A 70,331-nucleotide genomic window follows, 5' to 3' on the forward strand; every position below is an offset into this window, starting at 1 on the left:
GAGTGTAATAGTGACAAATATTAATCATCTTAACCAAATAATAGTTTATTTACACACTAAGCAAAGTGAAAAAACAAGATAGAAAATTAAAAAGAAAACACTGATTTAAGAAAGAAGTAGAAGAAAACAATTTTGGAATTGAAAATTATAAAAAAAGGAAAAAACCAAGTGGGTTGGCCAGCCACAGCCAGCCCGTGGAGAGGGTGGCACGGCCCTATCCTGCAGCTGGAGAGGGTTGCGCCGCCCCCTCCAACGGAAGGCGAGGGTCTGGCCACTGCTTCGGCGAGGGTCCCCCGACCCCCGGCGGAGCTGTAAACAGTGGTGGATTGTAACAGAGCCATTGCCCAGCCACCCTCCCTCTCTCTTTTTTTTTAATGAAAAAATAAATCATCAAGAATAATATAATACTAATAATAAATATCATTGTTTAATAAAATGGTTATTTAAGTAAAAAAAACGTTGATATTTTTTTTGCTTAAAAGTTGTCTTTCCGTCCTTTCTCTCTTCTTCCTTCCTACCAGGATTTCCAAATGTATTAGAACTCCCATTGCAACGATATGGTGCATCGATATATATATTTTTTTACTCAAATAACCTCATTTTACTTATTTTATAAATACGATATCCATGGACAAATCCGTAAATTTATAATTCCATGTCATCTCTCCAATGATTCAATTCTAAAGTCTTTATAGTTTCTATGTTACAACGATCTTCCAAAAACCTTCAAATCTTAAAATGATTTCTCTCTTTTCATATATATGTCCGTGTTCAATTTCTACTCTTCATTGTGAATTTCTATTAGTTTCTTTGAATCAAATGCTTCTCAATAGGGCTGCTTTACTCAACTTTTGAAGTGTCGCCTTTTTACATGCGCGCAGCGGGGGTGCGTCTTTACTATCGCATGGATAAAAGAAAGCAGAACAGAAGACCTCAACAAACATAATCGCTATGCACTAACTGTGGCATATCTCGTTACAGTGGAACTTAAAGGTGTCTGGATTCATGACATGAAGAGGGAAATCTCTTGTTGCCATAGGTTGTCCAATCCTCTAAACATTCTTCCCGTCTCTTTCTGCAGTTAAAGGAAGAGAGAGGCAAAGAACAAGAAGGAATTGGCAATTCAAGGAGGTTGACTGGATAATGATCGACACACCCTGCCCCCTCTTCTAGGGAAGATGATGTAGCCAGTTTGCCTCAAACACTTCTCTTCTCCAAGTAATGATTCGGTACGCCATGCAAGCTTCAAGAAGAGCAATAGATACATTATTAGAAAACCAACCATGGGTACCTTACTTGAATAAAATGTACTTTGGACTTGCAATGTTTATCAAAATGTGAAAAAAAAATCGATCGTAAAGTTACGACATAGATGATACTTTTACTCTTTTTAATTTTCCGTCTCACCTTACATATGCTTCCCTCTAAGCGAAAAGAAGAACCTACCTGAATGAATTGCATTTCTAGACAGTAATTTAATTGGAAAAAAGTTGGTAAGTTGCTCAAATAAAGATAGGTAAATTAAGAGCTAGTAAGAAAAGGCAGCCAAAATTACAAAGATAAGGATAGTTGGTAATTTGTAAATTGAAAAAAAGTCGGTAATTTCATAAAAGTACCAGTAGAATACTAATAAGTTATCGGGGAAATCAGGTGACTAGCAAAATTTTTCTACTGCATTTTTTTTTTCGGAAACGGAATAGTCCAGTGCTCACTTTTGAGCTCGTCAAACTTTGGTGACCTCATCTCCATCATTTCTGAAGATTTAAATGCTTTTGGGTCATTGAGGAAACTGCAAACGATAAGCTGATGATGATGGCATTCATTGATCAACAGCTGTGCAGTTTGTGGACATAATGGTTGAACAGATAATCGTTCTGATGGGAGTTCATTGCCATGATGGGTCAGTTCTTGAATTTATTACTGTTTGCAAATTGATAGAAACTATGTACTCGACGCGTACTATGGGTCAGTTCATGATGGGTCAGTTCTTGAAAATAACAAACGTACTCGACGCGTTTTCAACGATAACATCAACTCGGTAATGGCAATTCGATTACGAGAAAATTACCAAAAAAGAGGTCTTAAACCTATTGTACGGATGTCAATTCAATCATAAATTTTCAACTTGATCAATTTAGTTTTAAACTTTGACGATTTCTAGTGTAGTCCTTCCATCCAATTTTGACCATAAATCGCTAATGTGGACAACTTTTTTTTAATAAAATTTTCTGAATTTTTTTATAATTTTTTTGATTTACTAGTAGAAAAAAAGGAAAAGAAAGAAAGAAAGAAAGAGAAAAACACAAATTGTTTTTTAAAAAATTTAGAAACTTTTTGAAAAATTGAAAAAATTATCTACGTCAACACTAACCGTGTCACGTAGAAAGAATGACATTAAAGCTAGCGATTTCCGGACAAAATTAGATGGAAGGATTACATTGATAAAACGTCAAAAAGTTTAGGACTAAATTGGTAAAATTGAAAATTTGAAAACTGAATTGGCATCCGTATAATAAATTAGAACTTTTCTATAGTAATTATCCCATTCGAGTACTCTCGAACGTTAAATGGGAATCACATGCACGAGAATTCAAAATCCGATGGTAGCTGGGAAAAGTGCCAAAAAAGTCATAAATCTTTTGTATTAGTGCCAATTTAGTCCTAAACCTTTTTTTGGTGCCAATTCAGTCCTAAACCTTTTGCATTGGTGCCAATTTAGTCCTAAACCTTTTTTTGGTGCCAATTCAGTCCTAAACCTTTTAAATTGGTGCCAATTCAGTCCAAAACCTTTTATTTTTGTGCTAATTTAGTCCTTCCGGCCAATTTTGACCGGAATTTGCCGACGTGGACGCCAGCCGGCCGGCGGCCGGTCACCGGCGCCGACGTGGACAACTTTAATAATATTTTAATATTTTTTTTGAATTTTTATTTTTTTTTTCCTTTTTTTTCTTTTTTTTTTTCCACTTTTTTTGTTTTGATCTCCCTCCTTCCTCTGGCCGGTCGCCGGTCCGGCGACCGGCCAGAGGCCGGCGAGCTCGACCTCGTCGGCCACTGGTGAGGGCGGCCTCACCTTGGTCGGGCAAGGCTCGAGCCCTCGCCGGAGGCCGCAGCGAGGGCGAGCCTCGCCTTGGTCAAGCGAGGTTCGACCTCGCCAGATCCGGCGAGGTCGGGCCTCGCCTTGGTCAAGCGAGGTTCGACCTCGCCAGATCCGGCGAGGTCGGGCCTCGCCTGACCATGGCGAGGCTCGAGCCCTCGCCGGAGGCCGCAGCGAGGGCGAGCCTCGCCTTGGTCGGGCGAGGTCGGGCCTCGCCTGACCATGCTCGAGCCCTTGCCGGAGGCGGCGGCGAGGGTGAGCCTCGCCCAACCAAGGCGAGGCTCGAGCCCTCGCCGGATCTGCTGAGGTCGGGCGAGGCGAGGCACGACCTCGCCGGGCGAGGCCGCCCTCGCCAGTGGCCGGCGAAGTCGAGCTCGCCGGCCTCTGGCCGTCCGGCGACCGGCCAGAGGAAGGAGGGAAGACAAAAAAAAAGTGGAAAAAAAAAAGGAAAAAAATAAAAATTCAAAAAATATTAAAATATTATTTAAGTTGTCCACGTCGGCGCCACGTCGGTGCCGGTGACCGGCCGCCGGCCAGCAGGCGTCCACGTCGGCAAATTCCGATCAAAATTGACCGGAAGTACTAAATTGGCACAAAAACAAAAGGTTTAGGACTGAATTGGCACCAATTTAAAAGGTTTAGGACTGAATTGGCACCAAAAAAAGGTTCAAGACTAAATTGGCACCAATGCAAAAGGTTTAGGACTGAATTGGCACAAAAAAAGGTTTAGGACTAAATTGACACTAATACAAAAGGTTTAGGACTTTTTTGGCACTTTTCCCCACGGTAGCTAGGCTGATTACTTACATGACTCTAATAAATGCCCTTGTTTGGAATTGCTGCTTGGTCACATCGTACAATTTCTATGTAGGGGTCCAATCCACGATCATTAGCTATCACCTTACGCTTACATATTGGTGATTTAACGATACGATGCCGCCCTTCAAACCAAGAATTATCATTTTCAATGCATGTTCCGAAACCACAGCACATTGAGAACGCTCGACCAAACCGAACCGGACGAATAAATATCATGTCAGCAAGTTAGGCGCTTTCTCGCAACAGTGGTTGTGTGAAAAATGCTCTTCTCAGACCAGACGAGATGGCATGAACCACAACGATGGATGCAGCAGCCTCCAAGACCGGTGGCAGCCATTAATGCCGGACTCCTTCGGCCTCTATGGGTAACCATGTGTTGTTAGCTGGATGAGCTTTAATTGCCTGTCTCCCTGCTGTTACATCCGGAAGGAAAAGTGTCACTGCGCTGGCCATTCGTCCCGAATAGCCCCCCTTTAAAGGCTTAAGCTGGGACTACAACAGTCATTGGTAGATATTTAGGCACTGGCTTGGCGTTGCGCTTGCTTTGGTGCACCAAGTGGAATGACGTAGTTAAGTTCATCTTCCCAATAAAAGGGTGTGCGTGAATCTGTTCGTGCAACGAAAACTTTTGCTCCTCTTTTTTTTCTCCTTTCAGCTGTAGTTGTTGATCACACGGGTGCTGATAACGTGAATCTCTTTATTTGTTCAGAAAGTGACGAGGTTTCAGGGACGTCGGTAGTTCTTCTTCTTGTTCTTCTTTGTTGTTCAGGGTGTTTCGGATAATGGGTACCAGGGAGATAAAGTCGCCGGAGTGTCTCCCGGAGAGCCAAGCGAGTGCGCAAGCAAGCGCGAGTGTGAACGCGAATTCCGAGTCGTTTAGGAGGAAGAAGCTGGGCAACTTCTTCATCGAGTCTGACGACAGGAGGACGGCTTTCGGGCGGGGTTACACCGGCGGCACTACCCCCGTCAATATCCACGGGAAGCCGATTGCCGACCTGTCGAAGACGGGCGGCTGGATCGCGGCCTTCTTCATTTTCGGTGAGCAAAATGACTGTTTTTGAAAAGAGAAAATGATGTCCGGCAAACGTCATTTGAGATTCGCAGTCTGGTGATTGATTCTCTAAGCCGATGAGAAATTATATACTCTCTAGACAGGATTGCTTTGGTTTATTTGTTCTTGTTGCAAACTTTCGTCGGAGCTTAGCTGTTTTCTCTCTGCAGGAAATGAGATGGCAGAGAGAATGGCATATTTTGGCCTCTCGGTGAACATGGTGGCTTTCATGTTTTACGTTATGCACAAACCCTTTGCCAGTTCATCGAACGCAGTTAACAATTTCCTCGGGATATCGCAAGCCTCCTCCGTCATAGGAGGTTTCCTAGCCGATGCATACCTAGGCCGATATTGGACGATAGCGCTTTTCACCACGATTTATCTTGCGGTGAGAAATATGAAAGAGCGTACCAGATCTAGTTGTCCTAGCTTGATTTATATTGCTATGTTGTTGCGAGATCAAATGTTCTGGTGCATTCTTTAGTTAGGCTCGTCAGTGTGTATTTTGAATTTCCTTGCTACGGCCTGCATCAGGATTCTGATGATTTAATCCTTTGACGCAAAATATTTGTGTGCAGGGCTTGACGGGAATCACCTTATGTGCAACCATGGGCATATTCATGCCGGAACAAGAGGGGTGCGATAAGCTCGCGCTTCTGTTAGGAAACTGCGAGCCCGCCAAACCCTGGCAGATGCTTTACCTATACGCTGTGCTCTACATAACCGGGCTGGGTGCCGCTGGAATCAGGCCATGTGTCTCTTCTTTCGGGGCTGATCAGTTCGACGAGAGAAGTAAAGACTACAAGTCCCACTTGGATAGGTTCTTCAACTTCTTTTATCTCTCTGTCACGGTTGGTGCGATCGTGGCCTTCACGTTGGTCGTTTATATTCAGATGGAACACGGGTGGGGCTTGGCTTTTGGTTCTCTGGCCATTGCCATGGGAATATCAAACATGGTGTTCTTCCTGGGCACGCCTTTGTACCGGCACAGGTTGCCGGGAGGCAGTCCCTTGACGCGGGTCGGCCAAGTTCTCGTTGCTGCTTTCCGGAAGAGGAAAGCCGAATTCTCGAGCAGTGAATTCGTGGGCCTCTATGAAGTTCTGGGGAAACAATCGGCCATAAAGGGTAGCGGAAAGATTGCCCACACAGATGAATTCAGGTAGAAACATTCTTTCACTTCTTTCTTAGACAAGTCTGACACTTCTTGTGTGCTCGATGAATAACGTGTTCATGGCCTCACAGATGCTTGGACAAGGCGGCTCTGCAGCTGAAAGAGGATGGTCCAGATCCTAGTCCATGGAGGCTCTGCACCGTGACCCAAGTCGAGGAAGTGAAGATCCTCATCAAGCTCATCCCAATCCCAGCCTGCACAATCATGCTCAGCTTGGTCTTGACCGAGTACCTGACCCTCTCGGTCCAACAGGCCTTCACGATGAACACCCACATGGGCCATCTCAAGCTCCCCGTGACCTGCATGCCCGTCTTCCCAGGCCTCAGTATATTCCTCTTACTCTCTCTGTACTATTCCCTGTTCGTCCCTCTGTGCAGACGCGTCACGGGCCATCCGCTGGGCGCTTCTCAGCTCCAGAGGGTAGGGATCGGGCTGGCGGTCTCAATCCTGTCCGTGGCGTGGGCTGGGCTTTTAGAGAGGTTCAGGAGGAATTACGCCATCGAGCATGGCTACGAGGCTAGCTTCCTGAGCCCGATGCCGAACCTGAGTGCGTACTGGCTGTTGATTCAGTACTGCCTGATCGGGATAGCCGAAGTGTTCTGTATTGTGGGGTTGTTGGAGTTTCTATACGAGGAGGCACCGGATGCAATGAAAAGCATAGGGTCTGCTTATGCCGCTCTGGCCGGTGGATTAGGTTGCTTCGCAGCCTCTATACTGAACAACATCGTGAAATCGGTCACAGGTAACGAGAAGGAAAGGCGACTGTCGTGGCTTTCCCAAAATATCAACACTGGTAGATTCGATTACTTCTACTGGCTGCTCACCGTTTTGAGCTTGATCAATTTCGGCGTTTTCTTGTACTTGGCGCGGAGGTATAAGTACAGGGCAGGGCACAAGGCTGAGACCAGGGAACCGGTTAAAATATAGATCAAGAGACACTAGACAGGACAGGAAGCCGATGCTATAGACCGGAGCGATGCAAGCTTCGCGGCGACGCAGAGGATGCATCGATTGGTGGCCGCATTTTATCTTTAATATATGACTTAGGGTTTGAGTTTCTCTTTGTTCTGTTCACTCTAGTGTAGATCATTGGGGTTTTAGGTGTCAAGGATTTTTATCATCCGCGGATCAATTACAAATGCCACATACAGATTTTTTCTCACAAGGTTAAGCTTGTGTTAGAAAGTTGTAGCGTCCCGAGTGTAAAAGAAAGATTTCATGTTCTGCAAGAACAATGTATTGCAACTCTATGTATGTGTTGGTGGTGTCAATTTACGGCGTACATATTATGATGAGATTCAAGTTAAGGCATAAGTTTGAGAAGAAAGAGTCTTGATACAAGAGTCAAGTTTGACAGAATCGAGTTCGACCAAGTTCAATCTCGATATGAGGTTCATCCACCCTAACTTCGACTCGATACGTGCAATGATTGGTCTCGATCCGAGATGTATTGGGGTTACTTCGATCAGAGTAAGAATAAGAGCATCTCGATCCACTTGAGCTAACGGCGAGAATAGTTACAATATTTAATTAGCTTGTGTGAGAGGAGTAAGTTATCGCAAGACACACGATTACTCTGAGAGTTAATGAAATCATGGATATGTGGAGAAGAAAGAATACCGAGGAAGAAGAGACTCCCTAGTTATGCCAAAATTCTGCCAAACTTTTCTCTTTCCTTATCGAATCAATGCCTTTCAATTTCAGTTTTAGTTTTAGGATCAAGTTTATTCATCGTAATATGCACTGTCAACATTAATGTTGCGTTCATTTCAATGCTTCCATTTGAGCGTCAATGTGTATGTAACTTTCGGTCATCTCTCTATTCTAGCGAAGTTCGTTTCTACTTTCAAGCACTAGTTTCTCAATATCTTTAGATTTAAGTGTTCACCACCTTATTTTCCATTGTTTCCAGCATTGTCTTTTCAATTACCTTTAGATTTCTCGCAATTCAATTTTTTAAGCACTTGTGTTTACTCCTCATTTAGATCAAAAAAGCGGTTTCTACACTACTTGTGCTCTCAGGAGCTGACAAGCCTTTCTCACAGACATTCACACCCATCACGTCTCAGAAAAAAACCTGTTTTCCTGAGAGTTTGATCACTTTATGGCCGAGTTCGCAACAACGGAGAACAAAGCTTAAACTTGCTTGCCCAATCGCTTATTATTGATCAGATTAGCCTCAAATCGATTTGGATCCATCGGTATCGCTTCGTACCGTCAGCATATCAATGCAAGAGCATCTCCTGTGTTATTTCTCAAAACTCGTAAGTGTCCTTTCAAACTACTCCTGCAACCTATTTATTGCTCATTTTTCGCCACTTATGCTGCGCAGAGAGGTGGTGAATGGTCACAGCCTGTGTGAACAGAGAGAGAGGATGGAAGCATCCCCGAACCCTCGCAGCAGCTCAATGGGAACGACCCATCTTGGTTCCCCAAAGTCCCCACTCCTTCAATGACTATGGTCCAACTCCATGTGTTGGACCATGTGTTTGTTCTTCAGGTTGTTCGCTGCTGAGGTGTGATGCTTAAAGTTAGCTTTTAGCAGCAGACTAACAAGAACTACAGTACACATGACATTAGTCACAGAACTGAAACTGCTGATGGTTCGTGAATTGATCATTATTAGCCTTTTTGAAACAGCTAGAGAGTACCGAGAAAAGGGGATCAAAACAAGAGCTTTTGCACGTTTCAGAGAATAGCAGAACCTCCTCTCACCTCCACTTCATCTTCTTCCACTTCTTCCTGGTCGAAGCAGTAAGCAGGGGCCTGCCACTTGGCGTCCTCGAGCGCAGCTCCGACTTCGAACGTCATCACGTGAGCTTCTCTCCCTTCAATCAACAACACCCAAAATCCCAAGTCAGTAAAACGCGACCCAGTTGTAGACGCGCATACCCAAGACCAACGATCAGAAACAGAGAGCAAAATTCAATTCACGAACCAACTCACAGACCCTAATTTCACCAAGAAAAGAAACAAGCGGAAGTTCTTCCGCGCGCCCCTCGATGCCCTCCCTCATTTTCTTCTCCAGTGAAAACCCAACATGCGAATGCATCGAGAAGTTCTTTTGAAATCAAAATTAGCCCACAATTACGAATAAATTACACGATTTGGAAGTTCTAAAACCTCAGAGAACAAGAATTTGATTAGCCTCGAACTTTTTGGTCAGAGCTCACCAGTGTAGAAACGCCAGTAGACGGGCCTCTTGGTGTCGACGTCTTCGTAGTACCGGATGAAGTCGGCCTTCTCCCACCCGTCGCAGAGGAACCCGTCGACGCGGCGCCGGCCCAGGTAGCTCGCCCCCTCGAGCCAGCCGGGGCGGAGTATCCCGACCTCGAGCTGGGCGGTGCGGCAGCTCGGGGAGGCGCCGTCGAGGGTGTAGAAGAAGGAGGTGCCGTTGTCCCACTCGAGGTCGTACAGGAGGGAGGCCGAGAGCTGGTCCCGGACGATGTTGAAGTTGCGCCCGTTGGGCCAGTCGTACCAGAGGTCGATCAGCTGGAGCGTGCCCGTGTAGTTCATGACCAGCACCGAGTGGAACTGGTGCGGCCACGGGGTCGGGGTCGGGTCGGTCTCGCCCGTCCCCGGTCGGGCTCGGGTCGGGCTCGGATCGGCGGCGCCGCCGGCGGCGAGGAGGAGGAGGGAGAGAGCGGAGATGGCGAATGGAAATGAGGAGGATGCCATCTTGTTCTCTGGGTGGGTGGTGGAATGCGACTGTTCGATGGATTCTTTGGCTATGGCTTTTTGCTTCCAATGATTTAAGGCCATCCTTGAACCTATCCTAACTCATCTCGTTGCGCAGTTTATTTCGCCAAAAAAAAAAGAATAATAATAATAATTCGAATAATATTTTTCAAAAATAATTATCCATATCTTTTAAAATAATTGATCAATAATTCATTTCTAAACATGTTCATGAACGATGAAAATATATTTTTATTCGGTCATTTTCACGAACGATACGAACCATCATTTTTTTAGAAATATATTATTCAAATCATTCATCTCTCCAAAGGAAAAAAAACAAAGTCTCAGTTCGAGGAAAGGGTTGTTGCCTCACCTCGTTAATTGTTAAAGGAGAAGATATGTTCTGAGGTTGAATTATTTGACGAGTCAATTAATGTATCAGTGCTTGGAGCATGGTCTAGTGCTCACTGCAGCGTAGTTTGGCGACACCGACGCCAACTCGGGCCAACGTTTATCAGAACACAACCACTTTCTCTCGGACTGACATAATACGACTTTTATTACACGACCAAGAGCTCGCTCGCTCGTGTTCATAGACTCGTCAAACTCATCGAACGTCTAAGTGTTCCGAGTCCGTCCACCGGATATCCACCGGAATCGCCGGAAGTGGCGGCGAGTTTAGCAGCATCTTCTCCTCCCTTCTCCCCGAAGCAATAGGCAGGGGCTTGCCACTCTGCATCTTCCAGGGCAGCTCCCACTTCAAATGTCATCACATGAGCTTTCATCCCTTCACACATTAAACATAGCACAATTCGAGTTAACTATATGCTCAATGTCGTGCTCCCGTTAATTTTATAGATGGAAGTGGCAAAATAGACTACTTTTTGTCGATAAATCGCCGCTAACGACAACACCGGCATCCGCCGTGCTCAAAATGAATACGCCCCCCACCCCCTTAAAATTAAGAAAATGAAAAAAAACGAACTCGGGCGCACATGAACTAGTGAGCAGACCATACTATTACTTTCATCTATGAAATTAACGGCAAAACAATATTAAACGGGAAAATATAAAGTTCAAGAACTCGATCATACCAAAACATTGCAAAAATGACAAAAAAGTTGAGCAACCTTATGTGCCGTGATCCCAATTCATAATAAAGCAAGGGAAATATTTAACTCAAAATTCTGTTCGTCCCGCAGAAAATGAACGATTTAAAAAATATTTTTCTAAAATTAATCGCTTGAAATAATTAATCGATAAAAAAAGTATAAATAATAATTTATGTGTAAATATTTTTCATGAATGATAATAATATTTTAAGTAATAAAAGTAATTATTTTTAATAATTTATTTTTTCAAATTATTTATTTTTCGTAAAATAAATCGACCTTTTTTATATAATTTGCTCTTCGGCTGTCGGACCAAACTCATGAATATGACATTAGAATAAACCCGGGTTTGTACTCGAACATTTAGACCGCCGAACATTCTTATCACTTGAATAATTAAAGAAAAAGACACCGCAATCAAATCTTGGTTTAACAGAAATCACTAGCGTCTTAAGTGGGAGCCCTTGGCGGTGGGGTCTTGGGCTAGCTCCTCCCGAGGTATAGTCGTTGTTGGGTCTGTCCGGCTGTTAGCCGATGGGGCCGTACGGGCGGATCCTCGGTCATAAAAAAAAAAAAAAAAAAAAACAAAGACAAGTCACGAACACAGAAAGAAAGCAACATCGAGATGGCAACTCACCGTTGAAGAAGGCCCAGTAGACGGGCCTCTTGGTGGCCACGTCCTCGTAGTACCAGATGAAGTCCACCTTCTCCCACCCGTCGCACAGGAACCCGTCCACGCGCCGCCGGCCCAGGTAGCTCGCCCCCTCGAGCCAGTCGGGCCGCAGGATCCCCACCTCGAAGTGGAGGGTCCGGCAGCTCCCCTCGCCGCCGCCGCCGCCGCCGCCGCCGCCGGGGGTGTAGAAGAAGGAGGTGCCGTTGTCCCACTCGACGTCGTGGAGGATGGAGGGGGAGAGCTGGTCCCGGATGGCGTTGAGGTTGCGGCCGTTGGGCCAGTCGTACCAGAGGTCGACCAGCTGGAGCGCGCCCGAGTTGTTCATGAACAGGGCCGCGTGGAACTGGCGCGGCCATGGCGTCGGGGTCGGGTCGGGTCGGCCATGGCATCGGGTCGGGGCGAGGAAGAGGAGAGAGGATGCCGCGGCGGAGATGAGGAGGAGGAGGAGGAAGAAGATGGGAGGATGGAGCCGCGAGGACGACACCGCGTGGCGTGGGCGGTTGGATTTGATGGAGAGGGGGAGGGGAGGAGAGAGATGTCGTTTCGACTCCATCTTATGTCGTCGAATTCAACTCTTTATCTTGTCGTGTGGCGCCCTTTTCAATTTATGCAAAAATCGGTTACTCAAAAAAAGTGTTCTTCCTTCTTCCATATTTGGCGCGATTTAATTGGAAATTTGTTTACTGCTTTAATTTCTGCAATGGGAAAGAAATCTGGCGATCGCCACGTGTCGGCGCCATACCCAATTGACATTGACAAGTGCGGGGTTCTCGATGCCTGCGTTCCAAGAGTTTAAGAACATTTTGTCGAATAGGTGGCGAGTATTTTCATGAAAGTATATATGGTCAAAACAAACGAAAGGCTACCGTCCGAATCAATCGTCAAGCATGTTTGATGCTCTGACGATCATTGCAGTAAGATCAGATTCAAACGAAGATTGTTCAGATGGAAGCGGGATCCTAGAGCTTCTATCTTACTCACAATGAACCGAAAAAGAGTGTGCTGAATTCGCACATACGGTTTCAAAATTATGCGCAATTATGCATTTCTCTCCAATACTTAGCACGAATGACGTAAAGTGTAATGAATTGGCAACTTAAACTTTGGTCTTCCTCTTTGGTTTTTCTCCTAATTTATGCGCGCTAAATCTCTATTTGTTTTTCTCAAGTTGGGTTGCCATAAATTTCAATTCGGATATCAAAACTCGGTTTGGATCGAAGCCCGAAACAGAATTCAACACATGCTCAATAGTTATTTTCTAAAAAAACCATACTCTCTCCTCTTTCTCCTCCATAGTTCATGTGAAAGCTTCAAAATTCCTTCGTAGCTTCTGGGTTCACGTCGAAGCGTTCCGAAAGCGGTGAGAAAGTTAAAGCTACTTCTTCTCTACAACTCTTCAGTTCACATTTAAACATCATGAAAGCAGCAAAAGAGTCAAAGCTCATGCTCTTCCATAACTCTCCAATTCATGTCCTAACCTTTCTAGTTCCCGTCCTAACTTAACGAAAGTCACAAGAGACTTGAACTAAAGAGCCCAAGCACTATACTTTTTGGAATTGCGGTGATACTTTTGGCTTTTTCTTTGGAGAAAAGCTAACGAGAGGATGGAGATTATTGTTGGTCGTATTGGACATGCTAAAAGATTTGGATATTGACAAGAGAAAAATCAATGAGAAGCATCTTAAAATGTCTCTAAGTACCTTGGATAGAATGAAATTGTGCAGAAAATTTGTGAAGGATCCTGAGAACATTTGTCTCTTTTTTGGATTGGAAGGAGATGACAAGCAAGTATTTGTGAAAATGCTTCTCTAAGAGAAGATAGATGAGAAAGACTCACCATTCTAGGCTAGGTTTTGTATGGTTGCAACTTCTATGATGATATTTAAACTTGGTTAATGGTGCCACAACTATTAGGTCTCTTGTGTAGTCCTTTGTTGTTTTATGATATTGAACAACATCGAACAATGTTCTTTTTGCAAAGTTGTGAATTACTGCATAAAAGGTGGTTTTGAAAGTTTTTGTCTCGAAAAAGATGGACTATGTCAAGTGCATATGCAAACTCTGTCACAGCAAGTCCTATTTCTACGGTTTAGTTGCTTCAATGGTGGTTTTGATGTCTATGAGAACGAAAGGTAAAATTATCCAAAAAGTCATAAACCTATTTTACAGTGGCTACTTCAGTCTAAATTTTTTTTTTTTTTTCAGTTTGAACAATTTGTCAATATAGTCCTTTTAACCAATTTTGACTTAAAATCGCTGATATGTGGATCCGATCATCACCAGCCACCCATTTTGACTTAAAATCGCTGATATGTGGATCCGATCATCACCAACCACCCTTCGTGGTACGACCAACGTTGACATAAATGATTTTTATAATCTTTTAAAAATATTCTAATTGTTTTCTCTTTTTATATTTTTTTTCCTTTCCTTTTCTTTTTTCCCTATTTCCCCCCGTCAATTGCTGTGGACTTAGCAATGGCCGACGAAGGTTGCTAGCCACGAGTGAAGCCATAACACTTTTGCTAGCCCAGAATTGGCGAGGGCCAACGAGCCGTTGCTTTGGTTAAAAAGGGCCACAACACCCCTGTCGTGGTCGCAGGGGCCAAGGTGAGGATCGTGGCACCCTTGCTTGTTCATCGAGGTCCCGACATCCAACGAAGGGAGATAGGAAAAAAAGAAAAAGGAAAGAAAATAAAATATTAAACGAAAAGTTTTTAGAAAATTTTAAAAAAATTACAAAAATTATTCACATCAGCACCAATAGTACCCTATTGGAGAGCCAGCATCCACGTCAACAATTGCTAGCCAAAATTGACCAAAATGACTACATCAACAAATCGTCAAAAAGTTTAATACTAAATTAGCCAAATTAAAAAATTTAAGATTAAATTAGCCGCCACAGAATAAGTTGAGTACTCTTTGGATAATTATCCCAAGAACGAAAAGGATGATGGGGCTAAAGGAATGTTGATACTCTATGCTTACAACTTCTGTTAAAAGACCCAGATTGCACTTGTTCTGGTCTTTAACTATCTCGTGTGCTTTTTGACATGGCCTAAAAAATCTCTGAATTCAAAAACCGACTCCTCCACAAATGAGTAAAGCCGAGAGAGAGAGAGAGAGAGAGAGAGAGAAGGGAAGAGAAGTACCAAAACATTGAAATCTCCTCTTCATCAATTAACCTTCAATGGCATCAGCGAAAACCTAACTAATCTGCACGAGCCCTGCATGACAAGGATGTACACTAACCATCGAAAACTTCTGATACTTTACAACACGCCAGTCCTGGAGGTATAACACGACAGCTTTACTGAACTGAAACTCTCAGATGAATCAATACCCCGATTTCAAGATTTCAAGCAGGTGTCTCGAGTGGCCTTATCCCGACCAACATTGCAAACCCAGTAGAAGCAACGATTACAGTACCTGCAAGTGCTAGTCTGCTAGATCGGACATTAGTTTGTGACTCAACCCAATTCTGGAGATAAGCTTGGAAGGGATAGTAATTTCAAGAGTAACAAGGAAAGCTATCATAACTCAGGGATTCACCCAGTTCTGGCAATTCTGGGGCATCAAAAACCCCCAACGAAGAAAAATGGGAAGAAATTGACCTTTCACATCTCCTTTGAAAATTGCCAAATCATATAGTACAAAAAACACGTATGAGCCTAAATATACTTCAGACCAGATATGTATTGCTGTCTAGAAATTAGATACTGGGCTAAGGAGTACACTATACCTAACAAACCCAATATCTTAATCTTAAGCACGTCAGATATCAAAATAGATGGCAGATTAAGAGGGGCCGCAAGTAATGGCATGGCGTCGTTCTGCTTTTTGTAACTCCAAATAAACCGGTTGAAAAGAATGTGGCTGGGAAACGTAAGAACTAGGAGTGCCACATTCTTGACAGCAAAGAACCAATCAGGCCCACCGATTTGTAACCCCCAACCTGTGTTCCCATGCCAAACATCCTCCCATATGCTGTATAAGGCAGTCAAGACCAAGTATCCTGATATAACTACTGTGACAGGGAAATACCTTTGCTTGTCCCCGAATCCAGCAATGAAATCAGAATCTTGGTTGAGGAGAAGCAAAATAGGTGCCAGAAAGAAAATGGCACGGTTTGAGCCACCCGTGAGATTGATATTCAAGATTAAGCATATGGCAAAGCACATCACAGTGGCAACGTTCCCAACCGATGGCATCCAAGCTCCCTCAGCAGCCATTCTCTTGATAGTGAAGGTCGGAGCATTAGATGCAAGTCGATGCTGCATGGACCTCATTCTAGGAGGAAAAGTACCAGAGCCACTTTGGCCAGATCGAGACTGTCTGATCCCACCCCTTTCGACAGCTTTCTCCCTCATCAACGAGGCCAATTCAAACTTTATCTCCAATGCTATGAGCATGAAGATTGCTGCATACAGACCAAGAAGAGATGTCCTTGCACCTTCGACAGCCAATAAAGTAGTCAAATTCTTCTCTTCCTCTTCCATTTCACCAATAACACCATCTCCAAGGATGTTTTTAATTCTCATCTGGCCCTCCAACAGATAAGTCACTGGGAACAGAGCAACAAGTAGAGCAAATACCCATGGTAAGAGCTTTGTGCTTGAGGCAGATGGAAAATGGGTGAACACCACAAATACAGAAGTGCAAACCATAGTCACAACAATTAGGGCATGCAAGACAGCGGCTTGCAGGAAGTACTCTGCAGATATGTAGACACCCAAAGCAATTCCCATGGCTATTGAGTAAAATGTTCTCAACTCAACAATGTATTTGATGGGTATGATGGATGTTACAGCAGCAAGAGTGAGCAAAATAGCTGCAATAAGCAGCCATGATGGCCATGTGGGCTTTGATGCCACAAATCCATAGATTGAAATGTCATCAGCAGATTCACGGGCAGCTCTGATTAAGTCAGAACGGTAAGTCAATGAGAGAGGGATTGGGGGCTGCATCAAGATAAACAGCAGACCAGTGGCCACAATGAGGACTAGGCATCTCTTAGCAGGCTGCAAGGCAAAAGGAAACAAAGATTAGTTTCAGTGAGGGAAGGAAAAAAAATGCAGGCAGAGGTCAACATAGATCACTCAAAAGGTATGGAAGTTTGAACAACACTCCTGAATGGTACCGAACCAAAAGCAATCCACTTCAAAAAACATGCCAAAGAAACAGTTAGCCAGGAAAGAATAGCCACACATAATGAGCGAATTCCGCACTCCATGAGCACAACACTTACCAGTACATGTGAGAAGTGAAGAGCAACGATAGGCACACAAGCCAATCCAGTCAAGACAATACAGAAACCCAAAAGTAAACCATCAGATGGAGCTCTTCCATTCCACCATTGTAGGGCTTCAAAAATTGTTTCACGGCAAAACCAAACCGATAGAGCAACTACTCCAGCATGTGCATAACCTTGCCAAGCTTTCATTTTTGAAGCAGTTCTGAGCCTATCCCTGCAATGCATAAGGAAGTACCCAACAGGATTAATATTATCATTTTAGTGAAGATAAACACCTGAAATATGTTCCGACGAAAAACTAAGCTCATTACTTGTAAAGAAGCAAAGGAGGAGATATTGCCAGCAGTAGGACAGCTGAAGACCAGACAACGGATTTTGATGTAATGACCAGCATGGCTAGCTTTGAAGAGTACAAGCAAGTCAATACCCAAACTGCCTTTGGTCCAATACGATGTTCTGCAGACAGTTTTCTCACCAAAGCCAAACCCAGAAAAGTCGTGAATATTACCATATAGCTTGGATACATCACATCTTCCTCAAACCCGTAGTAGTATATGCTGGAATAACTAAAAAACCGATTCTCAATGTAGGATAGAAGCAGTGCATGACTGATTAAGCCAACCTCAATCAGAAAATGCAGTTTTGATGGCAGCAGAGCTAAACCAGGAACCGTCAAGGCCAGAATAACACTTCCGATAATGAGTTTACAAAAGGATTTCAATGACATGCCTGCCATCCAGATATTCAGGTCCCAGAAATTATGCATAACAAACCATGTGACCATTAAGCTTCCAAGCACCACAAATGCACAGTACGATGGGAGGCTCTTCTTAGTAAAAAATCGAGCAAAATAGAAGCCTGCGATTGATGGCAATGGAAGAAACTGCAAGATCAAAAGTTAAAAATAATAAATTGCTGTATCCATGGTTGATTGTAAATGCCATGTGAAACTCCCTATAGATTAATTTAACCAAGCAATGAAAAGTCCAACTACAACCAGCTATTTAATGATCAAATATCAAATCAAGACTTGCAGATGGCAAGAGCTCACTGTTGATTTTCTCAAGGAATTACTGATACCAAATCAAGACTTGCCAAGTGTTCGTAAGGCACTAAAAAATTTAATGCTGAAGGCGCTAAGCGCCCGAGGCACTTGCCAGAGCAATGAGAGGCTCTAATTTAAAAGCTTAGGATTCATGTGTTAGCAAACTTGTTCGTTCCATTACACGAGAGCAATAGAGTTCAATTGCATCTTAATTTGGGACTATGCTCCGGAATATCTTCGGGGCTTTTAAGTCAGAAAGTTCCTCTACATATTCCGACCTTTTTGAGGCCTATAGTCAAGAAAAGAACAGATTTCAGGCTACACTGCCGAGACAGCAAACACTAAGATAAAACAAAGAAGCTGCGTGATCTTTTAACTCTAGCCAATGATATCAACCTGCTCAGTTCGGCTCCAGGGCATTATTCCAGACAATTCTAATTTGCGGCATACCTCTCTCTCTCCAGTCAAGATAATAGGTCCTGGCCACCTTTAAATTAGGTCCAAGTTCTGAGTTCTCTCCAGTCACCTTAGGCATTGTGAAACACTCGCCTAGGCAGTGCCTACATGAAGTCACCTCCCTTGAGACCAGACAAGGTGTCAATGCTCAGACTTGCCTTGCTTTGGCGCATAGGGGCGAGCCCCCATCTCGCCTTTGAGGACACTGCTTCTGAGCATGAATCCTTCATGTGGCAAAATGCTATGAAATAATCAGATACTCAACCTACAAGCAACAGACTGCACCACCTTCTCTATGCTATTCGGCCCTTATTGTAAAGGCGTAAAAGCAACTGCAGACATTTAAAAACCAAGGAAGTTTATTCTTTTCATCCAATACTATAGATAGATTAACTTAGACTTTGAACCTTGAATCTTATGGAATTATACAAACTCCTAAAATCACCAGTCAAAGGGTGAACACCTTCAGTTAGGGAAAAGAAAAGGTTACCATGACCATCCACATAAACTTTTAGTGATTTCTAGCCATATGAAAAATCTCTTATCCATCTCACAGAGCAAGAATAATTTCACAAAGAGACATATTTGTCCGTCAGAGCTTCTGCCTTTACCTCTTCAAACACCATTGCAAGAAGCCAGAGTAGAACATCTTCTATCAAACAAAGCAGCAATCAGCAAGAGCTTCTAGTGCCCTTCCTCCTTCCTCACTAAACACCAAACACAACTCCCCCAAAAAACAAATAAAAAAAGAACAATAAAAAGGCACAAGCAAACCCCATTATTGTCAAAATCAGAGCATCGCCAACTCTGTCAACCACCCTCAGCAGCATATTGCTTTGTAAATTGTAAGTTTCACGGTTGCCACCAATCATCAAATGCACAGCATAAACAGAACAACTCAAACACAATGTTGCCCTAAAAAAGAACCGGTCTACAGTGGAATTCCACATAACATCAGTAAAAATTGCTAATTTCATAAGTTGGCACCCGACAAAATCCATCCTAGCAGCTCTTCTTGTCCATTTAAATTTGCTTTGCATGTGGCAGGAAAAGAACATTAAAACTTGCTTTGCATATGGCAGGAAAAGAATATAATTGTGGGAGCAAACAGAAAATGGTCTCTAGTTATTGTGAATTAATCATATTACAGTTTAGGTGTCAGTTGAAACAATGGGATGTAGTGACATGATTCCAAATCGAAGAGAAAGCAGCTACAAGAAGGTTGTGCAATTTTTACCATTACATCATCTATCTGTAATGAAAGTAGCGTGAATGATGCAACAGCCAAAATGTTGCACTACATCAGCATTGTCATAGGTTCCATAGCGGCAATGGCAAAGAGGGACATTGCACAGGGGAAAGGGTCATCAGTCCTGGACATGGGATTGTGGGAGAGGGTTTTTCCAGCAAAAAACTGAGTTTGATGCTTCCCACATTGAAATTAGTGTCACTGTGTCACTAATTTAGTGGAGACATTATAACTACTAAAGGTTCACGTAATGACAAGCTAACTAAGATGTCACTAAATAGTCATAGCTAAATCATCCAATAAAGTATAAACTATTGAGCGTAATACCTAAGCGATGGAACAACAACCAGTACTTTTTTTTTTATCATGCACCTATATCTACCAAAATGCCATAACAGAGAGAACTCCAAATCTATGTGCTAACGAATTTTTACTGAACGTAATAGTACACTTCAAAAGAACAATGGAAACTTGCAAATAAAGACCAAACTTGTCATTCATTGGCACTGAAGTTATCTGCTCTTTCCCTTTACCCCATGGCAGTGCTTCCAGTTACTTGTTTAACACTTAACAGGACTCTTGAAGCTATACTACAATAATAAGAATTCAATGTCCACAAATGATACATGTTTAAACTTAATCTAAAAAATGCAAGGTAGTTAAAATGCATACCATTATAGGAAATCCCACAACTATTGCACCAGCAGCACTGACGATTACAGCCAAAGCAGTGAAAGCCGCCGAGCTAAAAGCATCCGAAACCATACCGAGAGCACCGGCACCAGCCCCAGCAGCCCCTCCAAGCATTGTAGTTGTCACAAGAAGATAATTAAATGGCGGTGGAACCTGAATGTACTTCCCAAAAGAGTGAAAAACAACTCTTATTTCCAAACAAATCACTACCACCACCAACGATATTGCACCATTCACCACGCGAATACTCTGCAGCTGATGGGCATTCTTTGTCACCCACCAAAGTGCGCCCCTTGTCGACGCATACAGTTGAAACAAAAAAGGGATAAAGAAAAGGAGGAACAAGTCGGAAACCGCAGCAGCTGACGAGAGAATCACAGAGTAATGCGATGCAACGTGAAAGAGAAAAGGGAAAAAGAGCAAATTCAGTGTGTGAATGCAACTCTCGAGCTGCCCGAGGATCAAATTATCATCTGGAACCTCTCCACCGTGATACTTCATCTCCTGTTTAGCTTTAAAAGACGATACTCGAGGGATCGAGTAAAGCCAATAGAAAACGCAATTGAACGCCATCAGATAATAGGCCGCATGGTTCATACCGACGGCGGAGACCGTCGCCCAAGTGAAGAGCGCCGAGGCCGCAATGGGAACGCAAGTGAAGAGAAGCCTCTCGAGAGCGAGCACGATCGAAGGATTCTCGATTTGAATCCACTTGAACTGAAGCGACGCCCACACACCAATCAGAAAGTTGGTCTCCGCGCAGAGAAACGCCGCGAGGAGCGCGAGGGGCAGCGAGTTGAACGTCGAGATCAGCGAGGAGCTGAAGAAGAAGGCGATCTGAGCCGCGAGGAGGGAGAACCAGACGCCGAAGAAGGAGCCGGCCTTGAAGCTGAGGGAATCGAGGATGTAGGCCACCATCAGGCCGAGGGTGAGGGTGGCGACCACCGGCGCGCCGCCGAGGTCGAGGAGGAAGGCGGCGCAGGGGACGAGGGCGATGGCGACGCGGGCGTTGTGAGAGAAGGCGGAGGGAGCGAATCGAGACGACGATTTCGCCGATCGGGACCCCCCGCCGGAGAAATCGCCGGAGCCGGGGCTGGAGCCGTGAGGAGCAGGGGAGTAGGGCGGCGATCCATTGCCGTAGGAGGAGGAGGAGGGGGAGAAGGTCGGCGCGCTGACCGAGGAGGAGATATACGGGCGGAAGGACCGAGGCTGGAGCTCCGGCGGCATCATCATCTTCGCCGGCGGCGGCGGGGGGTCGTGCGGTCGCGCGGCGCGACGCGACGGGCGGGGTTAGAGGGCGAGGGTTTTTCTGTGAGCTCCGGGGCTGGTCTTGGTGGCGTCTTCGAGTAGGGGAGAGTGACCAGATCGGAGGAGGAGACGATGCGCGCGGCTAGGGAGACGGGCGGTGACGTGTCTGGGTCGATCCTGGCCGTCGGATCGCTGGCGCCTGGCGGATCAATCAACGCTCGCAAGTACAGTGAGTTGACTCGGTGACTCGCTGAGCCGCGAGTTCATGACCCCCCGGTTCGCGTTGGGCCGGATGGGCCCGAATCGAGTGGGTCCGGCCCATGATATTATGAGCACGGGTCGTTTTTTTTTTTTTTTTTTTTTTCTGGGTGCCAGCCAACCACTAAACTTTGATATCGGCATAAGTTTTAGATTATCCTCAAATCATATCCGACCAACTATAAATTGGATATTTCGAGTTTGCTCTGGGCCGGTCAGGCGGGGATAAAAGCGTCCGAGGTGTCGATCCGAACTAATACACACAACATCATCCGACATGGGGTGCCGCCCGAACCAACGCAACGAAAGATCGGTATCTCGATCACTGTTTCGTACTCGCAAGCCTATTACAGAATATGCAGTATAGTAGTTCTCAAACTCAAATTATACATAGGCACACAAAATACAGCACGCTTACAGTACATGAAAACTCTCTTAACACAAAGATCCTGCAGAGCCACCATGTCGAAGAGCTAAGAGTGGCGATTCTTCAGCTCCAAGGATTATAGAAATCATTGCCCTGTACCAAACATAGTGATCATTAGCTTAATCAGGAATTAGTTAATGGTTAATTTGTTTCGCCAATTGATCGAACCATCGGCGTGCACCACGAGCGACGGCGCGCGCCTTACCTGGCTGTTGTCGTACAAGTGGGGCAGCGGATGGTAAGAGTAATGCGGGTAGTCGTTCGGTAGGTTGCCGAGCATCTCCAATTGGGAGAGTGATCCTAGTGCTGCTTGATACGATGACTGATGTCGGGACGAAAAATTCCGTATTAAAATATGCCCGAATTACTTGGAAATTTTTCGGCTAATGCTCAGTGTGCACGGAACATCATTTTGATGGAACGAAGGTTTGGTGCTTTGGATTACTTACCTCCTGATCTGTGTCTTCTGTTGACTCATGTTGAGAAGCAACCGGAGTGTCATCGGTTACACTTGAACCTCCTTCAAAGCTTGGTGAAACATCCAAGCTTTCACTTGGTTTCCTCTTCAAGCGACAGAGGATGTACGGTATCTGTAAAAATTTGTTTATTTTTAATGTTACAAATATTAGAGTCACTAGAATTTGGAAGTTTCACTTCGATTACAAATGCGGAATATGTAAATGAAAAACAAAACTTGTAAAAGTAAATGTCACGTGGTCAAAACAAAAAATAATGATGTCGACGACGGCATGGTACGATAATGTAATTTGCTCGTTCTTTTATAATTCAAGAGCACAAGCATAAGATTAGGCTAAGCCCTCAAAACATAATGCAAATTCCATGAACCGATTAAATACAGGCCTTTGGCATGTACAGGGTGATCCTAACTTAGATTAGTTTGCATACACGTTGGTGGGATTTGAATAGGTGAACTCTAGTTGCTGGACTATAAATCCCGACTCCTAAACTAGCTGGCCCGACTCTAAGAGGTCAATTGGCTCATTCTGTTGAAAGCCATTGATATTATGTTGTAGTTTAAAACAACCATCATCCTACATTTTTCGGCCTAGCCTAATGGACTATCGATTCACTTCTCACTAATTTATTTTGCACAAGAAAAAAAAAATGAGAAATCTTAAATAGATTAATTGGAAAACCTGAAGGGTTGAAGAGTATCCATCGAGAAGTTCGGGATTCAGGTGATATTCGTGCAAGACCCATCCAGTCTTGACTCGACTTCTGTAAAAGGTCAAAATCCTTTTCGTGCCTATTAAAACCCCGGTGGTTCGGCTTTTGATATCATCCCTTTGGCTTGTAATCTTCCAATTACCGCTCCTTGTCTTCCTTTTCACACGCTCGCTCTTTTGGGCTAGGTAAGGCGAAGGGCACAAGAAGTACCAGTCCCTCCCATCCGATGGAACGTTCGATATTTCTGCACCAATACATGGCAAAAAAACTTTAGGACAACTTATCATAACACCATAAGTGCATATAGCGTGTGAACAACTTTTCTACGAGTAATTAATATTACGATGTCACAAATAAGTACCACGACACATGCCTAACTAAAAGGGAAAGGAGTACACGAATGAGACTCGCCTTGATACACTCCCGGTAAATCCCAAGGATCGCATGCATAGAAATCCTCGAGGTCGGGGATGAGACAATTGTCAGCGTATCCAAGTACCTTTCTCATCAGGTGATTATTGACGAGTTCTTCCTCGGACGGAGAAAATCTGAATCCCACTTGAAATTGCTCCATATGGAGAAAGCGGAGTTTCGCTAATTGACTAAGACTAAGTGATGTAATTGAAGTTGAGTTGAACTTGAGTTGTCTGAGTAAATTTTGTGAGTTCATAATCAAATTGGAGATGCCAATTTATAATTGGGCTCAACATCGGCTCAAGCTTCTATTTTTTTGCTGCTTTGTGGTTCGTCTTCCCTTATGCCAGAAGCCTTCTTTTTCCCTAAGCCCTTGTTTCACAAGGGAAGCTCACTGCAAATTTTCTATCTTCTACTAGGAGGATTCCACCTTGAAGAAGCTACCGGTGAAATTTCCATTCTATCCTCGCCGGGAAAAGTGCGCCAAAGTTCTTGGGACAATTTTGTCTGCTAATGCCCAGCGAGCTCTATATTTGAACAGTGACCAATGGTCAAAGAATTCGAAGCTAGACGTGATCAATAGGTGGGGCCTCGGTAGACCGAGTCGAGTACCGGGCCTATCTGGTCTAAAAGTACCCGTCCAAGTGCCGTCCGTATTTGAAAAATATTTGAATTTACGTCACAAAATATCAGGCGGGTCCGGTTTAAAAAGGAAACTAATTGCCCCAGCCATCCAAAGCGGTGCTTCAAGGCCTGGACGGGGCTAGCTTGCCAATGGGCCCATGATTAGGTCTAATCAAAACCCGTACACATATACAATGACGGATGCATGGGGTAGTCGTAGCCCCACTTCCCTAGGTTGAAAAAAGGTAACAATTTTTCGAGAAGAATCATGTATGCTATTTAATGAATATCTTTGTCTCGCCTCATTTTAATCTCAATTTCTCAGTCCGCCATTACATGTATGAATTATCCTAAAGAAGGTGGTCCGCATAATGACTTAAACTCAAAGACTTTGTAACTTAACTTACAAGTCACAAGGAAGTAAACAATAACTTATTGTTAAGTTTTCGGTATATCCTATTGTTTTTCATACCTTTGTGGAAATAGTATGTTTGATGAACAAATTTTGAGAGAATGGTCAAGAACAATTGACTATACTTCTGCCCAATAATCTTCTCTCATCGCCCACAAGTCAGCCTCGTATGACCAGTGAAAGCAAAGCAAAATACATTTCTATCCAATTATTCAGGAGACCATTCCAAGACTGTGTTTGCTAAAATGGTTTAACATCGAACTAAGATCTATGTATGCTTATGTTTCCTATTGGATGCATGATTTTGTTGAAGTTACTACAAATGAACATCCGATTTTATCTATAGTGACTTTCGTCTCTTATCTATTCTCCTTTTAAAGTTTCGTGTCTTTTACGATTACTTAACACATTTTACACCTAAATTCATTCAAAACGCACAAAAATTGCCATATATAAACTCACCTATAATAGTTTCTTAATTTTCTAAGGTTCGAATAATGTTTAAGTATTGATGGGAAAGCTTGTAAATAATTTGTTGAAATGATATAAACCCCTTGTGCTTTCGATCATATTTTAATTCGCTTCCTTTTGATAAAATGGTCCCGCTTGCCCTACGTTGCAACAATATAAGAGCTTACCCACCAAATTAAGTTCTAAAACTTATCATCGGCAGGAATCTAGACGAGCCTAGGCTGAACACACTAAGCAAGATTGCAGTGCAGCACGATTCGAAGGCGACCCTTCGACTTTAGTCTTCCCCGAGCTCGACTCGATCGAATCTTAAATCCACCTGTTTGTCTTAAGTATTCCATGTTACAAGATATAGGGATACTATAGTCTGCGATTGCGTTGTCTGCCTCTCCGGGTATGCCCACGTAGAAGCCCAATGCATCGGCTCAGTCGGTTCTGATCAAACTATTCCAGGAAAGGAACTCTGTTCTCACCGATTCTTCCTCTGACGAATGTATATGCTTATTTGGGTCATTGAGAGACGAAAGTTGATTAGATCAGAAGCTTATCAGACACGGTGAAAGTAATATTTTGCCGTCATTCTCCAACCAAGCGCGCCAAAGTTTGAGCTTCATCGCATTAGAGCAGACCAGATTAGTCCTTTGGCGACCAAAGTGGTAATTTGTCGCCCTAGGTTATGTCTACGGCGACGAAAATGGATTTTCATCGCGAACGTCATCGCCTTTTAATCTGAGCAAGGCCACGGAAAGTGTCCTTTTGTAGCCTTTGGTCTGAACAAACGCGACCAAATGAATTTTTCGGGGAAAAAGTGTTAAAAAAGTTCTAAATTTATTGCATTCGTGCCAATTTAGTTTTAAACCTTTTAATTACGCCAATTTAGTTCTAAGCCTTTCGACCTAGTGCCAATTTAGTCCTTCCAGATATTGCTAACGTGGACACCGGCCGGCCTACGTGGCACTGCCGGTGCTGATGTAGACATTTTTCAATAATATTTTAATAATTTTCGATTTTTTTCTTTTTTTCTCTCTATTTTTTCCCCTCCTCTTTCCGGCTGCCGGCGAGGGCTGGCCTCACTTGGGTGGTCCTCGCCGAGGCGAGGGTAAGCGCCGGCGAGGCCAACAGGCTCTGGCAAGGTCTAGTGCTCGCCCTTGCCCCGGCGAGGCCAACCCTCGCCGGCCATGGCCGTGCCGGTCAGCGAAAGGAGGAGGAAAAAAAAGAGACAATAAAAGAAAGAAAAAAATTAAAAGAAACAAAATTAAAAAATTATTAAAAAATGTCCACATTAGTGCCGGTTGTACCACGTAGGCTGGCCAGCGTCCATGTCAGCAATATCCGGCCACTGAATGTATCAGGTCAAAATGTTTAAGACTAAATCGGCACAATTAAAAGGTTTATAACTAAATTGATACTAATACAAATAATGTTAGGACTTTTCTGACACTTTTTCTCGAATTTTTCATCGCTTTCGATTAGACCTGTTAAACGGGTGGATCGGGTCAGGTTTGGGTCAGGTCATAAATGGTTCAACCCAAATTGACCCATTAACTCGTTTGTGACCCATTTATTTGTAAGGTAAAAATCCTGACCCATACCCAACCTGTACTCGACCCGATCCATATTAAAAATTGTACTGCTAAAACATTTTCATACAATACAAAGCTAGTGAATAATTTTTATAATTTTTTTTTGCAAATTGAGGTTTTGTTTGTTTCGCGAAAAATGCAACATTTCTATAAAATATTTTCCATGAAGTCATTATCCAAGAAAATAAAAAAAAATTCGGTGTTTGGCTGAAACTTGAAAATGAATTAGAAAATATTTTTCGACATTTGGTATATAAAATCTGATTTGATTTTACTTCATGCATTCATTTTTATAATTTTTATTTTTTTAAATTAAATTTTACTTTTTTTCCTTTTTTTTTTCCGTTATTTTTGGCAGGTGGCCAACCACAAGCGAGGACAAGCTTGCCGGAGGCCGGTAAAGCTTAAGCTCGCCGATCTAGCGAGGCCAAGGCCTCGTCGGCCCCAAGTGAGGCTCCACCTCATCGAACTCGACCTCGCCGGATCTGGCGAGGCTGGGTTTGCCAGAATCAGGCCAGCTTGAGGCTCGCTTGAGGCTGGCAAGGCTTAACCCTCGCCCAAGGCCGGAAAGGCCTCGGCATCTCCAGATTGACGAGCTCGAGCTTTGTCGGCCTCCGGTGAGGTCGTCCTCAATTGTGGCTGGTTGCCAGCCGTCACCGTGGTTGGCCAACGATCGAAAATAAAGAAAAAATAAAAATAAATGAAAAGGAGAAAAAAATAAAATAATTCTAATTTCAATTTTTTTTAAAAAAATATTTTTATAAAAAGGGAAAAAGTGTGTGTGGGCCTAATGAGTGGGTTGAAAATGGATTCTACACTCAATCCATTTAGACCAATATATGATAAACTTAAAACTTTAAAATCCATTTAAAATGGGCTTTTCAAAGTTATAGTGACCCTAAATGGGTCATATATGGATTTAATACCCATTTTAACGGTTCTACTTTCGATGAGAAGAAACAAACCTAATTCAACGAATTCCTCATTTCGTGGCGCAAGATGTCAAGTTCCACATCAAGTGGGGCAAAGCCCTTTGATGTTACCTATAGGTAAAATCCAATCCCAAGTAATCATCATTTTGTGTGGTAATTTCGGCACCTCTTTTGTTGGGGAACTTCGTCCATAAAAACGGATAGACAACTTACAAATTTTTTCACTAATCGGGAGTGTTTGCGGATCGCACTTTGATTTTGTGTGTGAAGTAATTTATAAACAAGGTTTCAATAGCCAACTTTAGTTTTACTACTAATCCTTAATTGGCCACAAAAAAAAATGATTCTAACTCACTTATGAATTGCACTCGACAGCGGGTCTGAGGCACCAAGATTGAGGATGAGAAGGTCAAGTAATCGAGGAATTCTTGCAATGTTTCGGATCATATCGACACGATGCTGTCCGCTCATTGAATCATGGGATCGGAAAATTCAACAGTTGTCACATACCGAGAGTATGCGACTGGAGACCATTCACGAAAAACACGAGTGACCTCACCGACCGAGTGAACTGAGTCGCGACCTCAGCCACGACACAAGAAGAAACCCTTGGTCTCGGCCGAAGATGTGCTACTGTGGTCGCAGCAGCCTGGCCACCTTATTTGCGGCGGAGGCAAGGGACGGATTGTTGCCCGGGTCGAAGCTACAACATCCGACCCCCCGAACTCTCTCTCTCTCTTGCATTGCCATGCGATGCCATATAAGCATGGTCAATGTCCAAAATGCTGAACCACCCCACTCGTGCAGATGGAGATCGGACAGTGAACTAGAAAATGGGAAACCATCACCAGAGCCTCAGCGACGACTCTCGTGAAATGGGTCGTCCACATCATATAGAAGAAGCTATTTACATGAAGTGGCTTGGAATATGAACTCTCTGCTAACGCAACTAATCTCACCATCACAATATCTGGAATGAAATTCTTAGGACGCCTACCACGTCGAAGCAACGCTTTCCTTGAGTGCATCCTAAATCACAAGGTAAGCGGAAAAATCGCACGGCAATGCATTCGCAAACGTTGAAGGCATTTTTTTCATTGAGAAAAGAATTGGGCTACACAAATATGGGAGAGGTGCACCACAAGTCTTAAACCTTATGTACATAATGTAATTGAGTCCTAAATATTTGAATTGGTTCCATCAAGTCACGTGCCTTTACCATTGAGTTCTTAACCTTTTAGTTGGTTCAATTATGTCCTCAACCTTTATCGAAAAACGCAATTAATTCCTAAAATTACGTTGAAAAGTGTAATTTAAGAATTCTCTATAAACATTTTTTGAGTGACCTGTAGGCAATTTTAGGTATTGTTCATTAAAAGGACTCAATTGCTCTTTTTGAAGAAGGTTTATAACTTAATTGAACTAATTAAAAGGTCTAAAACTTGATTCAATTCCATATACAAAATTTAGGATTGCTTGTGCAATTTGTTGAGGAAAACTCCTAATAATTTTGAAGTTGACAAAACCTTCCACATAATTATAAGTCTGATACTTATTCTGAACTAATTTATTCCAGGTATTTATATTCTGGAAACTTAGAAGGAAGTTATTCAGACTTTACAAGATGTCAAGTATGTTATTGAAGACCCACAAAATCTTAGTTCTGAAGACTTAGACGCAGAAATTATTCAGATGCAGACGAAGAAATTATTCAAAAGCAGACGTAGAAGTTCTTCAGACGCAGATGCAGAAGTTCTTCAGATACAGACGCAGAATTTCTTCAGACGCAGAATTCAGAACGAGACATAACAGCTAGTGATCTGGTATGGATTTCACAGAAGGAAAGTTTTGATTGTTTCAATCTAAGGCTATAATTGATTGACAATCAAACACTACGACAAGCATGCATTACAACGGATAAAGCTCTACTTATGAAAACCAAGATTCTGATTGTATGGGCGACCAGAATCAGCGGGATTCAGAATCTGTCATCCAACGGCTACTCAATCCTTTCTATACAAATCTGTCCAAGGTGAAGATTGGAAGATGATCCTCTGAATGCTGTCCAACGGCTAGTTTGGAAGTAGAGGAGTATTTAAGGAGATCAACGAGCAGCAGAAGGAAGTACAGAATCAAGAATTATCAAGTCCAAAGTCTGAGCATATTCCGATCATTTGTCTTGTCTTTCTGAGCCAAACATTAAGATCTTGAGGGACACTTTGTAAGAGTGATTGTGTGAGATAGAGAGTTCTATCATACACAAGAGTGTTAACACTCAGAAGTTGTAATTCCTCTTGATTACATAGTGAAATCCAGTCGGTAGGCTGTAAGCGTGGGAGAGTGGACATAGGCTTGCTATAAGCCGAACCACTATAAACTTGTGTGCAGATTTTCTATTCCTTATCTCTTTATTTACATTCTGCACATCAAGAGCATTGTCTATATATACTGTTTTGAATCTGAATTTTATTCAGACTCAACTGTGTTTTTTAATTTCTGCATAAATTGACAAAATTGTTTAAGATCACCTATTCACCCCCCTCTAGGTGATCATTGCTAGCTATATCACAATTTGCCCTTAATAAAATGCACGAATGACAAAGTATGTGATATGAGAATGATCGGATAACAAGTATATACACAGGATGGCATGGCAGAATATAATATGAAAATGACATGGCAAGTATCCACAAATGGCATAGCATGTAATATGAATGCCTCATTTTTTTCCTTACGGCCTTGGTTCAAAACTCGTTGAAAGCAATTAAAAGTAAAATGTTGAATGAAGCACACCGATATGGAAAAGTGTGCCCATAAGATCACTCGAAGAGGCAGACAAGTCAAGGTGCGTGAAAACTGACCCGGACACTACATAACCTTTATGAAAAAATGACATAGCATGTAATATGATTAATAGTGCATCATCTTATGCTATGCCGTGATTAGACATGTTAAAATGAGTCTTAGATCCATATATGACCCATTTAAAAAATAAATAGGTCATATATAGGCCACTTCAATTTTGAAGAGTTACCTTAATTGGATTTTAAAATTTAAAGCTTGAAATAAATGGATCTAAATGGGTTGAGTTTATAACCCATTTCCAACCCACTATGCTCTCACACACACACTCTCTCTCCCTCTTCTTCAGCCTTATAAGAATATTTTCTTTTTAAAAAATCGAAATTATAAATATTTTTCTTTTTCTTTTTTCTTTCCTTTCTTTTTCTTTTCCCTTCTTCCTCGGCCACGATGACAAGCCACAAGCAAGGGACAAGCTTGCCAATCTGGCCAGGCCAGGGCCTTGCCGGCCTCTGGCAAGGTTCGAGCTTACCGACGTCTGGTGCTGGTGAGACTCGAGCTCACCAATGTCTGGCACTAGCGAGGCTCAAGCCTCACCGATTTGGTGAGACTCGAGCTCACCGGCCTCGGGCGAGCTCGATCTTGCTGGATCTGGCAAGGCTACAACTTGTCTATGGCTGGTCACCGGTCGTCGCCATGGCTGGCAATCGGTCGAAGAAGAAGGAAAAATAAAAGAAACAAGAAAATAAAAAATAAAAATAAAAATTATTAAAAGGAGTGCACAGAGGAAATCAAATTAGATTTTTCCATACCAAATGACAGAAAATATTTTCTAGTTCATTTTCAAGTTTCAGCCAAACATCGAAAAATATTGTTATTTTCTTAAAAAATGTTTTTCTGCCTTGAAAACAAACGGAGCCTCAATTTTTTAAAACAACAATTATAAAAATTGTCAACTAGATTTATATTGCACGGAAGTGTTTTAGCAATATATATATTAAAAATCATAAGAAACAAGTTTTCTTAAATTGGGTTAAACATGAAAGTGTTTTAGTAATATGGGTCAGGTAGGGTATAGATTGGGTATGGCGTCGGGTTGGGTATGGGTTGCGAAACTTACATTACGAGTAAATGAGTCATAAACGGGTTAATGGGTTAATTTGTGAGTCACCAAATTGGAGGAGACGATGTGCGAGAGCGACTGTGAGTCAAATGGTGACGTGTATGGGTTGATCTTGGCCGTCGGATTGCTGGAGTCTGGCTAATCAATCAACATTTGCAGTTTTTTTGGTTTGTAATGCAGGGAGTTAACTCGGTGACTCGCTGAGCCATGAGTTTATCTCCTCGGTTCGCAATGGGCCGAATGGGCCCAAATCGAGAGGATCCGGCCCATGAGATTATGAGAACGGGTCGTTGTTGCTGTTCTTTTTTTTATTTGTGCCGGCCAACCCCTAAACTTTGATATCGACAAAAACTTTAGATTATCCTCAATCATATCCGACTAACTATGAATTGGAAATTTCGAGTTTGCTCCGAGCCGGTCGACTTAGATAAAAGCGTCCGAATTGTCGATTTGAACTAATACACACAACATCGTCTGACGTGGGTCACCGCGAAATGCTCGAACCGTCGCAATTGAAGATCGGTATTGCAATTGTCCTTTCGTATCCGCAATTTAGTGATACTATCTGGTTGGCACAAGCCCATTACAGATTATGCAATACAGTAGTTCTCAAATTACACAAAGGCACACAAAACACACCACGCTTACAGGACATGAAAACTCTCTAACACGAAGATCCTGCAAAAAGCCACGTTGTTGAAGAGCATATAGTGGTGATTCTTCAGCTCCAATGATCAAAGAAATCATTTCCCTGCACCAGACATAGTGATCATTAGTTTAATCAGGAATTAGTGAATGGTTAATTTGTTTCGCCAATTGATCGAACCATTGGCATGCACCACAAGCGACGACGTGCACCTTACCTGGCCGTTGCCGTAAACATAGGGCTGTGGGTCGTAAGAGTAATGCGAGTAGTAGTTCGGTGGGTTGTCATCGAGCATCTCTAATTGGGAGAGTGATTCTAGAGTTGCTTGATACGATGACTGATGTTGGGATGAAAAATTCCGTGTTAGAAGACGCCCGAATTACTATGAAATTTTTCGTCTAATGCTCAGTGCATGGAACATCATTTTGATGGAAACAAGGTTTGGTCTTTTGGATTACTTACCTCATGATCTGCGTCTTCTACTGACTCGTGTTGAGAAGCAACTGGTGCATCGTCGGTTACACTCGAACCTCCTTCGAAGCTTGGGGAAATATCCAAGCTTTCACTTGGTTTCCTCTTCAGGCGACAGAGAATATATGGTATCTGTAAAAATTTGTTTATTTTTAATGTTGCAAAGATCAGAGTATGTAGAATATGAAAGTTTCACTTTGAATACAAACGTGGAATATGTAAATAACCTACAAAAGTAAATGTCACATGGTTAAAACAAAAGAAATAATAATGACGACGACGTGATATAATAGTGTAATAGGCTCGTTCTTTTATAATTCAATTGCAAAAGCATAAGGTCGAGCTAAGCCCATAACACGGTGCAAATTCCATAAACCGGTTATGTACATGCCTTTGGCATGTATAGGTGCTCCTAACTTAGATTAGTTTGCATGCACGTCGGCGGGATTTGAACGGGTAAACACTAGCTGCTAGAATGTAAATCCCGACGCCCCAACCAAGTGGCCTAACTCTAAGAGGTCAATTGGCTCATTCTCTAGAAAGCGGTTGATATTATGTTGTAGTTTAAAAGAACCATCATCCTACATTCTTCAGCCTAGCGTAATGGGCTATCGATTCACTTCTCACTAATTTATTTTGCACATGAAAAAAAGAGAGATATTAAATAGATCAATTGGAGAACCTGGAGGGTTGATGAGTATCCATCGAGAAGTTCGGGATTAAGGTGATATTCATGCATGACCCATCCAGTCTTAACTCGACTTTTGTAAAAGGTCAAAATCCTTTTCGTGCCTATTACAACCCTGGTGCTTCGGGTTTTGATATCATCCCTTTGGCTCGTAATCTTCCAATTACCGCTCCTTGTCTTCCTTTTCACACGCTCACTATTTTGGGCTAGGTAAGGCGAAGGGCACAAGAAGTACCAATCCCACCCGTCCGATGGAACATTCGATATTTCTGCACCCATACATGACAAAAAAACTTTAGGACAACTTATCATAACACCATAAGTGCGGGTAGTGTGTGAACAACTTTTCTATGCGTAATAAAAATTATGATGTCGCAAATAAGTACCACAACGCATGTCTAAGTAAAAGGGAAAGGAGTAGGCGAATGAAACTCGCCTTGATACACTCTCGGTAAATCCCAAGGATCCCATGCATAGAAATCCTCGAGTTCGGGGATGAGGCAATTGTCGGCGTATCCAAGTACCTTTCTCGTCAGGTGATTATTGACGAGTTCTTCCTCGGGCGGAGAAAATCTGAATCCCGCTTGAAATTGCTCCATACGGAGAAAGCGGAGTTTTGCTAATTGACTAAGACTAAGCGATGCAATTGAAGTTGAGGTGAACTTGAGTGTCTGAGTAAATTTTGTGGGTTCATAATCAAAATTGGAGATGCTAATTTATAATTGGGCTCAACATCGGCTCAAGCTTCTGCTTTTTTGCTGCTTTGTGGGTCGTCTTCCCTTGTGCCAGAAGCCTTCTTTTTTCCCTAGGCCCTTGTTTCACAAGGGAAGCTTACTACTGCAAATTTTCTATCTTCTACGAGGAGGATGACACCTGGAAGAAGCTACTGGTGAAATTTCCATTCTATCCTCCCCGGGGAAAGTGCGCCAAGTTCTTGGGACTATTTTGTCTGCTAATGCCCATCGAGCTCTATCTTTGAACAGTGACCAAAGGTCTAAGAATTCGAAGCTAGACCTGGTCAATAGGTGGGGCCTCGGTAGATCGAGTCGAGTACCGGGCCTATTTGGTCTAAAAGTACCAGTTCAAGTGCCGCCCGTGTTCGAAATATATTTGAATTTTCTTCATGAAAGGGTACGGGCAATCTTAGCTTAAAAAGGAAATTAATTGCCCTAGCCATCCAAATCGGTGCTTCAAGGCCTAGATAGGGCCAACTTGCCAATGGGCCCATGTTCAAGTTTAATCAAAGCCCGTACACGTATGCAATGACAGATACACAGGGGTAGTGGCGGCCCCACTTCCGTAGGTCCAAAAAATTCTTATATTTTCAAGGTTATAATTTTTTGAGAAGAATAATAAATGTTATTTAATAAATAATCTTTGTCTCGCCTCACTCTAAAGTTAATTTCTCGATCTGCCATTGCATTTATGAATTATCCTAAAGAAGGTGGTCCTCAATATGACTTAAACTCAAGACTTTGTAACTTAACTCACAAGTCACATGGAAGTAAACAATAACTTCTTGTTAAGTTTTCAGCATATTCTATTATTTTTCATACCTTTATGGAAATAGTATGTTTGATGAGCAAATTTTAAGAGAACGGTCAAGAACAATTGACTATACTTCTGCCCAATAATCTTCTCTCATCGCCCACAAGTCAGCCTCGTTTGACCAATGAAAGCAAAGCAAAATACATTTCTATCCAATTATTCAAAGAGATCATTACAAGACTCTGTTTGCTAGAATGGTTCGACATCAAACTAAGATCTCTGTATGCTTATGTTTCGTGTTGGATGCATGATTTTGTTAAAGTTATGACAAAAGAACATCCGACTTTATCTGGAGTGACTTTTATCTCTTACCTGTCCTTCTTTTAAAGTTCGTGTCTCTTATGATTTGACTCTTAGGGTTTGTTTAGTAACGTTTCTGTTTCTTTGTTTTTCTGTTCTTTTGTTCCTAGGAACAGAAAAAGAACAGAAATCCGTTTAGTAAAAAAAATCTACTTTTTTATTTCAGGAACAAAAAAGTGATCATGGAATAGATTTGGAACAGAAATAAGAAGCAAAAAAAATTTACTTCTTTATTTCTGGAACAAAAACAAGAAACGATTTTTTTCTGGAATCCTCCAAAAACAAGAAACAATCCATCGGCCGCAACCCGCCCATCGCCGCTTCTCGCCGTCCTTTGCCGCCACCTACCGCCCGCCTCCCGCCGCCGCACGCCGGCCCGCCTCCCGCCCGCCGGCCGCCTCCCGCCCGCTGGCCGCCTCTTGTCGTCGACCACTGTCCTCCGCCGCTCGACGCTTGTCGCCACCCGCCATCGGCCGCCGTCCTCCACTGCTGGCCGTCGTGCTCCATCGCCCGATGCCGGCCGCCACCTGGTGTTGGCCGCCTCCCCCCGCCAACCACCCGACGCCGGCGATCACCCACCACCGGTCACCGTCCTCCGCCGTCGGCGACCACCCACCACCGGCCACCATCCTCCGCCGTCGGCCATTGTGCTCCACCGCCGGCCACTACTCAGCGCTGGCTGCCCTCGACCGCCGGCCACCTCCCACCCCTGGCCACCCGACGTCGGCGATCACCCACCACCGGTCGTCGTCCTCCGCCGTCAGCGACCACCCACCACCGGCCACCATCCTCCGCTGCCAGCCATTGTGCTCCACCGCCCAATGCTGGCCACCACCCGGCGCTGGCTGCCCTCGGCCGCCGGCCACCTCCCACCCCTGGCCACCCGACGCCGGCGGTCACCCACCATCGGCCGCCATCCTTTGCCACCGGCCGCCGTGCTCCATCGACCGACGCTGGCCACCCTCCGCCGCCAGCCACCTCCTGCCGCCGCCCCCCGTTTTCGTCACCGCTGCCCGACGCCACCATGCTCCGCCGCTGACCGTCGTGCTCCATTGCCTCCCGCCGCCGGCCGCCATCCTCTGCCGCCGCCGACCACTGTCCTCCAGCCCCTACCGCCACTCGCCGTCCTCCGCCGGTAGCCCATAAGAGAGAAACTCGTCCATGGAATTGAAATGGATCATTCGCGCCCTAAACGCGTTTCTATTCTTTTTCTATTCCAGGAATAGAAATTTTGTGCAGTTACTAAACGCTATTTTTTGCTTAGAAACTGTTCCAAGAAATAGAAATAGAAAAAACTATTTCTGATCAAAAATTATTTTTGGGAACAGAAACGTTACTATGCAGACCCTTACTTAACGTGATACACACCTAAATCCATTCGAAAGGTACAAAATTTGCCATATATAAACTCACCTATAATAGTTTCTTAATTTTTCTAAGGTTTTAATAATGTTGAAGTACTGATGGGAAAGCTCGTAAATAATTTGTTGAAATGCTATAAAATCCTTGTGCTTTCGATCATATTTTAATTCGCTTCCTTTCGATTAAATGGTCCCTCTTGCCTTACATTGCAACAATATAAGAGCTTACCCACTAAATTAAGTCATAAAACTTATCATAGGCAGGAATCTAGACGAGTCTAGGCTGAATGCACTAAGCAAGATCGCAGTGCAGCACGATTCGAAGGCGACCCTTCGACTTTAGTCTTCCCCGAGCTCGACTCGATCGAATCTTAAATCCACCTGTTTGTCTTAAGTATTCCATGTTACAAGATATAGGGATATTATAGTCTGCGATTGCTTTGTCTGCCTCTCCGGGTATGCACATGCAGAAGCTTCACTGCATCAGCTCAATCGGTTCTGATCAAATCAAATCCAGGAAAGGAACTCTGTTCTTACTGATTCTTCCTCTGACGAATGTATACGCTTATTTGGGTCAATGGGGCATCCAATTCGTCCTCCAACTTTCGTTACAAGAAATCGAGGTTATGCAGACGAAATCTTCTGGTGACGAAATTAGTTTCGTCGCGGTCGATATCTCACTGCAATGGAAACAAACTACATCGCCATATGCCAAAGAATGGCGATGAGATATGAATTCCTGTCGTCGTTGAGAGACAAACCGAAATCGAACACAAATTCCTTTGCCATTGATCGACCTCACTGAGACGAAATATCAGTTCCATCGCGACGAGACATTGGTTTCGTCATGTTTGGGTAGAGCAAATGCGACTGTACTTTTATTTCGTCGCTGTTACTCAATGCAATGGCAGCGAAACCAAAAGTTGATTAGACCAGAAGCTTATCAGACACGGTGAAACTAACATTTTGCCGTCATTCTCCAACCAAGCGCGCCAAAGTTTAAGCTTCATCGCATTAGAGCAGACCAGATTAGTCCTTTGGCGACGAAAGTGGTAATTTGTCGCCCTAGGTTATGTCTATGGCGACGAAATTGGATTTCCTTCACGAACGTGATCCCGACGGAGTCCGATGAAGATAAAATCTAGTCTCCGTTGGATAGCAGTGCTATCCAGTCATTGAATCATGCCAGTCTAATATGGGATCGGAACATTCAACAGTTCTCACGTTCGGTAGTATGCGAATCGAGACCATTCGATAAAAGCACGGGTGACCTCACCGACCGAGTGAGCCGAGTCGCGACCTCAACCCACGACAGAAGAAGCAAACCCTCATTCTCGGCTGAAGACGCGCTACTGTGGTCGCAGCAGCCTCGTAACCGTATTTGCGGCGGAGGCAAGGGGCGGATTGTTGCACGAGTCGAACCTACGACATCCGACCCCCCCGGACTCTCTCTCTCTCGCTCTCGCATTGCCATGTGATGCCATACAAGCATCGGTCAATGTCCAAAATGCTGAACCACCACTCGTGCAGATGGGGATCAGACATTGAACTAGAAAATGGGAAACCATCGCCAGAAGCTATTTACATGAAGTGCCTTCGAATGTGATGAACTCTCTGCTAACACGACCAATCTCACCATCACAACATTTGGAATGAACTTCTTAGGACGCCCACAACATCAAAGCAACGCTTTCCTTGAGTGCATCCTAAATCACAAGGTAAGCAGAAAAATCGCTCGGTGATGGATTCACAAACTTTGAAGGTATCTTCTTCATTGAGAAAAGAATTGGATTACGCAAATACGGGAAAGTCGCACCACGAGTCTTAAACCTTATGTACATAATGCAATTGAGTCATAAATCTTTGAATTGGTTCCACCAATTTATGCTGATGTGGTGGCCACGTGGCGCTCATAATATCGGTCCTGCTTTCGGCGAATCTGCGTTTCGACAGAAGATTAGTTTGATTCCGGTCATTGCATCCAGCCATCCACTGTAAGAGAGAACTGAAAGTTTAGTGCATCGGAGTAATTGCGGTAAAAGTCGAATGATCCGACTCTAAAGGCCCATATTTTCTTCACCGGCCTGCCTATTCATTTACAAATGGCCTTCTAAAATGTCATGTGACCCTTCTCATAGGAATTTTTCCCCATCTTTTGCACTAGAAGAAAATCTGCTACGTATAAACTTCATCACTTAGGAAAATTATCCAAAAAGTCCTAAGCTTATTGTACCTTTGTCAATTGAGTCCTAAACCTTTTAATTTTGCTAATTGAGTTATAAATTTTTGCACGTTTTGCCAATTGAGTCCACCCGGCTAATTTTGGCCGGAAATTGCTGACATAGATGCCGGCTATCCTATGTGGCACGGCTGGCGCTGACGTGGACAATATTTAATAATATTTAAATATTTTTTGAAATTATTTATTTATTCTTTCTTTTTATTTTTTTTTCCTCCCTTCTTCTTCCTGCGGCTACTCGCCGAGCCTAGGCAATGGCTAGCGACTGACCAAAGGCAACCACTGGTGAGGGTGATGCTCGCCGGCCTCAGGCGAGGTCATCCTCGCCGAAGCTAGTGAAGCCCCCCTCGCCATAGGCCAGTGAGGGCCGGCCTTGCTCGAAGTTGTCGAGGTGACTCTTGTCGGCCTTCGGCGAGGGCGATCCTCGCTGGCATCTAGCGAGGGCAACCCTTGCCCGAGGCCAATGAGGACGCCCTTCATCAGATCCCGATGGCGGTTGACCGCGTCAGTTGTTTCCTTTGGCTGATTGCCAGCCATTGCCCAAGCCTGACAACCGATTAGAGGAAGAAGAACGAAGGAAAAAAAAAAACTAAGAAAAGAAAAGAAGACATAAAAACTAATACAAATTTGAAAAAAATATTAAAAAAATATTAAAGATTGTCCACGTCAGTATCGGCCGTGCCACTTAGGACGATCATTATTTACGTCAGCAATTTCCGGTCAAAATTAGTTGGATGGACTCAATTGGCAAAACGTGAAAAAGGTTTAGGACTCAATTGACAAAATTAAAAGGTTTAAGACCGAATTTGCAAAAAAGTACAATAAATTTAAGACTTTTTGGACAATTTTCCCTCGACACTTCACCAACTTGACTTGCCCTTTTTTTTTAAAAAAAATTTATCTGTTTAATATTACGTTCTTGGATCTTGTGAGTCTCCCGTTTAAGAAAACGATGTCAACACCTCTCATTAAAACCTTAATTGAAGAAAAGTTTCTCGTGGTCCAGCGTCAACTTGGAGCCAGCTCTCTTGCCTACCGGCATATGATTAGGTAATTAAACTCCATGGTGACGATTAATTAAGTTATATCCATGGATAAGTGTGAGCAGTTCCTGTTCAGATCGACCTGGACCACTAAACTCAATTTGAAGCCTTGGGGACCAATTGGGAGGGCGCCTAGTGTTGGATTAACGTGCGATTACTATCGGCTTACCCGACAAACATGATTTAATTAGTAACCAAGCAACCCACGAACAAATGTTTTTTTTCCCCCACCACTTACTAGAAAGAGACAAAAAGAGTGGAGGATGTGCCCGCAATTAATTAAAGGGCAATAGCGACGAAGCCCTATTGGGGTTGGGGAAGAGCCAAAGTGAAGTTTTGAACATGAGATGTTGTGGGATCTCAACGAGAGAATGGCTGGGAAGCAATGTGAACAAGCCATGCATGGAGTCCAACTTCAGGATTTTTATAACTTGTCTTAGTCTATAGAAACCAATGTCTATATATACTCGTGAATCGCACATGGACCTGCTCTGCCTGGATTATGCTCATATTAGAATATCTAAATCAAGAAAGCATATAAATCCCGTAAACAAGCGATGAGAGATACAAACGACACATGAAATTCAACGTATACGCCGGGGAGGAGGGGGTACATGCGTAATAAATCGAGGCAGAACCTAGTTTTGATACTATGTTAGAAAGTGTCCAACCCAAAAAGTTAAATTTTATAGGTGGAATGAGATCAAATATATATGAAGAGTATAAAGTTCATAGTCAAGTAATGTGTTATACATTAACAATTCAGATGCCAAGTTTGTATGGAGTTTGTAGATACAATGAGTCACTGTAGTTTTTACATGCAGATTAGAAGAATAGAGAACAATATCGACAATAACGCGTGCAAATACTTGGGGCTTGCAAATGGATCTTGTCCTCCATTTCTCTTTAGTTGATGAAGAAAACTAAACTTACCCATTAAAAAGAATAGCGCTACGCACGATTACGATGCTAACTTGACAAAAAAAAGTTCATACCAAAGAATTAGGTGTGCAAGCAATAAAGTACATGTTTTGCACACTTCTTTTGCGTAACCGTCCACTGTTCCATAATAAATAGCATCACGAGTACTTGCACTAGTGAATGAGAAGGGCCTAACAAATCTTGCAAAGAAGATATATAGTGGTTCGGCGCTCCTTTGGTGTTCGTCCGATTTCTCTAGCATTAGCAGCCCAACAAGGCTGTAATCCAGTGTATATGCTCGAGCATTTGTCTACAACTGTGTACAAGACATGTAACTTCGAGCCAGAAGTTGCGCAACCTCTATATGAGTTCCATCACTCATCTCTAATTAAGTATACTCACACATATTACAAATCACACCGTGCCACTCTTTGAGCATTATGAGAGTCCACACTCAGTTTTGTTCTTGAGTATAACCATGAGAGCAAAGTCTAAGTTCTCAGAAAAGCTTTTGATGATCTTCATGAATGTGCTATTGAAGAGAAAATTGCCCAATCAGTCCTAAACTCATTGTACAAATACTAATCCAGTTTTAAACTTTTCAATTTTGCTAATTTAGTATTATACATTTTCGTGAAATTCCAATGTAATCCTTTTGATCAATTTTTGCCGGAAATCACTTACGAGGCAATCCAATCATCGCTGGCCATCCCAAGTGGCACACCGCCATGTCAGCAATTTTTAGTGAAAATTTATTAGAATGACTATATTGGAACTTTGCGGAAATGTTAATACTTAACTTACCAAAAAAAAAAAACTTTGCGGAAATATTTATGACTGAATTAGTAAAATTAAAAAATTTAAGATTAAATTGACATCCATATAATTAGTTTAAGATTGATTGGACAATTTCTGAACTACAAAACGTTCTCCCGGAAGCTCCGGAGTCAACCTTTTCCCAACCCAGTTTCTGGTCTTACTTTGACTTTATATGTCAGCTTACCTAAGTGCTCCAAAGCTCTTTAATATTCACGGTTGGGAGCCCGCGCCCCGCTGCGCATTAACATTTAACTTCTACATAGTACAATTCAACCATATGATTAATTTATTTTATTCTTTTTTATTATAATATGTCTTTATAAGTTTTTATTAAAAGATGTCTGATAAGGGTTTTTCTCGACAACACCAATACGGATTTGGCCTAAGTCATTGGTACTGAAATCCGAGACTAACTCACTTGAGACAGAGAGCTCTAGCGCCTCATGAAGTTGTCTTAGAGCCTAAGACACATAGGGCTTCTAATCCCACAATAGGCAGGCAAGATGTCAACCCAACCGAACAATGTGTATGCATTGCCCACGTACATCGGGGTCAAACCTACTCATGCTATCCCTACTACCACTCCCTTTCCCAACCCACATCACATCTCTTTGTCCTCTCCCATGTCTATCTTGACAACTTAATCACCAACCAACAAGTATTAATTAATACATGGCCTAGAGCTTTCCTTTTCTGTTCTTTTCCCTTTGGGTCATGAAGAGCTTTTTGTCCCGTTCATAGTGTCTATTTGGACCAAACTTCAGCAACCACGAGCGAGATGTATCTGCGTCTACATTAAATTTGTTCATGAATGACGTACAATTGTTTTCGTGGAGTTAAGCTGGGCATATATATTCCAATTTTCTCCATGAATGTGAAGGGCACGTCACATTCTAATAGTATAAGCATTTTGGAATAAATGGTTGTGCATTCAATTTTGAATTTCCTTTCATCTTTGGTCATGTTTCCTCCAACTCAGACTTTGATTGGTGGGTTTTTCCTGGAAAACCCTACACTTAATGAGGTGACCAAACTTAGACAAAAAGGCGTTCTCTCTTCTTTTTCTCTCTCTTCCTCCCTTCCTAGCTTGCCCTCTACTCTTGCAACTTGTGGAGTGGCCATTCACGTCGCGGCTGCACCGTCGATGCCACCAAGCCCAAGCCGCATCCATTGTTGAGCCCACGGGTCATCGTTGTCGAGCCTACAAATTGCCATCGCTAAGCCAACGAGTCTTCACCGTGCCGCTTGCTGAGGTGTGGTTCATACTACTCTCCGATAGGAAGGCACATGGATGTAATTGAGAGATGTAATAGAGAGATGCGATGTGCTAATTATAATGGAATCCTCCGTCGGACGTGACTCTAGTTTAAGGGTGAACTAGGATAAAAACATCATGTCTTGATTTTCTTTGCTCTTTTTTACTCTCTATTTCCTTTTGATTGTGCGCCGAATCATAACATTGCCGAGAGCCCCTGCTTCGCCACTCCTCCGCTACAGGCCCCCACTGGACCTTGTGTGACCTCAAATTGGCAGAAACCAAGGTCGTGGCGGCTTTTAAGCCTTCTCGATCCAACCCGAGCAAGAGAGAGATAGAGACTCAAGGGTGCGAGGGCTATTGACGGTGGCGGCGCAATAATGTGGTGGCAACAATGCAAATGTGAGAGAGGGAGAGAGTGAGGATGTGGGTTTCGTGTGTAGTGTCCTGGTTAGGTTTTAGGATTTTTTTTTTTCTGTCTTTTTTGATTGTGTTTTGTTCATTTTATGTTCACATGTAGATCACATAACTCACGTAACCTACAAATTGAAATTGTAGTTTGGACGAAATTTCCTCCAATCTGGTCAGCGAAAAACATTGTCATTCGCTTATTTATCGATTTCCTTATTCATATACATTAAACTTCAATAATCCTTTGCCCACGGTCCCGCATATTAGGATCCATCCCGTAAGGTCTTGATCATCAAATTGGTATTCGCGCAAGACGAAGTATTAAGAAATGAAATATATTTTCTTATCCTCAAAAACTTTTGAACGCATTGAATGGAAATGATTAAGAAATTAAATAATTTAAGGGCCAACATTTCTCTATTCTTCTCTCCCAACTTGCACTTGATAGAATACAAAACGCACGATACAAGGGCAAGAACTAGGAGCATTTAAATAGGGAGACCCGATTTTGGGAAACTTTTTAGAATGGGAAAGTCAAAGCATGAGGGAAGCCAAAAGGCTCACACATATCCACACACGAGGATCAAGCCAAGGCACCTCGACCCTTCCCTCCCTTGTTTCGCTCCTATTCCCCTCCCCTTCTCAAGGGCTCCTGTTCCCTCGCGTGACACCATCCCTCCCTTTGTTTTTCCCATCTATGGTCAACCAAATCTAGCAAATCCCAACATACGTGTCTTACTATCGATAATCAATAAGACCCGTGATTAGTTAATTCTTCAGTGTGCGCCTACCAAAACCCCTTTTTTCTCTATTTTATTTTTCATTATTCTAGTGCATACCCAATGATCTCGTAGCCATGCAGATCAGTCACGTATGCAAACCTCATCTTGTTGCTGCTTCTTTTATCTACTCAACAATTTATGTTACATTTTGTGATATGGGCAATATAAGTTGCGTCGAATAATCTTGCGTTATGCAGATCTATCTAATTCGAACCCCTGCATGTTTACTAGTTACGAGAAATGATCGGATGTTTTTAATTGTGAGTAAACGGAGTAAAATGCATGTAAAATTTTCAAGCTAACTCTAGTAAAGGTTATCTATTCAGTTCGAAGTAGCTAGATTTGTTGAGTCGTTTATGAAGGTCGCTCATGCATGGCGCATTTCATTTTTTCATGTCTAGACAAGCTTACCCATTTTAATTTGTCCCGTTCATGATTGCATTCAAACCAAACAAATTTACTTATTCATGGGTTGTTTTACGGATTGGGATCCCATACTAATTATATCGAGGTTGACAAGATCTTTCGAGCGATGTAAACAAGGAATCAACTATGTTACGTTGGGCATCATTTCTCCATTACTGACTAACCGAACATTATTGCTTGCATTGTATCAAAGTGAAAAAAACTAGCGAATATTCCAATATATCATGAGCAATATAAATTTCTCTTACATCATGCAATTTCATAAACTCTATCTTTTTCTGCGAACGTTCAAGAGAGGTTTGTCTTGGTGTAAGATAATATAACTTCAGGTTGTTTTTTACATGATTTAAGACAGCTTTCAAGATTTAGGTTCAACTCAAAGATGAAGGCATGGTCACTTACACATGAAAGAAACTTTTGAAGCTATAGTTTGCAATTACCAAGGACCGGCTTGTCTTTTCTGTGGGCTAACTTTTCTGATTCTTGAAGCTTAGATTTGTTGACATATTTACATAGATAGTCCTTGGATAGGACATACTACTTTGCTTCACATCCAAGAAGAGAGATTTCTCTTTTCCCCTTTTCTCGACAGGATGTTCAAGGAGTGAGTGCATGGAGTAAACATGATAAGCACATGAGGTTAATTGTGACTTGAGAATATCAATGTATGCCGTATCAGCTAGAGGGCACAATAGGCCAACTCAACCTCTGTAGGCCTCGAAAATAGAAGAAAGGTGGCTGGATTACAGCGGAAAATAGGCACAACGCGACTCGAAGAAACACTGTGAAATATAGTAGAAAAGACGATTGCTCGTGAATAAGCGACATCTGAGTCAAGAGGGATACATAAGCAAAGATTAATTAGATTTGGAGGTTAGGGTCTTAAGACTTCTCTCCTTTTTATTGTACTCCGGATTTGGATTAGTGAATTGCTGCTCCTGCTTTGCCTGTAGACGTAGGCCAATGGCTGAACCGTTTAATCTTCTTGTGTTATTTCTCTGCTATCAATTCTTTTCATGAACCAAGACCACGAGCATAGAAGTCCAGCTATTTGGAGGAACATGAAACATCCTGCAATCCAAATGAATCGGTTAAGTCCATACCTTCGACTTGTATTAATGACCTTAATATGGTTTGTTCTGTCAAACAGAACCGAGATGGCAATTGTCGTGGAGGTAATGGTGACGACCCACAAATTTTTTTTCTGGAGATATTCATCAAAAACCAGTAAATATTGACAGAAAATATATCTATCATCGACTATGATATTACTTGATGGAACCACGCGCATCCAACCAGTATTCACGTGAAGAGATTATTCGGCACCGTCCTCTACTACTCTAAAAGTTTTAGATGTAACGGCTGCGCAATACTTTTAATCACCCACTCACGAACGTCTCTATTATAAAGGTAGTGTGACAGGAAAGAAAAACCTTCACACACATTCATGGATCCTTTGCTTCAGACTTTCCTATGATGTGAAGTGCTAGCATATTCAATATAAAATCCGCACCATTCTTTAAAAACCGCTATGATCACACCAAAGAGATAGAAGACAAAAAAAAGCTGTAAAGGTCTAATAATTGCAATATAAAATGTTCAAAAAATACAAATTAAAGCTAAGCTCAAAATGGTGCTCATCTTTTGTCCTCATACTCCTTTTGTTACCTGGCGTGTCATACCCAAAAAGCCTAAAGGCCCTAAACTTTCTTCTTGTTCTTTATTATTATGATTGTTGTTGAGGTGTACGTGTAAGTTGTGTTAAAAAATCCTGCATTGGAGAATTGATGTGGTATGAAATAGTTAATATATTCTAGTTGGCTCATAATTCATTGGTTTAAATTTTTTAGTGAAAGTGGGTCCAACTAGATATATTAACAAGCTTGTACTTTGACTTCGTCTTGGCAATCTCCTCAGGTGAAGATATCAGACTTCTGTCGTGCGCTTCCAACAAATGATATTAGAGCCGATGATAAACTGGTTGGTTTCCAATCTTTTTCGGTGTTTGGTAAATTTTTCAAAAAATGAATCTCGTGCCTAGCTTGGTTTTCGAGTGGTGGACTTTGTGGTGTAACAATGCGGTCCTGAGTTAGGCGTTAGAGATTCAAGTTGAGATATGTTGATGCAGAAAGATACATGAATTAAAGGGAAGCTTAGCTAACACTAAGCTCATACTTGAGGGGGAGATCCACAACATCGAGCTCACACGTGAAGGGAGTGGTTTCTGAGCAGTGGATGTTGTGTTTGTTGCGAAATTCAAATCGGCATTAGTATAAATATTACAAACAATACATAATCATAAAGAAACAAAATTGCAATAACAAAGTTGGAATCGATACAAATGAATACCGAGGCCCGTGTTTGACACAGTTTCCTTAAAACAGATTCGTTCCCTTCAGCACACGTTTGAGGTTTCGCGAACGTCTATCTCTCAGGATACAACGGTTGACAGCGAAGAAGAGATCACGGCACTTCCAAGCTTCCGGCGAACTTGAACAAACTCGAAACGAACACTACCGAAAAACAGTGCAAATGCAGAAAATCATAAACAGAGGAATAATGATTTCGATAAAATAGAATGGGAGAGCACTAACGGCCAATTAAATCTGTCATTACAAAATCAATACGAATAACGGACGATTAAATCTACCGTTATAAAATCAATACGAATAACGAACGATTAAATCTGCCGTTACAAAATCAATACGAATAACGGACGATTAAATCTGCCGTTATAAAATCAACACGCATGGGAATAATGGCTGATTAAATCTGCCGCACGTTACGAAATTTGTAACAGTTTGAGTTGAAAAAAATAAATCAGAAGGCAAAATTGGGCTCGTCGCGAGGCCCACTTTTCGGTCCTGTAATCGTGTACACGGGATGTGCGCTCGCGCCCAAGTTTCAGCTTATCGGGCGTCGGATTTGCACCCCCCTGCGTTTGCGCGCGAGGCATAATGTTTGTGCTATGATAGTTGCCACTTCAAATGAGTGTAACTGTATATAAAGCACTCCATAGCCTTCTTTCTTTTCCAATTTGGGACTAGTGTTTTTTCCACTTCCCACTTCCAACTCGAGGGTGTACTTTGAGCATCAATTTTTCATTCATTTACCCATCAATTTATCCCATATTTCCAACAATCCCCCACATGAATGAAAATTGTTTTAGTTTTGACTCTGTGATATTATTCAACAATTGAAACCTGCATAGGATAGGTCAGTGTTACCCTTTGAACCTTCCCTTGTGAAAGTATATTTACTTTACTAGTTGTCCAGTAGACATGATGTCCTTAAACTGTCCAGCTTTCTTATGTAAATGAACCATACACTTCACACATGAATCATCTAAACGTTTGTTCAGTTCTTATAGTTATGTTCGTTTTGGCCATGAATATCAACTTGGTTCTGCAAGAGTTTCTAAAGAATTTAGCCCTAAATAATTCTCCTTTGAAGCGGCCCCACTTCTCTCTCACATAGGTGATTACTTAATTTTGAGTAATTTGTTTACTCCACTTAAGAATCATTAAAGCAAAAATGCTATCCTTTCCTTTACAATATCACTGATATTTTATATAGGAATGGTTTTAGGGATAACCCCCACAGTGACATCACTAAGTTTATATAATTAGGTTGTCCCTTTGAACCTAGATCTTGGGATCTCCAGTCAACTAGGTTGGGTTTCCTTTATACCAACTTATTCTTTCATGGGCTTCAGTCCCATTTCTCTTGTCGATTTTTCAACTAACTCTCTGTTTAACCCTTTGGTTGGCGGATTCGCAATATTATCCCTTGACTTTACGTAGTCAATAGAGATAATTCCTGTTGAGAGTAATTGTCTAATGGTATTATGTCTACGACGTATATGTCTAGACTTACCATTATACATATTACTCTGTGCTCTTCCAATTGCAGATTGACTATCACAATGTATACTTATTGGTGGCACAGGTTTTTGCCATTTTGGAATATCCTCTAAGAAATGGCGTAGCCATTCAGCCTCTTCACCATATTTATCTAAAGCTATAAATTCAGATTCCATTGTGGATCTGGTTATAACAGTTTGTTTACAGGATTTCCAAGATACGGCTGCTCCTGCTAGTGTGAATACATATCCACTAGTAGATTTTGAGTCTTTTATATCAGATATCCAGTTCGCATCACTATATCATTATAGAATAGCTAGGTAACTGGTATAATGCAGGCCATAATTTCGAGTATATCGTAAATACCTAAATACTTTCACTATTGCTTTCCAATGGTCAGCACTCGGATTGCTCGTATATTTACTCAATTTACTAACCGTATAGGCAATGTCTGGTCTAGTACAACTCATTAAGTACATTAGACTTCCAACAACTCTAAAGTACTCTACTTGAGAAATACCCTCTCCTCTATTCTTGGACAGATGAAGACTATTGTCTAATGGTGTTCTAGCAATACCAGAATCATTCATGTTGAATTTTTCAAGAATCTTGTCCACATAGTGTGACTGGTTTAAAATAGGACCTTCTGACGTTCTTGTGATTTTAATTCCTAAAATCATATCAGTAGGTCCCATATCTTTTATGTCAAATCTTGAATTCAACATATACTTGATAGATTTGATCATTTTATCATCACTACCAACAATTAGTATGTCATCTACGTAAAGACACAAAATGACATAGCCATTTGTTGTCTCTTTAATGTAGACACATTTATCACATTCATTGATCTTAAAACCATTGGTAATCATTGCATTATCAAACTTTTCATGTCACTGCTTTGGTGCTTGTTTTAGGCCATACAATGATTTCTCCAATTTATATACTTTCCTTTCTTATCTTGGAACTATAAAACCCTCAGGTTGTTCCATGTAGATTTCTTCATCCAAATCACCATTTAGGAAAGCTGTTTTTACATCCATTTGATGTACCTCTAGATTTCGCAATGCTGCAATTGCAAGTATCATCCTAATAGAGATTATTCTCGTCACAGGAGAATAAGTATCAAAGTAATCTAAGCCTTCTTGTTGATTGTATCCTTTGATCACAAGTCTGGCTTTATACTTATCAATGGAGCCATCTGCTTTCATTTTCCTTTTAAAAATCCATTTGGACTTTAAAGGCTTACAGCCAGGAGGAAGATTCACTAGCTCCCAAGTATGATTTTGCAAAATAGAATCAACTTCACTTTTTATTGCTTCTTTCCATAGAGGTCCCTTAGAAGAATTCACAGCTTCCGCATAATTTAATGGTTCATTTTCTAACAAATAAGTTTGAAAATCATTTCCAAAAGATTTTGTCACTCTTGCTCTTTTGCTACGTCTCGGTTCTAGTTCATGATCTGAGTCATGAATTTCATGAGCCGAATCATGACTTTCTTCATTCATAGTTTCATTCTTTCGTTTAGATGAACTTGATCCATCATTGGATTTATAAGGAAATACATTTTTAAAGAATGATGCATTCGTAGATTCCATGATCGTATTCTTGTGTATATCTGGAATTTTAGATTCATGTACAAGAAATCGATATGCATTACTGTTATGTGCATAGCCTATAAAGATACAGTCCACCGTTTTAGGACCTATCTTTGTCTTCTTTGGTGTTGGAACCGCCACTTTTACAAGACACCCCCACACTCGTAAGTGTTTGTAGGATGGTCTCCTACCTTTCCATAACTCATAAGGGGTTTTATCCTCTTTCTTTCGAGGTACCTTGTTTAAAAGGTAATTGTTTGACAAAATAGCTTCTTCTCACATATTTTGAGGCAAACCTGAATTTAGTAATATCGCGTTCATCATTTCTTTCAATGTGCGATTTTTTCGTTCAGCAACACCATTTGATTGAGGAGAGTAAGGCGCAGTTATTTCATGTATAATTCCGTGTTGTGCACAGAATTCACCAATTGGTACTTCATACTCGCCACCTCTATCACTTCTCAATCTTTTAATTTTCTTGTTGAGTTGATTTTCAACTTCATTCTTATAGAGAATAAATTTCTCTAAGGCTTCATCTTTGCTTTTAAGCAAATACACATAGCAGTATTTGGTGTTATCATCAATAAAAGTAATAAAATATTTATTACCACCTCTCGTTTGAATGAATTTCAAATCGTAGACATCACTATGAATTAATTCAAGGGGTTCGGTGTTTCTTTCAATTGTTTGAAATGATGATCTCGTTAATTTTGCCTCAACACAAATTTCACATTTATGTTTTGAATCAATTTGGAATGAAGGTATATGTTCCAAGTTAATTAATCTACGCAATGTATCATAATTAACATGTCCCAGTCTACCATACCATAAATTGGAAGACTCAAGCAAATAAACGGAAGACTTATTATCTTTATTGATAATTGTCATTACATTGAGCTTAAAAAGCCCATCAGATACATATCCCTTCCCCACATACATTCCAGATTTAGACAAAATAACTTTGTCTGACTCGAACACCATACGAAATCCATGCTTGTTCAACAGAGACCCAGAGACCAAGTTCTTTCGAATTTCTGGCACATATAGGACATTGTTCAGAGCCAGCTCTTTTGCAGATGTCATCTTCAGCAACACTTTCCCTTAGCCTTCGACAGCAGAAGAGGCAGAGTTTCCCATAAAAACCTTTTCCCCATTAATTGGCTCAAGATTTGTGAACAGGTCCTTATTAGAGCATATGTGCATAGTGACTCCAGTATCAATCCACCATTCCTTCGGATTGGACCCAACCAAGTTTACTTCAGAAATCATTGTAGAAAGGTTTATGTTTGACACGTCTTGAGCGATGCCACTCACCATATTTGTCTCATAATTCTTCTTCTTCGGAAGTCTGCAATCCACAGATCTATGCCCCATTTTGCCACAGTTGAAGCATTTTCCTTGAAACTTGTTCTTGGAAACTCCTCCTTTTGGTCCCAACTTTGGCTTGGCAATCTTCTTGTTCTTGTGGCCTTGTCTAAGCTCCACAACATTTGCCTTTGCTGTATTAGGATTGAACCCTTTGCATTCAGATCCTCTATTGTCTTCTTCGATTCGAAGTCTAACAATCAGCTCTTCTAGGTTCATTTCCTTTCGCTTGTGCTTGAGATAGTTCTTGAAATCCTTCCATCCAGGAGGTAGCTTTTCAATAATAGCAGCCACTTGGAAGGTTTCACTCAAGTTCACTCCTTCAGCCTGAATTTCATGCAAGATCACTTGAATTTCTTGCACTTGACTGATCACAGTCTTAAAATCCACCATTTTATAATCAAGGAATCGACCAACAACAAATTTCTTTGCTCCGGCATCCTCTGTTTTATATTTCCGGTCCAAGGCTTCCCATAACTCCTTTGCCGTCCTTTTTGCACAATAGACATTGTACAATGAGTCATGTAAACCATTCATGACATAGTTTCTACACAGAAAGTCAGAATGCTTCCAGGCTTCAACAGCGTTGAAGGCTTGCTTATCCGTTTCTCCATCGGATATCTTAGGAGCTTCCTTAGTCAAGAATCTCGCAAGATTGAAAGTTGTTAAATAAAACAACATCTTTTGCTGCCACCTTTTAAAGTTCGATCCGTCGAACTTTTCAAGTTTCTCACCGTGGTGGACAGAAACCGCAGGATGGACAGAGGATGAGCTAGGCAGTTGGACAGCTGAGGCATAGGCATAGTTTTTGGTGATGTTGTCAGCAGCCACATCGACACCATCGTTTCCAGCAGCCACATCCACGACTTCGTTTCCAGTAGCCATTTGAATTTTTAAAAACACGAATATGTTTTAAGATTGTTGCGAAATTCAAATCGGCATTAGTATAAATATTACAAACAATACAGAACCGTAAAGAAACGAAATTACAATAACAAAGTTGGAATTGATACATCTGTCTCCCAGGATACAACGGTTGACAGCGAAGAAGAGATCACGGCACTTCCAAGCTTCCGGCAAACTTGAACAAACTCGAAATGAACACTACCGAAAAACAGTGCAAATGCAGAGAATCATAAACAGAGGAAGAATGGTTTCGATAAAATAGAATGGGAAAAAAATAAATCAAAAGGCAAAATTGGGCTCGTCGCGAGGCCCACTTTTCGGCCCTGCAATCGTGTACACAGGATGCGCGCTCGCGCCCAAGTTTCAGCTTGTCGGACGTCGGATTTGCACCCCCCCTGCGCCTGCGCGCGAGGCATAGTGTTTGTGCTATGATAATTGCCACTTCAAATGAGTGTAACTGTATATAAAGCACTCCATAGCCTTCTTTCTTTTCCAATGTGGGACTAGTGTTTTTTTCACTTCCCACTTCCAACTCAAGGATGTACTTTGAGCATCAATTTCTCATTCATTCACCCATCAATTTATCCCATATTTCCAACAGTGTTATATCAACGCGGTCCCGAGCTAGGCTTGGAAATTCATGTTGAGATATGTTGATGCAGAAAGATACATGAATTAAAGGGAAGCAAAACTAATACTGAATTCACACGTGAGGAGGAGATCCACAATGTCCACTGCTTGAAAACCATGTTAAAGACTCAAGTTGAGATATCTTAACACAAAAAAAATACTTGAACAAAGGGAGGACAAATCTAATACTAAGCTCACATGGGGGAGAAATTGTTAATGTACACATGTGTGACTTGTGTTAGAAAGTCCCACGTCAGTAAAATTGGTTTAAACTTTTGAGTGAATGTGGATCCAACTTGATATATTGACGAGCTTGGACTTTGCTTCCCTATTGGCGATCTCCCCAAGTAAATGTATCAGACTTCTCATGCATGCACTTAACAATTATTATTATTATTATTGTTTTTTTTCTTGCTTTTTTCTTCGTTTGACCAGTAGTCTCGAATTCACAAAACAACATGTGTTTTAGTTGGATTTTCTTGGTTTTTAACCCCTTTAATTTAGGGTTCGACTGGTCTGCTTCCAATCATAATGCTCGTGATCCCAAAGCAGGGTCCTCAAAAAGACACATGGTTCACTTGCATGACACCTCTTGTTCTTTGTCCTCTTTCATGGGCTCATGCACGCCAGTCTTCCCACTTTATCCAATGTAGCAACGAAAACAATTGCAAAAAGAAACCATGTGAAAAGTAAAAGCTGCTTTTGTCCCTCTCTTTAACAGTATATGAGAAAATTATGTTAAGGATATAAAGGTTTCCCGAGACAACGTGGATCTTAATTATTTAATTATGAAATTGAGTTGGTCAGTTCATGTATGTAATCAACTCTAATCGAACTTTTCTGAATGAAAATAAATTACTATTAATGTGGTGAGGAAGATCTAAATTTAACATGACAAGTAACGAAATGCAAAGCGAGATCAAATTGTAACGTGGGTAAGTCATCTGCGATGGCTGTCCTGCACTAACAAGTGAGAAGGTACCTCACCATAGGGTAAACATGTCCTGATAATTAACAATTATGAAAAGTCTTGTATCTGTAATATACTAAAACAAACTCAAAATGACTTTCGATCACCTAAAAATGCATACACATATATGTGAAAAATTACCCAATCAATCCTAAACTTATTGTATTCAATCCTAAATTTCAATTTTTCCAATTTAGTCTTACACCTTTGCATGAAATTTCAATATAGTCATTCCGATTAATTTTCATTGGAAATTGCTGATATGACAGTCCAATCATTGTTTGTCATACGTGGCACACTGCAATGTCAGCGATTTCAGGTGAAAATTGGCCAAAGAACTTTATTGATATTTCGCACAAATGTTTAAGACTAAATTCCAGTTTAGGAGTAAATTGATATCCACACGAAAGGTTTAATACTGATTGGATAATTTTTTTACGTACATGCATATGTCGGCATGTATGTGGGGATTGCACTCTTAAGATCACTCGAAAAGGCCGATCAATCGAAGGGTGCAAAATCTGACCTTGACACCACTTGATTTCTAACTAAAAAGAAAAAAAAAAGGTTAGAAAAAACGCACGATAGTTTTGCAAGCTTTTTAAAATGATCATTTTGCGTATTATTTAATATAGAACAGATGGTTATAGTTCACCTTATGATAGACATGAGTATGCTTGAAATTGTTCTGCAAAAATATTATTTTAGCCAATTATTAAGGAATCTATATCAAATCACAAACTATCAAGGGATGAGATAAAATATCTCAAAATAATAATCTTGAAGTTCATGACAAGTTCATGTCCCACGTAGTGTAAGTGTTCCGCTTTATTATCCACCTTTAAAATAATTAGATGATATTAGACTTCGCGAGGCTTCTGCTTATATCCATCTTCAGCAATATTCTGCCAATATCCAGTTCTCGCAGTACTATGATGATATCCTACTTACGCAGTAATTTGCTGATGTCAAGCTTGCTTGTATCAAGCATCCTGATTATATCCAACTGCTTCCCATTAGGCACTTTGAGTAAGATAGTAATGTAGATCCTGCAGACTATTCACTTAGTATGGTATCCCAAGTCTACACGAACTTCTCGTTCTTCATGACTTCCTCATCTCCATAAAGGTCTGTCTAGTTTTTGTTAGTCCTTCACTTTATACTTCGGATACCTTTGATATAGGCATTGTACATCATTTCACTCTAGCTTTTATCTTATGGTCCTTCTAAGGATATTGGCAATCGTAGCTCTACCTTATTGTTCACCTATCCATGGTATCTTCAAGCTTTACCGAACTTCTCATTCTAAGCATGTTCACCTTCTACTTAGGTATCTCCAGCTTGCAAACACCTCTACACCCAATGCCTTATTCACCATTGATAGAGAACTCATAACTTTTAGCCGTCCCGTTAGAACAACGTCTGCATAATGGCTTATGCATCTTTCACTTGGTAATCCAACCATTAAACACATTAGTAGCTTTTGATTATTTTGTTATTTTCAAAACATCATTAAATTCTCCCCTTTTTTAATTATGACAAAACAATATTTGAATATGCAGATGTGTAATCACACTTTCAAAGATATTGAATGTGTGCTTCAAAAGATAAAGATAAATTTGCGTATCTTGCAATAACTAGGATTTCAGATCAAGGCATAATAAGCACATAACACAAACTCCAAATTTTAAGATATTCAAATAATGTTATCCGGAGATAGCAGATAAATAATTTGAGCACAACAATTTATGGAAATATAAACAGAGCTCAATATTATGCACCAAAAAATTTAAAAATACGACTAATTCAACACATGCATATTTATAGTCTTTCCCCCTTTTTGTCATAATAAAAAAGCGATAACAATGAAAAGGGTATTGTGTAGAGAATATGCAATTCACCTCATGTTCACATAATATCTTTGGAAAAATATGAGGCATGAATCGCAATTTTTAGATACAACATCTTCTACATACTTAGGCAAACATAAAAAATATGCAATATAGCTCATGTTTTGTAGAATCAGATATCATATACATCAGCAAATATATATTAAGGAGCAAGGATAAAAATAATAAATTTCACCGCCTTTTTGTCATAATAAAACGATAATATAAATAAGAGATTTGTTAATAACAAAAAAGAAGGAAAATAGAAGATGGACTAACCGAATTATGTAGAACTTAGCAAGTTCTAACACACATTTACCTTTTCTTCCATTGTCAAAATAGTAATTAAGATTAGGTAGAAATTAACTCAACTTTAGCAGGATTTTCCCATACTCGATTTATGTTCTCTTTCAATTTATTGCTTCTTTGATATGATTCTCCCTCATTTCTTTTGCATTTTTCCACTTTTCCTCTTCACCTTTTTTTTGTCCCCCTATCGTCATGATAGTTTTTTGCGAATAGCTTTTATCACAGCTTGTACGTGTTGAACATAATGTTTTCCTTTATTTTCTTTGTAGCAACAACATCCACATCATTCATTTGCTTTTTGAAATTTGAGAAAGAAATTTGTTTTCTTCAATCAAGCTCATCTAGAATGTAGACTCAACAAACTTATTGTAGAAATTTACATATATCATGTCTCACATAATATACCTTTGCTTTAGAATAACTAAATTGAATAGCCTCTATAAGAATATCAAATATTTCAATAAAAAGCTGCTCAACCTTTCATACTACGCATTAAGGGCTTGCTCAGTATATTTTGAGATACCTTCAATAATTCACGATTATTTTGTACAAAGAGGAGAATTTTCTATCCTTCGAATATAGTGCAGTTCTCCAATTTTCGGATCAAACTTTCCAAACTTCATATGGAAAGAGTCTTTTACCACCTGCGAATTCTCGTAGAAGAGATAATAATCTTTGTAATAATAAGGAGTTTTTCACGTACATACCCTCCTCCGATTTGCAGATCAAAATTGCTAATTATAATATGTACTTCTAAGAATATAACAAGTGTATCCAAATATATAAAAGCATGCAATGATTGCTTTCAAAATCAAGGAGATTTTTCTTAAGAAAATATCTCAAATTCAGATTACAGATGTATTTCGCAAAAGGAATGTAATGTTTCAAGCATTAAATCTATGCAGTATCTTATACACATGGAAGCAAATATTACCATATCGTATCCCAATATGCATGTGCAACATATACCTTTCCTTTTTAGAAAATATTCCTCACTTGAGATCCTTCTTTGATTGCAGCATGATTTGTGTGGATTCGCAATCAAGCTTCCTTTGTATAATTGCCTACAATAAACTCATTTCCTTTTTGGTATCCATGTATTTGGATCCTTTCTTTTTGTTAGACACAAAATAGGAAATCTTCATAGATATCAAAAGATTCTTTCATAATCTTATGGCATACAAAGAAATATTATCATTCTAATAATATGCATAGACATATATTATATCTTTAAATAAAATTCTGACTTTACAATGCATGACAAGAGTATAAAATCTGTCAAATAATATGAATTATTTTTTTCCTAAATAATATCAACCAACTCTTTAAAATATAAAAACTCGTCTCAAGACCCATCAAAATGAATTAGACTTATATCCAAAAAGATATTTCTAGCTCAACCAACGATGTACATCAATACAACATGCTATATCAAGAGAAAGTCTAATTTAAACGAATTACAAAGTGGATATATCAATTATCAAGTACAATGAGAATTCATAAGTAATTAAAGTGTGTACTCAAACCATATTGAGAATTGAAAAACATACATTCCATACCAAATTCTATTTTTCTTTTTCTTTTTTTCCTCGTTCTCTTCCTCTAATTCTGAATCCTCTTCTTTGTTCCCGGAGAATCTTCTTTCTCCTTGTTCCTTGCTCTGTTTTTTTCCCCCTAAAATTTCTTCCTTTTCTGACCATGTTTATGAACTTCTTTACCATTTGAGCCACATCTTTATCGTTTTCTTTATCTTCTTTAGAATTTGTGTCACTTGAATCATGAATGTTAGATATCAAAGTAATTGACTTCTTACCTTTGTGATCTTCCTCATCATTCATACGTTCAGCTTCGAATGACATGAGAGTCCCAATGAGTTCATCATTAGTGAGAGGCATAATCCTCTGTGTTTCTCAAATGGAAGTTTTAATGTTATTCCATTCCTTTGAGAGTCCTTGCAGGAACTTGTTTAATTTCTTTTCATATGAGATTAGCTTCCCTTGATGCGCAACTCCATTGACGATATCAGTGAATTTGTTGGACATATCAGTAATTGATTCATCTGGCTTCATTTTGAAGGATTAATATTTTCCAGGAAAAATGTTTGTCTTTGTTTCGCATGAAGAAACGTGATTATACTTAACAAGAGATAATACGAAGTAAAGATAATAAAGAGCTTTAGCATCTAAGGCTTCTCTTCTGGCCAACTCCGTTGGAGTAATTGTAGGTGTATGATTTGTGTTCTGATTTGTTTCTCCTATCCTCGAGGATGTTGGTTTGCGTGTTGTTGTGAGTATCACATTCACTCCATTTTGCAGCACGTCCCACATCAAAGGATTTGTGGATCTGATGAGATCTTTCATTTCATTCTTCTAGATATCATAGTCCTTCCCATCAAAGTAGGGAGTTTTGGTGTTACTTTGTCTTTCGACAATACTTGATCCAAGAGTACTAGCCATAATAATCGTTAGCTCAAAAGTTAACACTTCAAAATAACGAGCACTAGGATCTGATACCTATTGATGTTGGCTAACAATATCACTTAGAGGGGGATGAATAGGTGATTTCAATAAACTTGACAAAAGAATGCAGAATTAAAAGCGTCCGGTGTGAAATAAATGTGACCAAGTAAAACAAAGTGTTGATATGAACAGGTTCCGGTTATATCAAACAGTGCAGTGCTCTTCTATCAAGTAATAAATGAATATAAAAAAAGAGATAGAGAACGATGTACTCAAAGTTTTATAGTGGTTCGGCTTGGTGTAAGCCTACGTTCACTCTCCCATACTAATAGCTTCCTAAGTTGATTCCACTAGATATCTTCTTAAAATTATAGTATAATGTGCCGCTTATACTCAAGCACTTCTCCTTGAAACTGGTGCTGCTTATACCAAACTGATAAATCTCACTATCTCACACCTAAGCACTAACTATAATACTGCCAACACTTCCGGAAAGATTACAAATTTAATGCTCTCAGAAGACAATGTAAAGATGTAAAGCTCTCTCAAAAATTGGATTTTTGAACTCTTGATCAATCTTTTATCTTGAGCGTTTTGATATCCTTTTATACTTCTCAGCATCCAATCTACCCCTTCAAGATGATCAATCTCCAAACTGATTGTTGGAAAATTGTTGAGTAGATCAATATAGCCGTTGATGTCGATCAATCAGAATTCCCATAGATTTGATCGCCCATACAATCAAATCTTTGGTTTTCAAAAATAGAGTAACTCGTCTATGGAATGTATCTTGCCTACAGGATGATTGTCAATCAATCAATCAAGATATCTCGTGTAATTTGATTTATTTTGCATAGATAATCCTTAGATTGATCGTCAATCAAAATCTACTAAATAAGGAATCCATACTAGATTACGAGCTATCAAGGGATGAAATAAAATATCTCAAAATAATAATCTTGAAGTTCGCGACAAGATTCATGTTGTAGGTAGTGTAAGTGTTTTGCTTATATTATCCAGCTTTCCAGTTATATGATGATATCAGACTCTTGCTAGACTACTGCTTATACCTAGCTTCAGCAGTATTCTGCTTATATCTAGTTCCCGCACTACTCTGCTAATATCCAACTTATACAATGCTTTGTTGATATCAAGCTCGGTTATACAGACTTCTTGGTTATATCCAACTGCTTCCAATTAGGCACTTCGAGTACGATAATGATGTGGATCCTGTAAATTGTTCACCTTGCATGGTATTTGCAAGTCTCCACGAACTTCCCGTTCTTCATGACTTGTTCACCTCCATAAAGGTCCGTCCAATTTTCGTCAGTTTTTCACTTCATAATTCAGATATCATTTATATAGGCAAAGTACATCAACTTCACTTTAGCTTCTATCTTCTGGTTCTTCCAAGCATATTGGCAATCGTAGCTCTACCTTGCTGCTCACCTATCCATGATACTTCCAAGCTTTACCGAACTCTCCGTTCTAGGCTTGTTCATCTTCTACTCATATACCTCCAGCTTATAGACACTTCTACACCTAATGCCTTGTTCAACATTGACGGAGAACTTGCATCTTTTAGGCATGCTATTAGAACACCAACATAACGACTTGTGCATCTTTTTCCTGGTTACTCAACAATTAAATACATTAGTAACTTTTGATTATTTTGTCATCTTCAAAAGATCATAAGGGATTTTCCTAACAGAAGGATCCAACTACATCTGACATATGAAATTCTTACTGCTGTCATAATGCATCATATTTATTGTTACAGTGCATATCCATAACACCACTGATCTGCCCTTTAAGGTAGGTAATTCTACAGTGAGTCCGTGAACATGTGATGGTGACTTCACAAAAGTCAGGATCCCCAAAAAAGGTTAAAAAAGCAACAAACAAATTGTTTTGGGCTCTGCATAACTGACAAGATTAGTGTAAGTAGGAATAATTTTCTTCTTCTTCCTTTTTAAATTGAGCATTTTAATCAATGGACAGCTGTGTTCTTTGGAAGTCGCTTTTTGCTATTAGTTGGGGCTAAAGAAAGCTCTCCTGGGAGTTTTTCATGAGTAATCAAGTGGTGACTTGAGAGTTTATTAATACTAAGCAAGAAGATGTGAAGTCAAGAGCTAGATCGCTTTCATTTTCTTAGGGACACAAAGTCTTTCGTAGTGGGTATCGGCTCATACCTGAAGTTGGAAGCTTCCATATTGTTGCAGACAGTCGCTTGTCTGCTGGAGAATTAGCCAAACAGGTCCTATTTTGTTTCAAGACACATTTTGTCTATAACTGAAATCTCAGTTAGGTCATGGAAGAGGAGTACTGTAACATCATGCACATCATGCATGTGAATTGCGCTAGAAAACGAGAGGATATTTTGTGTAGCAATTACACGACATTGTGATAACACATGGGGAATCGAATCGATCAAAGATTGAGATTCTTCGAAATTCCAACGTATAATTTATTAGAATCAATCATTTTGTAGGGGAATTGTGATCAACTCACAGATGCCGTCTTTTGAAGTGATTGCTAAATGAGGTTAAGTTCGTCCATGATTGCGAATATGATTAAACTGTGTTATGCTCTTCTTGAGGTCACTTGGATTTTGGATTTCTTGTGCAACAAAAAGCACAGCTTTTATCTTTGATTATTAATCATTTTTCTAATTCTTTCTTCCCTTTTCTTAACTTTTGTGTCAGTGGGAAGACCAAGCAAAGGAGTCATGCATGAGCGAATACTTTATTTGCTCTTCAAGTTTATCTCAACAGAGAAAAAAAAAAAAACAAAACAAGTACATGACTATTGGGCTTGAAACTGTACAGTGCACATTTTTTGTCCTTATTGGGCTAAAGAGTAGGCACTTGTAGGGGCTTTGACCAATGATGGGGTTGCATCTAAATCACGGCTTACCAGACAAGGCCACGTGTGTAGGACCTTCATAGCCTCTCTACTTCTTCACCCCCCTAGCATTAGCATATTGTGGCATCTGCGTGGCTTCAGATGGATATTTCTTTTTCTTCTCTCCTCCATTTCTGAAATTATGAAAAACCTTCCAAAAAATCCCATCAAGAAATCTGTTATATTAAATCATTTCCTCTCTCAAAACCCTCAATCAGCAGCTACTCAGAAACATGGTCCAATTCACACACAGAGACAGAGAGAGAGAAAGAGAGAGAGGGAAAGAGGCAGAGAAGTGACTGTTAAATATGAGAGAATTCATAAGTTAGCTTATACAAGCTGTGCTTCAGCTGGTGTGGTCGCCTTTTGAGTTCAGTTTTGCGAAAACGAAAGTGTGGCTCTTCAGGACCCTCACTATAAACACCCCAGGAATGACAGAATCGTAGGAGTTTGCCAAACTGTTATTCCAAAGGTGCTCGCCACTAGAGTACTGCCTGAAAAGCAACTTTGCCGGGAGGATGTTGCTTAACTTTGACCCGAACGACAGCGAAGCTGGCCTGAAGCTTCTGGAGGATCTCACCACGGATGCAAATCAGATTCAGGGACAGGTGTTGAACGAGATCCTAATGCAGAATGCTCGGACGGAGTACCTCAGTGGCTTCCTGGAAGGCCTCGTCGATAAGGAACTGTTCAAAAAGAAAGTTCCCGTGGTGAATTATGAGGACATCAAGCCATATATCGAGAGGATAGCCAATGGGGAACAATCCGAGATTATTTCATTCCAACCGATCACTGAGCTATTGACAAGGTATACCAAGTTTTCTCCTGTTATCTGTTCTTGGCTTTTACTGAAGCATATTTTCTTGAACTAAGTATTGCGCATGTTTGTCTTTCTCACAGCTCGGGAACCTCAGGCGGGCAGCCTAAAATGATGCCTTCAACCGCAGAAGACCTGGATCGAAAGACATTCTTTTACAACCTCCTTGTGCCCGTGATGAACAAGTACCATAATTCTATCGTCATATGTTCTTTTCTGACTCAAATTCTTGAAAGGAATTGAATGTAACAGTGAAATCCTAATTCAAAACGGTGTGCTATATTCCCGCTAATTTTTCAGGTATGTCGATGGGTTGGACCAAGGCAAGGGGATGTACCTTCTTTTTATCAAGCCGGAGATCAGTACTCCCTCTAATTTAAGGGCCAGACCTGTCTTGACAAGTTACTACAAGAGCGACAACTTCAGGAATAGGCCTTATAACAGGTACAATGTATACACTAGCCCTGACGAGACTATTTTGTGTTCCGACAGCAAACAAAGCATGTACTGCCAATTGCTTTGTGGATTGGTACAACGGGACGAGGTTCTCCGAGTGGGAGCAGTATTCGCTTCCGCTTTCTTGAGGGCCATCAAGTTCTTGGAAGACTTTTGGAGAGAATTATGTTCAAACATTAGAACAGGTCAAATCAGCGATTGGATCACAGACCCGGGTTGCAGGAGCTCTGTCTCCTCGATCCTCAGAATGCCCAATCCGGATTTAGCCAATTCACTCGAGAAAGAGTGCGGAGGAGAATCTTGGGAAGGCATAATTAAGAAGATTTGGCCGAGAACAAAGTACATTGAGGTCATAGTTACAGGGTCTATGGCCCAATACATCCCAACTCTGGAGTTTTACAGTGGTGGGCTCCCTCTGATCTCCACAATGTATGCCTCTTCGGAGTGCTACTTCGGGATCAACTTCAATCCACTGAGCAAGCCTTCGGATGTCTCGTACACCCTCCTACCGAACATGGCCTACTTCGAGTTCTTGCCCGTGGAGAAAAGCCCCGGCGAAACAACTCAAGAGGTTCAATGCAACGGCAATTCTGGTTCACATTCCGTAAAAGAGACCGTTGATCTCGTGGATGTGAAGCTTGGTCAATATTACGAGATCATTGTCACAACCTTTACAGGTGTGTTCTTTTCTCTCTTCAGATCTGTTTCTTCTTTTGAAAGTATTAATGACTTAAAGTCCCTATTCAGTTAGCCAGCTTTCTATTTCTGATTTTTCGTTAATTTGTTAGGTATACATTTGTAGTGCAAATTTAATTAACCACCACAACTGTCACCATTGAAAGCCTCGCTGATCTAATGCAGGACACAGCATAAAGCATGAATTAATGTGCAACAACACTTTCTGGCTTCTAAACCCAACCTTCCATGTGCTAAATGCAATGCACAAGTCTATAAAGATCCCAGTTGGATGATATTTTTTTGCTACTCTAAGAGTGCAAATTTTGAACCAGCATGCACATGCACATGTTTTGGGAACTTCAAACTTTGAACAGGATATATAGCATTGAAAACACCAGCTTAATGGGTTGTTACATTGGAAATCCCATATTCATGTCCTAAGGTCACATGCAACACATAAAATCTTCCGATAAATTTGATCTAAAATCTCCCCGTTCTTTGAGAATTAGTCAATGATTATTGTAACTAAAGAATCGGTTAAATTCAACATTTCTCTCAAAATGCCTGTAAAAATCTCTTCCACAGGCCTGTACAGATATAGGGTCGGCGACATACTAATGGTGACCGGATTCTACAACAATGCTCCCCAGTTCCGTTTTGTGCAACGGCAGAATGTCGTCCTGAGCATTGACACTGACAAGACCAGCGAGGAGGACCTGCTCAAGGCGGTCATGGAGGCGAAGAAGCTGCTGGAGCCACTGGGGTTCCTGCTGACCGAGTACACTAGCTACCCCGACGCGTCGTCGCTGCCGGGCCACTACGTGCTCTTTTGGGAGCTCAAGGCCAAGGGCAACAACATTATCAACAGCGAGCTTATGGGGCTCGATGGTGAGATCATGGAGGAGTGTTGCTCGAGGGTCGAGGAGTCGCTGGACTACGTGTACCGGCGGTGCCGGGCCAAGGACAAGTCCATTGGGGCATTAGAGATTAGGGTGGTGAGGCATGGGACATTTGATGCACTGATGGACTATTGTGTGTCACAGGGGTCCTCAGTGAACCAGTACAAGACACCCAGGTGCATGAAATCAGAGGATGCCCTAAAGATCTTGGACTCGAGGGTGGCGGGGAGGTTCTTCAGCAAGAAGGTCCCTTTCTGGGAGCCTTACAAGATGGAGGTTAATGTCGCCAAGTGAGAAGTTCCTTTCAGGTTCTTCGTGCTGGTTTGATAGGTTTCACAGGTTCTCCTGCTCATCTCTGACGAGGACAATTGAGAAACAGTTACGCGGTAGTGAAAGTTTTATCATTTTTTCCCCTTCTCTACTCGCCTTTTCTAATTCGATATTGGTCTGTTGTTGGGGGTGGCTTGTTGCCAAGAGTACCCCTTTGTCATGTTGATGTGATGATTTTGTACAAGCACTCGCTCTGTGCACTATTGCTGGATCTGGGACAGACTTCATATGACTATATGTTAACATGTGTTTTTCTCTGCTTAGCCTGTGCCAATTGAATCTACAGTGTCTCATGTGCTTCGACATCACTTTTCACTAAGAAGTGACTTGAACTGTTTTGGCCTACAACATTTGAATTCTCAAAACTATTCGCAAGAAAGACTGGTCCAAGACTCTTTACAGGGGCATTTTCAAGCATGACCGGCAATCCTAAAGAAACAATCGTTTATAACGCGCACGTATATAATTTAACCACACGTCGCATTTAAATGGGTCTGTATGGACCACCATTAACAGAATACAACTTACGCAAGTCATAATAATTCTAGCAAAAAAAAAAAGTCATAATAATTCTGGACAAGAGCACTTTTTCTGATGACGTTAACGTTGTCTGTAAAGATCGAAATTTTTGTCATGGCAGTCGATATCAGAGAAAAACACACAAAAAAAAAGGAGGTGGGAAAGGAAAAGGAAAAAGAGAAAAGGATAACACGGGAGTGATGGAGAAGGTCATGGTGTGGCCACGAGGACAAGGGACATAAAGAAAATGAGAGGAGTGAGATCCGTGAAGCATGGGACGTGAATGCAAGGAGGAGACAACGAGGGCAACCCAAGGGGGACAACATGCACTGTTCATGCAATCACATATGATAAATCCATCAACACACACTCACATGATCAATCAATCCTGCATCTTTGGCTTCATCCTCTCTCTCTCTCTCTCTCTCTCTCTCTCTAACACTTGCATTTATGGCAGAGCATGTGGCCATAACCACCTCCTCCAGCTTTCCGCCCGGACACAGTAAATTTGGACCCTCTCTCTTTTTGTCTCCGCCCTTATCTCTCTCTCTCTCTTCCCTTTTATAAATTATACGTTGAGAATAAAATGCATGGCCCAACTTTATACGTGCGGTTTTCTTGGAAAAAAGAAATGAAAATGAATCGTCTGGTTTTAGCCGTTGTTTGCTACAACCCGAAAACTGACGAAACAGGATATGCAGTTGCATGCATGACGCATGCAATGAATTCATAAGGCGGATTATCTGTAAGTTCTTGTTTGGAACTATGAAATCGGTGAGAATATGTTCTGTGCATCTATGTATGGAGAAACAAACAAAATACCATCCAACAAAGTGATCATCACGCTTGTTACGGTCGATATGAAAATTTAAATGTTAAATTCGACGAACTGTAGGCTCGTACCGAATAATAATTGATGCAACTGTTACAAATATTCTGTGTTGGGATCAGCAACATCATGCATTAAGAGACAACGAACTCTCGCTTGACATTGATTTCTTTTGAAAATCCTGAAGATATTTGGACAAGTGGAGGTTACCCTCCTTCTCCTCCTCCTCCTCCTCTTCTATTCAATTGATTATGTCTTATTACTAGTTTCATCATATTTCAATTAGAATTTATTTCTTGTCATATAGATTAAGAAATTTTCATTTATTAGACTAGTTCACGTTTATAATTACGCGTAATATATAGGGGGTCTTGTCTTGGACTTTATAACGAGGCTTTGTATTAATTTTGCCTGATACGGCTTGAGTTATTTTCTATCTGATTTTTTATTTTTTTATTTATGATTGATTGTCTTCTAATGCTTGAGCACTTACGCATGATAATATATTTACATGTTTCAAGAATAAAAAAAAAATTTCTCTATTAAAAGAGAAAAGGTGCCGGTCATGGGCGTTCGGCAAAACTAGCAACCAAGTTCCCGACCTCGAAATTTTTGGTTTGTAGACGTTGGCTCTAATCAGTCTAGAATAGGTTAATGTCGACTTTAATATAAGTTCAATTAAATAATGAATGATAAACCAAGTTGTAATCGATAGGTTTGGGAGAGCCTGTGCGAAGCATAAACACCACCTCACAAGAGGGTTATTCGTGACCGCTTAACAATCCATTAAACTCCCTCAAGGTTCAACTCGGAGGGTTGTGACCACACTTGATAACCATGCTAGTCATGTCATATTGTGTGACGTATTTTATTGGGCATGTCAAGGCATTTCGACACATTTGTTAACAGTGTTGTATTCGGGTTCGGCATATTCGTGTTATACCTTTCTCTCAACACAACATGAATTGCCAGCCCTAGTGTAAATGGTAGATAAACATGGACAATCCAATCTGCAAACACGCACTCATGCAGGTGTTTGCTTTTAGGTGAAAACTCTAAGAAAGCTCTCTTTTCTGTATTTCATGAATTAATGGTTAAAAGTTGTCTGAAATATTGAAAATAATAAATAACTCTACACGCTTGAAATATTGAAAATAATAAATAACTCTACACGCTTAGACAATTTGAGAAAACCCTAAAATAACCTAAGCAGTTAAGAAGTTAGGAAAAATAATCGGGAATAGACATAACATAGAAAAGTGTCTCGAAATATGCCTAAATGATGGATTTTGAGGCTTGAGCATAGCACTTGGAACGAGCTTTCTGAATTGGAATTATAGGCCTCATAACTCCTTATGAATAAAAAGTTATGATCATTTATCGTATGCTGGATTTCTACTTTGAACGCTCCGTAACTCCTTTCAAATTGTTATTATAGGCCTCATAACTCCTTCTGAGATACAAAAATGGCAATGCTCCTACTTTCAACAGTAAAACAAAGCCTGTTAATATGGTTTCCAAGCAGTTATGCTAGAGTCAATCTCTTTTCTTTCTTTCTTTGAGCTGGTCACTTTGAAGTTTGCGTCGCTCTTTTATGGGTCTGAGTTTGAATTGATTCAACAATATGACACTCCAAATTCTCATCAGTAAATCGTGCGCCTATGTGGCCTCAACATCCTCATCAAAATATAAACCTTGTGCAGAATTCCGTGAGATTCCTCTGATAGAAATTGTATCCTTGAACATTCTATCTAACAACACTTCAAGATTAGGAGGTATGCCTTTTGTCCTAAAAGCCTTAAGCTTAGGAGTAGCCTGTTATAATGAAGCATTTGAGTAAGTTGTATCATTGAAGATGAACTTAATGGAAAAGTAAAAGAAGAAGTAACAAAAACCAAAAATTTAGTCTCCCACCATCATGACTTGCATTAATGGTTTTCTTCCTTGAATTCCATCCGAGTCATGTTTCACTTAAAATCAATGTCCTCCATCTTTTCCATTCTTCTTTAAGATTATCTCACTTACTCTTCATTTGAGTTTTATCATATTTTTTGTTCGTCAACTCCTCGAACTTATCAATTTTGATTGTCCATCCATCCCTCTGGTTGGTTGCAAGACGATTGCTTTTTTAAATTTATTCAACGTACAACTTACAAAATATTTCTACATCATCGGTAGTCCAATATGCCTTTTCCTTCGATGAACTTGCCATCTTCTAGCAATATGGACATGAACAAAAGAAAATAGTGACGAGCAAATTACAAGTGACCAGCAAGTCAAAACAATCATAGCTCGGTAGATCTTTCGACCATAACCGAATAGTAAAATTATCAAATTAAATCCCCAGACAAACAAATTAGTCTCACAATCAATTGTTTATGCTGCAAAAACCAACCAAAACAAAAGAAAGAAACCTCAGAGTTGTGTTTTGAGCAACGCAAGAAAAGACATTGGCACAAGCATAGAGACAAATAGCATTAATGAAACAAAACAGGACAATGCAGAGATTGGTTTGCTTCATGGGAATTAAATAGCTTCATTTGAGATGAAGCTTTGGTGACAACACGACTGCTAAAAACTTGGTGGATCCTAGATCTTCACTCCTTTGCTTATTTAATCAGAAAAAACAACTAAGTCTAGTGATTTCACTTAATATATACGAGTGCATGTGCCGCATTGCCAAGGTGTTTGGTTGCTACTAAGATCAAGCCTAGCAAGACACGAAAATGAAGAATTATAGAAGCCAGAGCAAGAAAAAAAAAACTATGGCAGGTTTCAAACTCTTATCTAATTTGTTTTGGCACGATGCCATGCACTTAAAAGTTTGCTTTTTGGTTTGCTTCACAATTGAGTGCAGAGAAGCAAGCAGAGTTGGACATGCATACATGAATAAGATTAAGTTCTCATCAATTTCCGCCACAACAAATCAAAAACACAAGTGAGCTACTTAAGATAGGCTCGATCATTCCAAAAATGCTCCAAAACTGGCGAACCTACATTAACTTGGCACAGCACGAACCAAAAATTGAAGTGATTGCAGTCACATAAGGTTATCCAGAAATTGAAGTGAAGTCAAATCCAGACGAACCAGCAAAGGACAAATCAAAGTGACATCGTAAAAACCTTCATGCTCAACACGAAGTTATCCAAAAATCATAAAAACCAGCATATCTCTAAGGAAGGAAGGCGAGCGGCGTCGAGAGCGGGCGTGAGGGAAGAAAGGTGAGGGTCATTGAGAGCGAAGAGGCAAAGTGAGATGTCCATCAAGAGCGAAGAGGCGAGAGCAAAGATCTTTTGAGAACAAAATAGAGAGGAGACGCGGAAGAGAGAGGAGCGAGGATCTTAGGGGTTGTTTTAAAAGGGGCAAAAATGGAAGTATACTTGATAAATGTGGTTAAAATGGGAAGTTTTAAAATTTTCATTAAACCAAGGCTTAACATTCTGAAAATAACCCACCCATCGGTGGCCGCGTTGGTTTGCGCTCAGTTCCTTTCACGAGAGGTCCTGGGTTCAAACTCGCCCATCGGTGATTTAAGTGGGGGGTCGTGGCGGTGGGGATGCTGCGCTAGCCCTCCTCGAGGACTAGTCGGGCATCACCGCTGGTTTGAACCCTAGCTCGCTGGCCGCGCGGACACCTCGGTTATCAAAAAAAAAAAAAAACATTCTGAAAATACAACTTCTTAAGGCACCTCCAGCCTTGCATTTAGCTAAAATCCTTTGGAGAGCCTTGGAGATGCAATTGTAGCTCCCCAAAGTGAGTAAAAAAAGTAGCCAAATGTCATTTGCATTTGGCCGAGGTACTTTAGAGCCGCAAAGCCCATTCCAAATGTTGAACCAAACGCACCCAAAGTCTTCAGCAGGCGCAGTCACTTACTAGATTTCTTTCTTTTTACTTAATTTTTCTTAAATCATCTTATTTAGTTTTGTTAAAATGGTTCATTATCAATTTCAGTCATTCTTTATTATTTAATCTAACTGTTAATATTCTTTTTTCTGGTTATTAAATTTAATTTCAATTTTCTCTAATTCTATCATATTTATAATGTTTTCATACTTTTAAAAGTAATTTTAAAAAATTAAAATTAAAATTGACTATAAAAAGATATCTTTGGTGATGAAATGTAAAAATCCCGCCTGCTTTTTACGGTGGTTGCGAGTTCGTAGCCTACAAGTGGGAGGGAAAAGTCCCGTACAGATTTTACAGCAAGTTCGTCGCCATA

General features: G+C 41.0%; 7 protein-coding genes across 7 annotated transcripts; 2 read left to right on the forward strand and 5 right to left on the reverse strand.

Moving 5' to 3' along the window:
- The first annotated feature begins 4,398 nt into the window (after positions 1-4,398).
- LOC115681858 (protein NRT1/ PTR FAMILY 6.1) lies at positions 4,399-7,406 on the forward strand. The gene is made up of 4 exons (XM_056308620.1): positions 4,399-4,951; positions 5,135-5,352; positions 5,543-6,123; positions 6,207-7,406. Exons 1-4 carry the CDS (start codon positions 4,696-4,698, stop codon positions 7,060-7,062), a joined length of 1,911 nt encoding a protein of 636 aa, XP_056164595.1. The 5' UTR covers positions 4,399-4,695; the 3' UTR covers positions 7,063-7,406.
- A 1,305-nt stretch (positions 7,407-8,711) lies between these two features.
- LOC115681863 (uncharacterized protein At4g14100-like) lies at positions 8,712-9,910 on the reverse strand. The gene is made up of 2 exons (XM_030605955.2): positions 9,309-9,910; positions 8,712-8,963 (listed from the first exon to the last, which is right to left on the reverse strand). The coding sequence occupies exons 1-2, from the start codon at positions 9,895-9,897 to the stop codon at positions 8,824-8,826; spliced, it is 729 nt and encodes a 242-aa protein (XP_030461815.1). The 5' UTR covers positions 9,898-9,910; the 3' UTR covers positions 8,712-8,823.
- A 305-nt stretch (positions 9,911-10,215) lies between these two features.
- LOC115681861 (uncharacterized protein At4g14100-like) lies at positions 10,216-12,188 on the reverse strand. The gene is made up of 2 exons (XM_030605954.2): positions 11,566-12,188; positions 10,216-10,603 (listed from the first exon to the last, which is right to left on the reverse strand). Exons 1-2 carry the CDS (start codon positions 12,152-12,154, stop codon positions 10,407-10,409), a joined length of 786 nt encoding a protein of 261 aa, XP_030461814.1. The 5' UTR covers positions 12,155-12,188; the 3' UTR covers positions 10,216-10,406.
- Positions 12,189-14,750: 2,562 nt separating this feature from the next.
- LOC115681857 (uncharacterized) lies at positions 14,751-21,557 on the reverse strand. The gene is made up of 4 exons (XM_030605949.2): positions 20,278-21,557; positions 17,167-17,738; positions 16,850-17,069; positions 14,751-16,622 (listed from the first exon to the last, which is right to left on the reverse strand). Exons 1-4 carry the CDS (start codon positions 21,529-21,531, stop codon positions 15,273-15,275), a joined length of 3,396 nt encoding a protein of 1,131 aa, XP_030461809.1. The 5' UTR covers positions 21,532-21,557; the 3' UTR covers positions 14,751-15,272.
- A 583-nt stretch (positions 21,558-22,140) lies between these two features.
- LOC130137312 (protein NTM1-like 9) lies at positions 22,141-23,993 on the reverse strand. The gene is made up of 5 exons (XM_056308097.1): positions 23,831-23,993; positions 23,389-23,663; positions 22,681-22,821; positions 22,437-22,553; positions 22,141-22,324 (listed from the first exon to the last, which is right to left on the reverse strand). The coding sequence occupies exons 1-5, from the start codon at positions 23,991-23,993 to the stop codon at positions 22,295-22,297; spliced, it is 726 nt and encodes a 241-aa protein (XP_056164072.1). The 3' UTR covers positions 22,141-22,294.
- An 8,326-nt stretch (positions 23,994-32,319) lies between these two features.
- On the reverse strand, positions 32,320-33,849 carry LOC130135164 (uncharacterized). The gene is made up of 4 exons (XM_056303671.1): positions 33,580-33,849; positions 32,889-33,029; positions 32,644-32,763; positions 32,320-32,531 (listed from the first exon to the last, which is right to left on the reverse strand). Exons 1-4 carry the CDS (start codon positions 33,634-33,636, stop codon positions 32,502-32,504), a joined length of 348 nt encoding a protein of 115 aa, XP_056159646.1. The 5' UTR covers positions 33,637-33,849; the 3' UTR covers positions 32,320-32,501.
- A 27,882-nt stretch (positions 33,850-61,731) lies between these two features.
- On the forward strand, positions 61,732-65,026 carry LOC115681789 (indole-3-acetic acid-amido synthetase GH3.17-like). Its single transcript, XM_030605864.2, has 4 exons — positions 61,732-62,391; positions 62,484-62,585; positions 62,701-63,533; positions 64,120-65,026. Exons 1-4 carry the CDS (start codon positions 62,102-62,104, stop codon positions 64,725-64,727), a joined length of 1,833 nt encoding a protein of 610 aa, XP_030461724.1. The 5' UTR covers positions 61,732-62,101; the 3' UTR covers positions 64,728-65,026.
- Positions 65,027-70,331: the final 5,305 nt, after the last annotated feature.

Source organism: Syzygium oleosum, unplaced genomic scaffold, assembly GCF_021117445.2.
Source record: "Syzygium oleosum isolate NSW1041296 unplaced genomic scaffold, Sole_v2.1 Sole_v2.02, whole genome shotgun sequence".
Lineage (NCBI taxonomy): Eukaryota > Viridiplantae > Streptophyta > Magnoliopsida > Myrtales > Myrtaceae > Syzygium > Syzygium oleosum.

Bases quoted from the DNA above. Each gene is read 5' to 3' on its own strand.
- LOC115681858 (XM_056308620.1), top strand. From the start codon at position 4,696: ATGGGTACCAGGGAGATAAAGTCGCCGGAGTGTCTCCCGGAGAGCCAA. The intron at 4,952-5,134 runs GTGAGCAAAATG...TTCTCTCTGCAG, and splicing joins CGCGGCCTTCTTCATTTTCG to GAAATGAGATGGCAGAGAGA. The intron at 5,353-5,542 runs GTGAGAAATATG...ATTTGTGTGCAG, and splicing joins TCACCACGATTTATCTTGCG to GGCTTGACGGGAATCACCTT.
- LOC115681863 (XM_030605955.2), bottom strand. From the start codon at position 9,897: ATGGCCTTAAATCATTGGAAGCAAAAAGCCATAGCCAAAGAATCCATC. The intron at 8,964-9,308 runs GTGAGCTCTGAC...TGTTGATTGAAG, and splicing joins CTACTGGCGTTTCTACACTG to GGAGAGAAGCTCACGTGATG.
- LOC115681861 (XM_030605954.2), bottom strand. From the start codon at position 12,154: ATGGAGTCGAAACGACATCTCTCTCCTCCCCTCCCCCTCTCCATCAAA. The intron at 10,604-11,565 runs GTGAGTTGCCAT...TAATGTGTGAAG, and splicing joins CTACTGGGCCTTCTTCAACG to GGATGAAAGCTCATGTGATG.
- LOC115681857 (XM_030605949.2), bottom strand. From the start codon at position 21,531: ATGATGATGCCGCCGGAGCTCCAGCCTCGGTCCTTCCGCCCGTATATC. The intron at 17,739-20,277 runs GTATGCATTTTA...TTGATCTTGCAG, and splicing joins TTGTGGGATTTCCTATAATG to TTTCTTCCATTGCCATCAAT. The intron at 17,070-17,166 runs GTAATGAGCTTA...TATGCATTGCAG, and splicing joins CCTCCTTTGCTTCTTTACAA to GGATAGGCTCAGAACTGCTT.
- LOC130137312 (XM_056308097.1), bottom strand. From the start codon at position 23,993: ATGGAGCAATTTCAAGTGGGATTCAGATTTTCTCCGTCCGAGGAAGAA. The intron at 23,664-23,830 runs GCGAGTCTCATT...GTATTGGTGCAG, and splicing joins TTTACCGGGAGTGTATCAAG to AAATATCGAACGTTCCATCG. The intron at 22,822-23,388 runs GTTTTCCAATTA...AAATTTTTACAG, and splicing joins GATACTCTTCAACCCTTCAG to ATACCGTACATCCTCTGTCG.
- LOC130135164 (XM_056303671.1), bottom strand. From the start codon at position 33,636: ATGCATGAATATCACCTTAATCCCGAACTTCTCGATGGATACTCATCA. The intron at 33,030-33,579 runs GTTCTCCAATTG...AAATTTTTACAG, and splicing joins GATACTCATCAACCCTCCAG to ATACCATATATTCTCTGTCG. The intron at 32,532-32,643 runs GTAAGGTGCACG...TGTCTGGTGCAG, and splicing joins ATGTTTACGGCAACGGCCAG to GGAAATGATTTCTTTGATCA.
- LOC115681789 (XM_030605864.2), top strand. From the start codon at position 62,102: ATGTTGCTTAACTTTGACCCGAACGACAGCGAAGCTGGCCTGAAGCTT. The intron at 62,586-62,700 runs GTACCATAATTC...CTAATTTTTCAG, and splicing joins CTTGTGCCCGTGATGAACAA to GTATGTCGATGGGTTGGACC. The intron at 63,534-64,119 runs GTGTGTTCTTTT...TCTCTTCCACAG, and splicing joins CATTGTCACAACCTTTACAG to GCCTGTACAGATATAGGGTC.